The 72,089-nt window shown below is 33.1% G+C and overlaps 5 protein-coding genes and 1 long non-coding RNA gene across 15 annotated transcripts; 3 read left to right on the top strand and 3 right to left on the bottom strand.

The window, feature by feature from the left end:
• Positions 1 to 2,751: 2,751 nt before the first annotated feature.
• LOC108326915 (2-Cys peroxiredoxin BAS1, chloroplastic) lies at positions 2,752 to 5,647 on the bottom strand. The gene is made up of 7 exons (XM_017560523.2): positions 5,380 to 5,647; positions 4,727 to 4,801; positions 4,572 to 4,653; positions 4,415 to 4,494; positions 3,587 to 3,712; positions 3,264 to 3,377; positions 2,752 to 3,124 (listed from the first exon to the last, which is right to left on the bottom strand). The coding sequence occupies exons 1-7, from the start codon at positions 5,569 to 5,571 to the stop codon at positions 3,008 to 3,010; spliced, it is 786 nt and encodes a 261-aa protein (XP_017416012.1). The 5' UTR covers positions 5,572 to 5,647; the 3' UTR covers positions 2,752 to 3,007.
• Positions 5,648 to 23,850: 18,203 nt separating this feature from the next.
• On the bottom strand, positions 23,851 to 26,118 carry LOC128195631 (uncharacterized). 2 transcript variants are annotated; one of them, XR_008247342.1, is made up of 5 exons: positions 25,561 to 26,118; positions 25,169 to 25,467; positions 24,846 to 25,060; positions 24,193 to 24,451; positions 23,851 to 24,095 (listed from the first exon to the last, which is right to left on the bottom strand). It is a non-coding gene; the product is annotated as an uncharacterized LOC128195631 (long non-coding RNA). The 2 variants fall into 2 exon arrangements; XR_008247341.1 differs by having other exon boundaries at positions 24,218 to 24,451; positions 25,561 to 26,115.
• Positions 26,119 to 43,656: 17,538 nt separating this feature from the next.
• LOC108327993 (uncharacterized) lies at positions 43,657 to 44,530 on the top strand. Its single transcript, XM_017561758.2, has one exon. It carries the CDS (start codon positions 43,831 to 43,833, stop codon positions 44,293 to 44,295), a length of 465 nt encoding a protein of 154 aa, XP_017417247.1. The 5' UTR covers positions 43,657 to 43,830; the 3' UTR covers positions 44,296 to 44,530.
• A 7-nt stretch (positions 44,531 to 44,537) lies between these two features.
• On the bottom strand, positions 44,538 to 47,090 carry LOC108327992 (putative HVA22-like protein g). 2 transcript variants are annotated; one of them, XM_017561756.2, is made up of 7 exons: positions 46,847 to 47,089; positions 46,638 to 46,701; positions 46,459 to 46,557; positions 45,901 to 45,957; positions 45,713 to 45,776; positions 45,151 to 45,366; positions 44,538 to 44,776 (listed from the first exon to the last, which is right to left on the bottom strand). In XM_017561756.2, the coding sequence occupies exons 2-7, from the start codon at positions 46,667 to 46,669 to the stop codon at positions 44,660 to 44,662; spliced, it is 585 nt and encodes a 194-aa protein (XP_017417245.1). In that variant the 5' UTR covers positions 46,670 to 46,701; positions 46,847 to 47,089; the 3' UTR covers positions 44,538 to 44,659. The 2 variants fall into 2 exon arrangements, with proteins under 2 accessions (XP_017417245.1, XP_017417246.1); XM_017561757.2 differs by lacking the exon at positions 45,901 to 45,957 and having other exon boundaries at positions 46,847 to 47,090.
• A 4,809-nt stretch (positions 47,091 to 51,899) lies between these two features.
• LOC108327031 (uncharacterized) lies at positions 51,900 to 57,296 on the top strand. Of its 7 annotated transcripts, none has more exons than XR_008247106.1 (14): positions 51,900 to 52,033; positions 52,327 to 52,434; positions 52,511 to 52,584; positions 52,673 to 52,744; positions 52,838 to 52,869; positions 52,943 to 52,993; positions 53,585 to 53,635; positions 54,324 to 54,383; positions 54,492 to 54,574; positions 54,910 to 55,057; positions 55,276 to 55,326; positions 55,410 to 55,544; positions 55,638 to 55,742; positions 57,016 to 57,041. XR_008247106.1 is itself a non-coding variant. In XM_052873340.1 (14 exons), coding segments are annotated over exons 2-14 (984 nt in total). In that variant the 5' UTR covers positions 51,921 to 52,033; positions 52,115 to 52,171; the 3' UTR covers positions 57,163 to 57,296. The 7 variants fall into 7 exon arrangements, 5 of the variants coding, with proteins under 5 accessions (XP_017416184.1, XP_052729298.1, XP_017416185.1 ...); XM_052873340.1 differs by lacking the exon at positions 55,410 to 55,544 and adding an exon at positions 52,115 to 52,173 and having other exon boundaries at positions 51,921 to 52,033; positions 57,016 to 57,296; XR_008247107.1 differs by lacking the exon at positions 57,016 to 57,041 and having other exon boundaries at positions 55,645 to 55,742.
• Positions 57,297 to 60,131: 2,835 nt separating this feature from the next.
• On the top strand, positions 60,132 to 63,477 carry LOC108328376 (transcription repressor OFP6). 2 transcript variants are annotated; one of them, XM_052873982.1, is made up of 3 exons: positions 60,132 to 61,038; positions 61,872 to 61,915; positions 62,346 to 63,477. In XM_052873982.1, exon 1 carries the CDS (start codon positions 60,305 to 60,307, stop codon positions 60,869 to 60,871), a length of 567 nt encoding a protein of 188 aa, XP_052729942.1. In that variant the 5' UTR covers positions 60,132 to 60,304; the 3' UTR covers positions 60,872 to 61,038; positions 61,872 to 61,915; positions 62,346 to 63,477. The 2 variants fall into 2 exon arrangements, with proteins under 2 accessions (XP_052729942.1, XP_052729943.1); XM_052873983.1 differs by lacking the exons at positions 61,872 to 61,915; positions 62,346 to 63,477 and adding an exon at positions 61,155 to 61,795.
• The last annotated feature ends 8,612 nt before the right edge of the window (positions 63,478 to 72,089 follow it).

Below are 72,089 nucleotides of genomic sequence, written 5' to 3'. Positions count from 1 at the left end.
TCTTCATTAAAATTAGTATTTACAAGTTTAATAAATAACCGATTAATTAGAATAATAGATCATATTATGCGATACAAAAAAATATACTTTACGTAATTAATTGTATTGGTTGAGATTAATTTACAAGTTTAATAAATAACCGATTAATTAGAATAATAGATCATATTACCCGATATAAAAAATATACTTTAAGTAATTAATTGTTAATAATTAATTATATTGGTTGAAATTAATTTACATAAAGAACATATGTCAATAAGATTGGCGTATCATTTCGTATTATATATATTTTAATATTTTGTTCTGAACCATCAAAATTATCTATATTCGGTTTAAAATTAACTACGTAAAGCCTAAAATACATTATAAATAGAAGTCATACCATTTCTCATTTTTTTAAACATAAATCATTCATTTGTATATAAATTAACAGTATGAATATCCTTTTAGTGAAAATTATAGAAAAAGAAGAAACTTATCTTACTTTAATTTTCATTTAAACGAAAATCATAGTAAAAGGGAAAACTTATCTCATTCACATTTGTACTCAAGTAAAAATATCACAAAACTTAAATCCACAACTACAAAATTATCTAAAATGCAACAAAATTCAGCTTATGAGTATTAATCAATTCAACATAAATTGTTTTTGCATGTGATATCATTTCCAACTCAAATTCTAAACTAAACTCACATATTAATTCGTTCATAATTTTCCTAACTTATCAAATCCATCAATTTATATTCCAATATCAACACGAAACTAATAATTGAATCTCACAAATCTAATTTCATAATTTATTACATCAAGTCTATTACCAATGTATATATATCTTCACTTCACATACCAAAACATTCAATTTAATAATATAATATTATGGTATTTTTAACTTTCACATATGTATATCATTAACCAAACCATTTATTTATATACATCAATCAAACATATAAAAGTTACAAATTTCCCTCTATATCCACTATCAATACCCACTGAATTCTTCTATTTTCGACTTATACCAACAAGTAAAAACCATTTTTATTAAAACAAATATATTAACTCTCTTTACTTCTTTTCAAAAAGTTTCATATTCTAAGTTAAGAAGGTCTTAACTTATTTTAAGAATACTTATAAACTACCAAATATTAATATAATCAATTCAAATTTCGCTTACAATAACTTTGTGTCATGTACACGATATAAGAAAACTTAGACACAAGAGAGAAAACATATACTTACTTAAAGTAGAATCTAATTAAATTTTATTATTGTTGGGATTTTCGAGGAAGGATAATGGAGAAATTCGGCAGAGATCAATAAGTTTATATGAGAACTTTTTTTAAAAAAATTAAACAATAAATTTATGAATAATTTTATTTATATATTAGTTATCTTATTTATTTTATCGAATGTAAGACTATTAAATTTTTTTTCTTAAGTGTGAATTTCTTTATATCGGAATACCTCTTTATCAAATCATAGTATCTCAACGGTGTTCATTCCTTTGCACCATTATGTGATACATTTTTTTCAAATAGGAGATTGATGATTCTTTGCTTACTCTTTACTATACTCGTTTGAGTCATTACGAGACGAACCAAATTCTGACACCACTGTTAAGATTTTTGAAAAAAAAATACCGAGAAAGTTCGACACCAATGAATGGTAAACAAGTATATATAAGAGATTAAATCATTACTTTCGACCCAAAATATAAAGGTATTTAGGTTATGAATTATTTTAGTTATATACAATCATCTTCCTCGCTTTTACAAGACAACTTCCAAGTCATTAAAATATAAATAATAAAGTCAAGAAATCTTTAAAATGGAACTAGAGAAAATCTAAAAAAAATAAAATATTAATGAGATAATAAAATTTATAAAATGTGATTTTAAACTCTTAAAATACTAATTTATATATTAAACTTACTTTAACTTTTATTCTTTTTAAAATATTTTTACTGAATTTGAAAACGTTGTTTTCAGTCACCATTTAAGCTTTGACGCATTTTATTTATAAATAACGACCACCTAATATCAACCAGAAGAATCTTTTTCTTTGTTGTGATTTTAATTTTGAGATATATGTCATTTTGTTCTCTATTAGTAATAATACTTCTTTTTAGTTTTAAAAAAATGGTGTATAAAATGTACAATATATTATTAAATTATCTTAATAAAACATATTTTTCGTATTTGAAATATTCAGTACATAAAACTTACCTTATGTGTGAAAAATAAATAAAATATAATGCGCGCGGCTAAACATTTTTTTACAAAAGTAAATAGGAAGTTTGGACTAATGTCCTATCACAATTTCAAAAGCAAGTCATTACAGATAGAAAAAAAAATATACAAGTATTAAAATATAAGGAAGAAAGGTGTTAAGGTTAAATGGCCAGTAAAACAAAAATATAATGATACAACCAACTCAAAATTGGTAAATTTCAAAATAAAATAATTATTAAAAGAAGTATATCATACTGTTGTTGAGTAATTGAATTTCAATATGCTTTTGTCTCCAACCCTTCTTATTCTGATATTATTAGAATAACAACATTTATTATAGAGCATATATAATTGTAATGCGAAATATGATAACTAACATATTATTACAACTATATAAAATATAAGTAAGAAGTGTTCCACTTAAAAGAAAATTATGATACAGTGATCTTTAGAAATTGATTTCAAAACCATAATAAACTTCACCATTCGAAGGGAATACTCATGCCAAATAAAGCCAACCCATTGAATGGAAGACTCATACTTTTGAACGGGGAAATCCCATAATAAAGACTACAAAATCAAGACACTTTTTGCTCCATACATCATAAACCGACGTAATGGTCAAAATTGATACATAATAAAATCATTGAATTGTATGCCTTTATATAATCATGAAACAGACCCTGTCCATCAAAACTTTATAAACTTGCGTTGCATAATACAGATTACCATTGATTGATAAAGATGAGCAATTGATAGCCTTAAACTGTCATCCTCCCTAAATAGCAGAGAAGTACTCTTTGCTAAGTTTAGGGTCTGGTTTCATGGACTTCTCACCAGGCTTCCACCCAGCTGGGCAAACTTCATCTGGGTTCTCCTGCACATACTGCAAGGCCTGCAAGACCAATGCAAATAAATGGATGCAAAGACTTTATATAAATGACAGATGTGTGGAAGAAACAAATAAAAAGTTGGAGATACACTAAAAAATTGTCAATCCTGGTCTTGTCCTGATTAGTCGTGTAAATAATTACCTGGAGTGTTCTCTTTGTCTCATCAACACTTCTACCAATGGCCAGGTTGTTAATGGTAGAATGCTGGATAACCCCTTCCTTGTCAATAATGAACAATCCTCTCAATGCAATCCCCTAAATCATTGGAAAAAATTAGAATTGTTGTGAAAAGTGCTAAAAAGGTTTAATGAAAAAAGCAATAGTTTCACGGCCAACATTTCAACACTTTACACAAAAAACTAAAGGTATTTACCTAAACAGCATCCTACAATTCTTTCCAGGGAATTTGAAACTAGAGCACACAATACATTCGGGTAAGGTGAATATCCATCATTTAAAAATACCTGATCGGGAATGAGAACACCATAAGATTTCGAGATAGATTTGGTGACATCAGAAATCAAAGGATACTTCAGGTCGCCAAGACCACCCGACTTTCTATCAGTTTGAACCCATGCAAGGTGTGAAAACTACAATGATAACAACAGCACCACTAATCAAGAAGAAGCAAACTTAAGAAGTGCCTATTGATAAGGCTACAAAAAGATAATTGTGCATTTAGAAAAGGAATAGTAATAGATCACAGCATATAAAGCTGTCTGTTTTCTTGGGCATGCTTCATGAACAAGTGGGAATATTGCGTCCCACTCCACAATGTCACACATCCTTCACAAATATTGAGAATAACATTACATCTGTAGGTCAAGAAAAAGACATTTTAATTATCAAGGTTCGAATGATTCATTGTCCAAGATTTGACTTTTCATTATCTATGAAGTAATTTCCTCCTACAGTTCTCTCCTATACGTCCTAATTCTTTGCACTAAGTTTCGTAGAAAATAAAAATGCAGAATTCATACAGTTTTGCCAACTATGCTAACAACTCAGTCATATAATAGCTTCTTCCTGACAGATAAATCATTACAACCTTAAACTATGTGGCAAGTGGGCCAAGTCATCGCACACCTTTCATTTCCTCAAAAGCTTGTATAGAGCCAAGAAGCAAGTCATTTCAAGAATTGAGAAAAGTATAACAACAAACAAAGTCTTTTTCCCCAGTTGGTACCGTCAGTTACATGGATCAAACAATGCCTCGGAAAAAGTACGGGAGAAAATTATACAAGAGCTAGAATCTGACGAAAGAGCTAAAAAAGGGGCCAAAACAAACTCACCACACTGTCAACTGAAACACCCAAAATCTCTGTGTTTAGTTCCTCAAACTCTGCATGCCGGTCACTGAAGGCGGTGATTTCTGTACACAAGTAATATTACAGTTAAAACAGAAGAAAACACAGGATCCACATCAACCTCAATCGGAAGTCTACTAACCTGTCGGGCAAACGAATGTGAAATCCAATGGGTAGAAAAAGAGGATAACATATTTTTTCCCAATATATTCAGATAGTTTGACCTGACAAGACAGTGTTTTATTCAACATAATTTGTAATCACAAAATTTACCAATCAGCATTGTATCATAAATACCTTGATGAACTCCTGATCAAAAACAGCCTCTGCTTCAAAATCCGGTGCTGTGTTCCCAACTAACGGAAGTTCACTCTTTCAAAATAAGCAAACAGAAAAGGATAAATAAATTGCTCCAAAGGCCAGGCCAGAGAAATATTACACACTAAAAAACTGAGTTTTCAGCTTCATCAAGGAAGTTACAGCTGTCATGGTTTGCAGAAAAAGATTCTCCCACACACGAACAGAAATTCCAATACAAAACTCACAACCTTGAAGGAGGAAGAGTGTAGAATTACCATATTATTCTAAAACATTGTTCGACTATTTACAAATTACAATGAATTTGTGTACACTGGACTACATGTAACATATCTATGAACTAATATGCTCAGAAATGCAGAAGCAGAAACATAACCTTCACAATCACCGACTACACAGTTCAGTCACAAAGGTGTATAAATTCGCAGGTGAGCGAAACGAGCTAGGACCCCAAACTAGAGAGTTGGACATGAAAAATGCCAACAAGAAAAATGCACAAAAATAAATGGCAACATGAAAACAAGCATGTAACAGTAAAATCAACAGAAAGATAAAAAAATGGGGAAATTATTGCAGCGAAATGTAAGAATTTGTGGGGGGAAGTAGAGTAAGTGGAAGGCGAAAAGAAGTACCGAAGCCCTGGCAACGAGGGGTTTGAGAGCGGGAGATGAAGGATTAAGAGAAGTGCGTAAAGGTTTGAAAATGGAATTGGAGGAATTGGGGAAGGAGAGGGAAGAAAAGGAAGAAGAAGAAGGGAATTTGGGAGAGAAGAGAATGTTAGGGTTTGAGGAGATGAGAGAAGCAGAAGGTGCGGAGGAAGCCATGGGAGAGTGAGGCAGAGAAGGTAAGATAGAAAAGAATGGACGACGGAGAAAGCAGTATCTATCCAATTATGACTTACCAAATCAGATTCATTTTATATGCTACTCCCACCTACCCGCTGCCCATCATATTTTTACTGCCTTCAAATTTTCCTTCAATTTAATTAAAAAGTCTTCGTCTCTTATTTCTGGGTTATAAGGGTAAGACTATATTCTTACTCGGGTTTATATTTATTTAAATATTTAAAAATAAACAAATATAAAGGAAATATGATGATATGAAAAGCTTAATATAAACGAATATATGTTTTCTTTCTCCAATATCAAATAATAATGAAGAGATTATAATTATATGCTATATGAACAACTTAATTTATTTGAACATTAATTGCTATATGAAGTGTGTATGTCAATAAATTTAAGAAAATTACTTTTGGGCCCAAACTCGTATTCATGACAAATTTTTTTAATAGTGTTCGTTTTATGTCTATAATTGTTTTGCATAGTGTAATTGATGTGTCAAAACTTGACAAAAAATAGAGTTTATGATAAAAAAAATTGTAATTTAATTAAGTTACTTGTTGTCTTTCTTAAAAATGCTAATATGGAATTTTTCTTTTCATTAGAGGTTTGAGACAAATTTATGCTCTTTTAAATTAGTCAATAAAGTATATTTTTAAAACTTAATAATATATGTAAGATCCGGATAAAATAAAATAAAAATTTATTTTCTAATATTAAATAATTATTTTGGGTGTGTCATCGGGGTTGGAAGTGTTAAGAAGAGAAATAAGAAATTATCTAATATTATTTTTATTATTTAAATTTCGAAACTGATTATAGTAGAATTTAAATTTAATTCTTTATGTTATTATTCCATCAAAACTGATTTGGTGTAGTGGAAGTATGATGTTTCCGTGGCCTGTGATCAAACCTTACTCACACTCTATAGTTTCCTTTTACTTATTTCCTTCTCTCAAATGCTTTTCATTTTTTTATGTATTAATTATATGTTTAAGAGAGAGAAATCACATGTTGATAATATTGGTACACCTTTTATAACCATTTGGTTGGGTTGCATGACCCGCTTTTGTAGTTATCCTTCCCTCTATATATCTCTCCCTTTTTCTGTACTCAGTGAATCAATCAATCAATAATATTTTCTTTTTCTCTGGCTTATCTTGTCTCTCTCTTCTCCTCCTTTAAACCTTCTTCTCTCTACCGTGCTGTGAATCTATGATGGTATCAGAAGTTATTTCTGCTGCTCTCTGATTTCTCTGTTTTCTACCATCTTGTTCTTGTTTCTTTCCTCTCCTTGAATGGCTACCCCTGAAGCCAATACCCTAACCCACGATTCTACACATTCATATCTTTATCTTCACCCCAATGAAAACCCCGCCATATCCCTTGTCTCACCCGTACTCAACAATACAAACTATCATTCATGGAACAGATCCTTCGTTACGGCTCTTTCTGCCAAGAACAAGGTGGAATTCGTTCTTGGATCCGCGCCTCAACCTGCACAAACTGATGCTACGTTTCAAGCTTGGTTCCGCTGCAATAGTATGGTGGTTTCTTGGCTGTTACACTCGGTATCTCCCTCCATCCGTGAGAGCATCATTTGGATGGACAATGCTATCGACATATGGAACGACCTGAAGATCCGTTTTGCCCAAGGTGACCTTGCAAGGATCTCCACATTACAAATGGAAGCCACCACCTTGTCCCAAGGCGAATTTTCTGTCACTGAATTCTTTACCAAACTCAGAATCATTTGGGATGAACTTGATAGTTTTCGCCCAGATCCTGTCTGTATATGCAAATCCAAATGTTCTTGCACTGTTTCTTCGATTCTTTCTCAACGGAAACACGAAGATCGTGCAATGCAACTTCTCCGAGGTTTGAATTCTCAGTATACCAATATACAATCTCATATTCTTCTTCTTGACCCTCTTCCTCCAATTTCGAAAATTTTTTCTCTTGTTATCCAACAAGAACGTCATATCATGACTGATCATGTTACTGCTAGTATGAAAACTATTTCCTCTTCTAATTTTCCCTGTCAACCGAACGGTTCTACCACTATTACTTGCACCTACTGCAATCGGATTGGTCATCAAGAAAACACCTGCTTTAAAAAACATGGTTTTCCAAACCAAGATCACCGGAATGCAAAAACCACCAACAACAACAATCGAAAGATCTACACGTACTGTCGTAAAACTGGCCATACCATAGATGTGTGTTTCAAGAAACATGGATATCCTCCTGGCCATAGGTTTTCCGATAACAAACTCGGCCATATTCATAATGTTTCAACCGCCCGTGATGCCATTCAACCGAACGGATTGGATCCTGATCATTCTTCTACCGAGACCATTCAAATCACACCTCAACAATATCAAATTCTTGCCGACCTGTTCAACAAATCTGAATCTAATGCTCCCAATGTTCACATTAATCAAGTAGGGACACTCTCCACCAACACCTCTCTAGGTAATATTGTTTCTGCTCTTCACGTTCATTCGGATAATACATGGCTCCTTGATTCGGGTGCCACCGATCATGTTTGCATCTCTTTAAAAATTTTCTCTTTTTATCAAAAGATTACCCCTATTTCGATAACATTACCAAATGGAAAAATTCTCCAAGCTCATTACAAGGGCACTGTTCAGTTTCACTCTAAATTCCATCTTTCTAATGTACTATATATTCCTGACTTCTCATTCAATCTTATATCTGTCTCACAGCTTATTGCTAACACTAATTGTACACTAATTTTCTCTCCTTCTGGCTGCATCATGCAGGACACCCAAAGTCAAGAGAAGATTGGTTTGATTAGACATCACAATGGATTATATCTCTTTGACTCATCTGTTTGTAAAAATGATACTAGTTGTAGTCCTTTAATATGCTCTATTCAGACTCCAAATCTGTGGCATGCTCGTTTTGGACATCTTTCAAATGATAGGTTACATCTCTTGCAAAATAAACATTCTTACATAACAAATGACACTCAAATTCCTTGTGATGCGTGCCATCGTGCTAAACAAAAGAAACTTCCCTATACTGCTAGTACATCTCATTCATCATGTTCTTTTCATCTTCTGCATATTGACATATGGGGCCCCAGCACTGCTTCTATGAATGGTTTTAAATATCTGTTGACCATTGTTGATGATTTTTCGCGTTACACTTGGATTATACCTATGCTAGATAAATCTTCTGTTAAAAACCATATTCTTACTTTTCTCTGCAATATAGAAACTCAGTTTAATAAAAAGGTTAAAATAATACGAACTGACAATGGTGTTGAGTTCAATATGCATGATTTTTTCTCAAATAAGGGCATTAATCACCAAACCACTTGTGTTGAAACACCTGAACAAAATGGTGTGGTCGAACGCAAACACCAACACATCTTAAATATCACACGTGCCCTCCTTTTTCATTCACATTTACCAACTATTTTCTGGTGTTATGCAGCTCAACATGCTGTTTTTTTGATCAATCAGATGCCCACACCTATTCTACAAAATGATACGCCACATGATCGTCTTCATGGGTCTTCTTGTGACCTATCCATGTTGCGTGTTTTTGGTTGTCTCTGCTATGCCAACACTATTACTGCTCACAGAAAGAAATTTGATGATCGTGCTGTCCCTGGAATTTTCTTAGGTTTTAAACGACACACAAAAGGTTATCTTTTCCTAAATCTCAAAAATCATAAGGTTGAAGTTTCCCGTAATGTTGTTTTCCATGAAAATGTTTTTCCATATCACAATATTCAAAAACCCGAGAACTCTTTATCCCTTCCTCTGCCAACTAACTACACCCATAATTATGATCATCTCCTACCGTACGGCCCCACCACTAATGATATACCGCTCGGCTCTTCTACTGCTGATAGACCGCCCGGTAATTTGATTACTGACTTGTCGACCGGTTCTCACAACACACCTACAGATATCACTCAGCTTGATAATAATTGTAATGATACCTCTCAAAGTGTAAGGCGTTCTTCTAGACCCCGAACGACTCCGGCTTACTTAAAAGATTATAAAACTAATAGCATTGTCCGCTACCCCATCAAGAATTATCTTTGCTACAATCGTCTTTCAAATCATTACAAGCATACAATTTTGTCTATAACTTCTAATACTGAACCAAACTCTTATTCTGTTGCTTCTAAAAATCCCGAATGGGTTACTGCCATGTGTGTTGAACTTGATGCCCTACAGGCTAACAATACTTGGGTCCTAACCACTTTACCCCCTAATAAAACTGCTATTGGTTGTCGTTGGGTTTACAAAATTAAATACAATTCTGATGGCTCGGTCGATCGTTATAAAGCACGTCTGGTTGCCAAAGGATACAACCAAATAGAAGGGTTGGATTACTTAGAAACTTTTGCTCCTGTCGCCAAGCTCACTACCGTCCGGCTCCTTCTTGCCATAGCTGCCACAAAGAATTGGTCACTCAAACAGTTGGATGTTAACAACGCTTTCCTCCATGGTGATCTTCATGAAGATGTCTATATGAAAGTTCCTCCTGGTCTTACCACTTCCACACCGAATCAAGTTTGCAAACTGCAGAGATCTTTATATGGTCTTAAACAAGTTGGCCGACAATGGTATGCTAAGTTACATACTTTCTTATTGTCCCATAATTATAACTGTTCAACATCTGACAATTCTCTTTTCTTGCAACATGATGGACAATACATTACGGCAATTCTCATTTATGTTGATGACATACTCATAACCGGCAACAATGATGGAGAAATCCAACGCATCACCAATCTTCTTCATTCAACTTTTCGCATAAAGAATCTTGGTGATCTAACTTACTTCCTCGGCCTTGAAGTCGCCCGCAACTCCAAAGGCATCCACCTTAGCCAACGAAAGTATGTCCTCGATCTTCTTGCTGAAACTGGCATGCTTGACAGCTCTCCTGTTCCTACTCCCATGGTTCACAAACATTCTGCCACTAATATCGATTCGTCTTTGAATGGTGATGCTGCTGCCTCTTATCGTCGTCTTATTGGGAAACTAATCTACCTTACCACCACCCGTCCGGACATTACCTTTGCCGTCAATCACCTCAGTCAATTTATGTCTGCCCCTACTGATAGTGGCATATTTTACTATGAATTCAGTATTGAATTAGAGAAAATATCAACTCTTTCTCATCCTTTTTACCTTGTAAATCCTAGTTTTCATTTAGTTTAAGAAGTGGTTTCATCTTAAGCTTTAATTGGATAAATTGATCATTAACCCCTTTATTTATACAAGTTAATTAGTTGGAAGAAGTCTCTGCATCAAATGAAGAGTGCTGGAACCAGAGAAAACAAGAAAACAGCAAAAACAGCAAAAATATGAAGAACCAGAATCTGGAAAAAGTTAGCTGGAGCGCCCTTTTTCCATGGGCGCTGGAGCGGGCTCTGCACCAGGACTGGATCTAGCTGGAGCGCCCCCTACAAAAGGGCGCTGGAGCGCCCTTTTTCCTGTTTTCGCGCGCTGGAGCGCGGTCTCAAGCGCGCCTGCTGCTGATTTGGCAGATTGGGTTTATTTAACCCCAAATTAGAAGGGCTTTGATATCTTTGGCATCCCAGACACAAATTCTCTCAATTGGAGCGTCCAGAGGCGAGCTAGGAGCTGTGGGAACAGCCCTTCTTCATCCTTGGGTCCTCCTCCTTCTTCCATTTCCACCATTGTTGTAAGCTCAAGCTCTCCATTCATGGAGAGCTAGTTTCATTCTTGTTGGGGATTGATGTAACCACGGATCTCTTATGTAATTACAGTTGTTTTGAATGATTATATGCCTCTTTCATTGATTGTTAGTGTTTAATTCCTCTACTTAAAGCTTGTATGAGTAATTCAACCATATCATGATTTTAGGGTTTGCTTGATATTGGGAAATATTGGGTGAATCTAGAACTGGATTAAACACCTAAAGGAAATTGTATCTAGGGATAGAACTAGGACCTTTGGTTGTCTTGAATCTCAATTCTTAAAGCGGATGAACTTGTTAGGTTTTCCAAGGGATTGGAGTTTAAGAAGTAAGTCTAGGCTCTCTCTACCAAGGGATTGGGTTTGAGTAAATTAGAAGATTGACATTGGCTAATTAATGAAGAGGAAGTGATTTTCTATACATAAGAGTGAAGTAGGTGAAATCATCCCCCAACAATATCATTCCATAGCATTTCTAATCTTTGCATTCCTAAGTGTTTGCGTTATCAAAGATCACTTTTACAATTTATGTTTTATCTTTAATTCAATTGCATGAAAACCACAAAAACATGGAATCATTCTTTTGTCTAAATTAGTTAGATATTATACGATTGTCTAGGACACGAGTCTCTTGGGAAACGATATCCGGTCTTACCGGTTTTATTACTTGAACGATTTGGTACACTTGCCAAAGTCTCAACAAGTTTTTGGCGCCGCTGCCGGGGACCCGTGTTAAACTAGACTTTTGTGTGATTTTTAACCGATTAAGGCTTTATCTTTGTGTATAATTTTCTTTTTTGTTGTAATTATTATCTTTATTTTTGGGCTGACTTGTGGCACGAGTTTGGTTGTTTTCTAGTGTATGCAGGGAAACATCCGTACAAGGAGGACTGTGTCATCTGAACATAATACAAAACACAACACAATAAAAATATAAAAGACAAAACATATATTACAACCACGTAATAAAACAAAAACAGTAAAAATCTAAAACAAGAACCTGGACTGAAGTGAGAACGCCGCCAAAATTTGCTGAAGGTGTCGTTGTCGCCTACAAAAATATACAAGACAAAACACACAAAACAAACATATTAACAGAACAAAAATTCACATAACAAAAATCTGAAACCAAACCTCCGACTGGTCCCCGGCAACGGCGCCAAAATTTGATACGACTGTCGCGGTCATACAAATTTGATGTGCACGAAATGAATGCAGTATATTACTAGGAAGTGACTCCTAGGTCGTCTCTCAAGGACCAATTTGTGTCGGTTCAGTCTCAGATTTTTGACACGAAGTGGGGGGGTGTTTTTGTGATTTTTGATGCGGAAAAATAAAATTAAAACTGGAATTTAAACAACACAAAATTAAAAATAACGTTTGAAATAAATTTTAACAGTGGTAAAAAAAACGAATGGTAAAAGACGGTAAAAAAGGAACAGTAAAAATGCAAAAACGGTAAAACGTAATGACAAGTAAAATAAAAGAGACGGTAAAATTAAAAGCAATTGAGAATCAATTTCATCAAGGATTCAACATTTAAATTAAAATTCAACACTTAATATAAAATGGAAATAAAATGATCAAACTGTAAAATGAACTACACGCTTAAAATTGATGAACTGTTTGAAAATAACTGGAAAAGGAAGAGGCAGAAGCCTCCTCCAAACCGTGACTTCTCCTAAACTACTCCTAATCTAACACTAAAATCTAATAATTTCTCTGCTTTGTTGCTGCCAATTTATAGCAAAACTCAGGGCCTCCCGTGACTTCTCTGTTCATAATCCTTCCCGTGAACTCCCTTCCTTGTGAGAATTGCCAAGCCATCAACTCCACTTTCCTCCTCTTCTTTACGTGAATTACCTTTTCCAGATTGACTCTTTTATTGCCCCTAGGCCATTTAACCGTGAGCTCATTGTTTGAAAGTGGCCCCTCTTTTCCATAAGAAAATAACTTGTTGATGGTGGCTGGAATAAAAAACCCGAGAGATGCCTTCAACATGGATGGGTGCTTGCATGTCATCATGCAGTGAATGAAAGCAAAGAGGTTCCTCCACTATTAACGTGAGTGCTTCCTTGCTGGACACCTTTCAGCTGCTTCCACTACTGGACGCAACTCCTCAAGGGCCGTGAGTTCCTCCAAAGCTGCTGGAATCAGCCGTGTTTCTTCTTCCTGGCGTATGGACGTGGCTGTGTTGGTCTCCAATGGATGCAAGACTTGTTGGATGCTCTCATCATCTCCGTTCTCTTTGCTGCACCAAGTTGTTGCCTTCATCACCATGCACACCAAGCTTACTGGACGTCTTCCTCTTCAGCCAGCTGTGATTCTTTACTTAGCTGGATGTGTGGCTGCCATTCTCTTCTTGCAACTTCAAGGATGCGTGGTGGTCATGTTGCTTCTGCACCGTGGGCTACTTGTTGTCCTCTTCATCCGTTTCCAACTCTGGACCAGCTGCTGCACCATTCTAGCTCTGATACTTCAACATATCAACACCTCTTCTCCGCGTCTCTCTTCCCTCTTGGTGGCTGTTCCATGCTGTTGGACCAAGCCGTAAGCTCCTCACTTCTTCACGGTGGTGGCTGGACTTGTTGCTTGTTGCTCCAGCCGTGACCATAGTTGCTCCAGCTAAGATGCTGGCCAAAGGTGTTACAGGATATGTGCAAGAGCATCCTCCTCCTCAACCGTTGCAGCTGCTGGACGCTTCTCAAGAAAACCGTGAAGGTGGCTGCTCCATTCTCTTCTTTCTTCCAAGCTAGCAGACTTGGAGATGGCTGGACTTGTGAAGCTTCTTCCAGCAAGGCCGAGACACCCTTTTCTATTCCAAAGTGCTGGATTGCAAACCAAGAGAGATCTTTCTGCTGGACTGTTTGCTTGAAGCCAAACCCGTGTGGTCGTGTAGCTTTCTTCTCATTTTAATTGAAACTTTAATGTATATCTTCATGTGTGAGCAGCGTTTGTAAAAGGAAATCAGAGAGTGGCGGCTGGTTGAAAATACCGTGTGGTGTGTGTTATTTCAAAGCTAATTGTGAAATGAGTGATGGGCATTTTTTTTCAACAAAACCGTGAGCTAGTGTTACAACACTTCATTTACCGAAAATTCAAAAGCTTTCTTTGCATGTGGGCCGTGTGTTGTCTCCTTTGTTATGTGCTTCTTTTTCAATAATATTCAAGCTTGCTACCAACATTTCAAAACCGTGAATTTGCTTCCATGTGGGTCCCCTTCTCTTTTATGTCATGTAAGCCATTTATACAAAAAGAAGATTCCTTGGTTTAGTGTGCTTGCCGTGACTTCATTTATATTTGGCCACTTCTTTCTTTGTAAATTTGTTGGATGGCAAACAACGTGGTCCCCTTCCATTTTTTATTCCAAATGCTTGCCAAATTGAAAGTCTAAAAACGTGAGCTTGGTTTCAAGGTGGCCCCCTTTTGATTCCATGAATGCTTTTCCAATTGCAAAATCATTCAAAGATGCCGCGACCCTTCTTTCATATGTGGTTTATTTCTTTAAAGAAGGATTCCAAGCTAATTGTTTTTGGAAGCCGTGTACAAGCTACTATGTTCCAAATGATGAGAAAAAACGTGAGCTGAACTTGCACCTTTCCATTGTAAAATTCACACTTCATTCTTCAACATGAAAGCTCTAAAACCGTGAGATGCATATGTGTGTTGTGTTCTTCTAAAAATTCAAAGAAAAATAATTCATCACAGATCAACACACAAATTAAATCACTACAGCATAACTTCGAGTAAATAACACAGTATGCAAATAAAATTTCTTCTAAATGTCCTAAAATATTTTCAGAGTTTTCCCTACAATTTATAATGCAAAATATTTAACTCAGATAATTCAAATTAATTAAAATAAGAATTTCTGATCGGATTAAGCTCAATTCAGTAAAATGGGAAAATACTGGACAATTATGCACAATTCCCTAATTAAATCTAGCACAATAAACTAAGTGAAGTGAGCAAAATATTGATTCATCAAAATAGACCACACTTAGTCTTTTGCACTCCTGGGCAAAATTAAAACACAAATCAGGGAATATTTCAAAGGACTTCTAGGAAGGTGACACACACTCAGCATGCAGAAAACAAAGACTCAAGAAAAATAAAAAGAATTTATAGAGTTCTCAAGAATTATGGACCGATGAAAGAAGTAAAAATTTTCCAACACAAAATCAAGAAAAGCACATACTTACAGAAATCATCCAAGCAATTCACAGTATGGAAAAATAATTAATCAGCTCAAGAGGTGATTTAAAAGTAACATAACCTCACATATGCACTAATAGTGTTTCTCTCAAGTGTTTAAGGTAAATAATTTCAACTCAATGTACTCAAGAAAACAAACACAAGTAGACTTGGCAAGCTTCTAATATCAACACTTAAAACATATGCATGTTCAGATCTAAAGGTCTTTCAGGGTTGTAATGGGGCCAAGGACAGGGGAAGATAAATATGGATAAGTAGCTATAGCTCAGAAGAAATAGAGGAGCAATGGGGAATAAGTGTAAATACAGTCAAATTACGCCCAAACCTCTAATTCAATCCTCTTCTCGACTCCATTATTCACAAAATTATATATTTTTTTTTATCATTTTTTTTTATCATTTTTTTTCTCATTATTTTTTTTTCTTCATCCTGTCTATTTTTTTTCTCTCTTTATCACACAACAGGATATAAATCATCATTTTCAAAACAACTCAAGATGAGGAACCATTAGCCAATTCATCATAATTCCCAAGGAGACCACACTCATTCACAAAACACTTTTATAGCTCCAAACTTTCCTAAGATTAAGGTAATCATTGTTTTCACTTAGGTTCAGTGTATGAGCTTCAATCACAAAGAAATGGGGTAAGTATAGGCTCAAAGGGGTTATCAAAGGATAATAACAGGGTAGGCTTATTTGGCTAAAGAGGCTCAAGAATAAAAATGCCTTTATCACGTCTGAACATGTATATCAATCAAGTATATCTAAAAGAATCAAGCCAAGGCATATGTGCAAGCATTCAAGATACATATCACACACAAGAAAGAAAATTAAGTGGCTCAAATCTCTCACACAGGGTGTTTTTGTCACGATTAAATCAACCTCTTAAACACATAATCATCTTTCCAGGCAGAGAAAAGCAAGGATTACAAACTATAAGTATTAAGTAAGTGAAGGAAAAATCTACAACTTATACATCATCCAAAAAATCAAGAGAAAAATGTAAAATTTATTGCACACAAAACTCGATAAAAATAACTTAAAATAGAAAAAATTTAACACTCAAAAACAAAAAATTTAACACACAAACAAAAAATTTAACACACAAAATACATACTAACAGAAACTAACAGAAAAATCAGAATTTCTCCCCAGTAGACCACACTTAAATCACACAATGTCCTCAGTGTGTTACAAGCATCAGATTATCAATTTCAGAGGAGTCAAATAATATAGACAAGTGCAATAAAAAGTTAGGAAAAATGGGAAGAAATTTTTCAGTAACATCCATCAGTAGATGTTATCAGGGACATCCATCAGCAGATGTCCAAAACACCTAGCACCCATCAGTAGATGCTAATAATTTTTTTTTTTATTATTATTATAATTATTTATTTTTATTTTTTTTATTTTTTTATTTTTTTATTTTTTTATTTTTTTATTTTTTTTTTTTTGAAAAAGGATACCGGTACTGTGACAACAGTCTCGGTGGCAAAGACCGGAACTGTTGCTACAGTGGCAGAATTTTGGCTATTAATAGGCCAACTTCGGCTCCCGAGCGGCATTTCTGACTGCCCTGCTCTCTCTCTCTACTTCTCACTTCTCTCTTCACTCTCCGCTCTCCTCACTCTCAACCTGAGCATCTGGAACCTCTGCGGAGCCTCTGCCCTGGTGCCATCTGAAGAGTGTGAGAACCCCGAGGAGCTTCTCTGCCAGCCTCCTACTCCAGGTAAGTCCTCTGCTCCTGGATCTGCCTTTCTTTCTTCTTTCATGTAATTTCTTTACTTTTCCTGCCGACTATTTTCCATTTCCTGCTTGCTTTACACTTTTCTTCTTTTCTGCTTTCCTCTTTCCTGCTCTCCCCTTTAAGCTTTCCGTTATTCCTTTCCTTTATGCACTTCGTTCTTCTTTTCTTTCTGCCTTTTATTTTCCATTTCCTGCTTTCCTTCTTCTCCTTTTCAATTTTTTCCTAAACAAAAAAAAACTTAAAACACAAAAAAACACAATTGTCTTAAAATTTAAGGGGTATATCGGCTGGAAACCAGACGTTAATCTCCCTTCGTTTGAAGGTATGGCAGAGACAATCGGGTAGAACAACGCCACGTACCCCACTTAAAACAAAATAAACACAGAAACATAATATACAAGAACAATATGGACAAGGACAACTGGACAAAGATCCGTTTAGGACCCTTTTGCAAGGACCGTGAAACAGATCTGAGACCAGATACTGAAACATCAAATACAGACTGGACAAAATAAATCAGAAAGTAAACAAGAAATAATAAAGAAAACACAGAACTAAGAATCTAAAATTTTTTTTTCTTCTTGTTTTTCCTTTTATTATTTTTTTTTTTGTTTTTTTTTTTTTTGTTTTTGTTCTTTTTATTTTTATATATATTTTTTATTTAGAAAATATGATGAGTGAGATGGAAATCGAGAGATACACGAGTCAGCGGTGGCGCCCAACAGATGATCAGGTCAAGATGATGACCAACATCTTTAACTATGGGGTCACTCATCCAAGCCGAGCGCAAGTCGTCGAGATCACGTCTCGACTAAGGACCTACGGAGATGCCAGCGAATACAACGTGCACTGCTGGTTCAACAACCACGGCAATCGGGTCAGGCGCTGGCAAGCGGAGATAGACCCCACTGGCACTCAGTTTTCACAACTGCCGCTGTATATGTACGGTAAGAACTCTCATCAGATCTCAATTTTATTGAATTTTTTTTTTTTTTATTATTATTAACAAGATTTTTTTTTGTTTGAAAGAATATGGCTGGGTGGTAATGAGGGCACCGAGGCTGTTGGACCTCTTCCCCATTCCTATCATAATCGATCCAGAAACAGAGATTCCTCCGCCTCCGCTCGTGACTTTTCGTACCAGAGCTCCCTCAACGGAGCTCTCCCTTAGACCACCACAACCATCTCGAGAATACTTCCATTTTTAATGCTTTATTTAATTTTTTTTTATGTTTTTATGGTCTGTAATATTAACGATCAGCATTGATCGAACCCCGAACACTTTATTATGCTTTTTATGTATTTTATTTTTATTATTATTATTTTTTTTTGTTGGACTGTAATCCTTAACGATTATTACTGATCGATCACTGCCCATGTTTTATTATGTTTTTTTTATTAATATTATAATAATTAACAAAGTAAGACAGAATGTTTTCGGTGAATTTGGTTTTCAATAAAAGTACTCAGATAGTTTCAGCTCAAATTACACCTCTCTGCCCTTACATGTTAATTATGCTCTTTGTTGATTTTTTTTTTTTTAACAAAAACTAAATAAATAAATAAAAACAGAACACATAATAACGAAACAAAAGACCTAATACAGAATTAAAATATAAAAGCGGATAAAACACATATGTCAAAAACAGCAAACAAAGAACATATTTACAAAACATACATTAACAAAATAACAAACTTGAAACAAAACACAAAAACTCTTCTTTTTTTTTTTTTAAAGATAATAATTCGTAAACTAAGAAATAAATACACATATCAGAATAAAGATTTGATACGCTTAAAACAAAATATTTTATCACAAAGTTTTTTTTTTTTTTTTTAAATTTAATTCATGCGCACAATTTAAAAAAAAATAATAATAATTTAAAATGAAATAAATGCAACCATGAAAACACACTAGAAAAGCTAAATAATATGTACATAATGAGGAGAAAGAGTGCTCCCTGGTCATGGTGGCAGTTGCCAATTCTGGGCCATCAGTGATATATCTTCCACCTCAGGATCCGGCGAAGATGTCTTCAGGAGCAGCTCGCCCAGTACTGCCCTCTTACTCAAATCAAGAGTTTTCTTGCTTCTTCTCCGAGCAAGTTGTTGTATCAATAAAATGAGGAGCCTTCTGTCCACCAGCAGTTGTTGAGTCTGAGACATCGGAGTAATACCTGTATTCTCATTTACTTTTGTAACCTGGCCATCAAACTCATAATCAATAACATCTGTTATGAATTCAGAATCTGTTTGTAACACATAATCAATTTCAATACAAATCGGGCAAGAACCAGATTCACAATCACATTCACAATTCTCAGAAAACTGAGTCAGATCGAAATTTTGTTCTAACTTTATCATGTTATGCGATTGCAAAATTCCTGTCTCAAAATCAATATTGACATATGCATTATCAACAAAATCCACATTCAGTTCAAAGCTATTATCAATGGAAATTTCATCACTGTAATCATGTTCATTCAACACAACATTTATATCAATGGTTTCAGAAACTAATACTGAATCAAAAACTTCAGAATTGTCAATCAAATCTATATCAGTTTCAGAATAAACATGTTTTTGCTCAGTAGAAATTTTCTCATGAATTTCCAATTCATCAACTGCACATTCAAGTTGAGGTACATTTACCTCCACGGTGGAAGATAAAAATGGTCTACCTGGCTCCATAGTACTGCTTATTCTTGCCTGGTCCTCAAAAACTTCAGCATTCTCCTCAGGTGCAAGAGTGACCATCTGCCTGATCTGATTACTCAGATTCTGCATGGCAGCTTGAGTTTCCTGCTGGATCTTCATGCTCTCTTGCTTGAACTTGAGATTCTGCATGGTCATCTGCTCTAATAACTCCTTCAATGTAGGTTCAGAAGTTGAAGGTTGAGGAGTTATTTGAAAGGGAGCATCATAAAATTGCATCTGCTGTTGTTGCTGTTTTTGTAGCCTGTTGTAGATGTTCGTAGAATAAGCTTGAGGCGCATCAGAGGCAACAGGGTGCTGCAAAGAAGGACATGCATCTGTATAGTGGTTATTGGAAAGACAAATAGCACATAGTCGTGCAACAGACGCAGATGGAGATGTAGATCTCCTGTTGGTAGTCAATTGTGTCACCAACTTCTCAAGAGAGTCAATCTTATCGTCCAACTTGATTTCAAAATCTGATATAGACTGGGCAACATCATCATGTACGCCCCTCACCAGAGGATGCGCAATATTGTTCTCATTACAAAAATCAGCAGAATAATTAGAGTACCATGCAGAAGGAGATTCATAATTAGAGGTATCGGCAGAATAAACATTGTTCACAAAATTAAAATAGGTAGACATCTAAAAAGAAAAATTCAAAATAAAACACAGGAAAGAAAAAAAAAATAATTAACAGATAAAATACATGACATGCATACAGAAAATAGAACATCACAACACAAAATAAAACACAACACAATTAAACATGCTTCAGACACAAACAAGACAGACACAATTAAACATGCTTCAGACACAATTTATTTTTAAATTTTTTTTTTAATTGACAAACATAATACAAAACACAACACAATAAAAATATAAAAGACAAAACATATATTACAACCACGTAATAAAACAAAAACAGTAAAAATCTAAAACAAGAACCTGGACTGAAGTGAGAACGCCGCCAAAATTTGCTGAAGGTGTCGTTGTCGCCTACAAAAATATACAAGACAAAACACACAAAACAAACATATTAACAGAACAAAAATTCACATAACAAAAATCTGAAACCAAACCTCCGACTGGTCCCCGGCAACGGCGCCAAAATTTGATACGACTGTCGCGGTCATACAAATTTGATGTGCACGAAATGAATGCAGTATATTACTAGGAAGTGACTCCTAGGTCGTCTCTCAAGGACCAATTTGTGTCGGTTCAGTCTCAGATTTTTGACACGAAGTGGGGGGGTGTTTTTGTGATTTTTGATGCGGAAAAATAAAATTAAAACTGGAATTTAAACAACACAAAATTAAAAATAACGTTTGAAATAAATTTTAACAGTGGTAAAAAAAACGAATGGTAAAAGACGGTAAAAAAGGAACAGTAAAAATGCAAAAACGGTAAAACGTAATGACAAGTAAAATAAAAGAGACGGTAAAATTAAAAGCAATTGAGAATCAATTTCATCAAGGATTCAACATTTAAATTAAAATTCAACACTTAATATAAAATGGAAATAAAATGATCAAACTGTAAAATGAACTACACGCTTAAAATTGATGAACTGTTTGAAAATAACTGGAAAAGGAAGAGGCAGAAGCCTCCTCCAAACCGTGACTTCTCCTAAACTACTCCTAATCTAACACTAAAATCTAATAATTTCTCTGCTTTGTTGCTGCCAATTTATAGCAAAACTCAGGGCCTCCCGTGACTTCTCTGTTCATAATCCTTCCCGTGAACTCCCTTCCTTGTGAGAATTGCCAAGCCATCAACTCCACTTTCCTCCTCTTCTTTACGTGAATTACCTTTTCCAGATTGACTCTTTTATTGCCCCTAGGCCATTTAACCGTGAGCTCATTGTTTGAAAGTGGCCCCTCTTTTCCATAAGAAAATAACTTGTTGATGGTGGCTGGAATAAAAAACCCGAGAGATGCCTTCAACATGGATGGGTGCTTGCATGTCATCATGCAGTGAATGAAAGCAAAGAGGTTCCTCCACTATTAACGTGAGTGCTTCCTTGCTGGACACCTTTCAGCTGCTTCCACTACTGGACGCAACTCCTCAAGGGCCGTGAGTTCCTCCAAAGCTGCTGGAATCAGCCGTGTTTCTTCTTCCTGGCGTATGGACGTGGCTGTGTTGGTCTCCAATGGATGCAAGACTTGTTGGATGCTCTCATCATCTCCGTTCTCTTTGCTGCACCAAGTTGTTGCCTTCATCACCATGCACACCAAGCTTACTGGACGTCTTCCTCTTCAGCCAGCTGTGATTCTTTACTTAGCTGGATGTGTGGCTGCCATTCTCTTCTTGCAACTTCAAGGATGCGTGGTGGTCATGTTGCTTCTGCACCGTGGGCTACTTGTTGTCCTCTTCATCCGTTTCCAACTCTGGACCAACTGCTGCACCATTCTAGCTCTGATACTTCAACATATCAACACCTCTTCTCCGCGTCTCTCTTCCCTCTTGGTGGCTGTTCCATGCTGTTGGACCAAGCCGTAAGCTCCTCACTTCTTCACGGTGGTGGCTGGACTTGTTGCTTGTTGCTCCAGCCGTGACCATAGTTGCTCCAGCTAAGATGCTGGCCAAAGGTGTTACAGGATATGTGCAAGAGCATCCTCCTCCTCAACCGTTGCAGCTGCTGGACGCTTCTCAAGAAAACCGTGAAGGTGGCTGCTCCATTCTCTTCTTTCTTCCAAGCTAGCAGACTTGGAGATGGCTGGACTTGTGAAGCTTCTTCCAGCAAGGCCGAGACACCCTTTTCTATTCCAAAGTGCTGGATTGCAAACCAAGAGAGATCTTTCTGCTGGACTGTTTGCTTGAAGCCAAACCCGTGTGGTCGTGTAGCTTTCTTCTCATTTTAATTGAAACTTTAATGTATATCTTCATGTGTGAGCAGCGTTTGTAAAAGGAAATCAGAGAGTGGCGGCTGGTTGAAAATACCGTGTGGTGTGTGTTATTTCAAAGCTAATTGTGAAATGAGTGATGGGCATTTTTTTTCAACAAAACCGTGAGCTAGTGTTACAACACTTCATTTACCGAAAATTCAAAAGCTTTCTTTGCATGTGGGCCGTGTGTTGTCTCCTTTGTTATGTGCTTCTTTTTCAATAATATTCAAGCTTGCTACCAACATTTCAAAACCGTGAATTTGCTTCCATGTGGGTCCCCTTCTCTTTTATGTCATGTAAGCCATTTATACAAAAAGAAGATTCCTTGGTTTAGTGTGCTTGCCGTGACTTCATTTATATTTGGCCACTTCTTTCTTTGTAAATTTGTTGGATGGCAAACAACGTGGTCCCCTTCCATTTTTTATTCCAAATGCTTGCCAAATTGAAAGTCTAAAAACGTGAGCTTGGTTTCAAGGTGGCCCCCTTTTGATTCCATGAATGCTTTTCCAATTGCAAAATCATTCAAAGATGCCGCGACCCTTCTTTCATATGTGGTTTATTTCTTTAAAGAAGGATTCCAAGCTAATTGTTTTTGGAAGCCGTGTACAAGCTACTATGTTCCAAATGATGAGAAAAAACGTGAGCTCACTACAAAAAAAATGTTATTTAGAGGAGGTTTTTTTTTCGATTTGCGGAGGTTTTCACCCTCCGCAAAATAAATTCCGGGAGTTTTTCAAACCGCCGCAGTTTGAGTCGCCACAAACTATCTGCGGGGGTTTTTTGCGACCCCTGGTATCGGATTCAATTTGCGGAGGTTTTTCTGCGGAGGGTAAAAACCTCCTCTATTATTAACTATTATTTTGTGAGGGTTTTTAACCTCCTTTATTTTCAACTATTTAATTACAAAAAATACCTATATTTTTTATATGCTATTCAATTCACTAGCTTGCTGAAATAATAAAAAAATCAATAAAATATATAAAATTGTAAAATACTGAAAAATAATTCAAAATTAATTTCATTGATGATTTAAAATAACATACATTCATTAATAATTACAATGTAAATACAAAAAAAATACATAATATTTAAATAAAGTTACAAGATTGACCAAAAACTCTAACATTGTCAAAAATACATAATAGACTAAATATAATTATATCCTAAAAACACATCATAAACCCCCTAGCATGAGATAATCCTCTTGTACTCAAAGAAAACTCCAACTCATTTGTATCAACAACTTCCTGAAATGATAAAAGAAAAATATTAAAATAAAATAAATCACAACAGACCCTTGGACTTTAATAGGTGAAGGAAACTATAAAGAAGAAAATGAACTACCAATATTTGAATTTCAAATGCATACTTTTTGCCCTTCAATGCCTTTCACCAGAAAAACTTGCAACGAAAACCAATGCCCCTTTCCACATCAATACTGGCAACCTGAGGAGGGCAGAAGCAACAGACATGAACAAAAGGCACTTCTTTATCACCTTGATTTATCAGCATGTGAGCTTCAAATTTACGTTCAATTAGTGATCATTTTAAACTAAAATCTGGATAGCTGCTGAGGAATGGTGGATATAACTGGACCGTATCTCTGCAAACAAATGATACACAAAATTCATAAGAAACGGAAAAAAGTTTAACATATTTTGACTGATAAGCATACCTATGTGGATAAGTTTAAAAATTAATACCATGATCAAGATAAAAATAAATAAATAAACAAGAGAATGTAAACTGGAACATGAGAGATGTTTTAACACTAACCTCTACTAAGGGATCCACTTGAGGAACCTCTATGAAAAAATAAATAATATTTCCTATGCATACCTTTTATATCTTGATGATATTTTCATTGTTTTATTTTTAACTCATTTTACAATGAATAAACACTCTTCCTTACTCATATGCCTTATTTTCCCACTCATACAACAGAAGATGCAAAAACTCAACATTGTTACAACTTTAAACATAAAAATAAATCTTACTTTTGCATTAGCCTGGACTCCAGCACTAAGTAAAGTGCACAAAAGTTCAATATAGGCAGCTAGAGTAACCTGTGAGTATTCCAAACTTTGTCTGTTTCTTAAAGTTTTCGTAGTGTACCCTCACATATGGATCACTTATGCCTTTGAGATAGACAATAACAATCCCTTCCCAGGACAAGTTCAATCCAACCATTGCTTGAGCCAAAACCCGAACCCTGTACATTGAAAATTGTTAGCATGAATATCCAAGTAGTGAAAAAAAGTTGTGAGTAAAATGACTAAATGGTTGAAAGAATCACTAATTTCAAAGTGAATAAGCACACCTTCGGTCCTTCTTGGTCATCCACTCTAATTGATATTCGAAGTCTTAATTCTCCAGAACGCACTCTTTTAAGAGGGATCCATACATCCCTTACTGACCCATCAACCACTACTTCCAAAATATGGTGTAGTATTGTTCAAAATTTGCATACAAAGCACTAATTACACTATAAAAACGCCTTTCTTATTAGAAGAACGATGGTGGGCAACAAAAATGTATTGCACTTAACCTAGGAATTTCATCAAACACATACAAGGCAGCAATAATCCCCACTCCCTGTTATGAGTTAACCAGAATATCCTGCACCATTAACAATCAGTGTGAGAGACATTTTTGAAAAGTTGAATTGGAAGTGAAATCAATATGGAAAGGCGTTGCAACACCAAACGATACCGTTGTGGCCGCGATAAGTGCAGAGGCGTTTGAGAACTGTCTCATCTTCGATTAGGGTTTTATGATTTCACGAATTTGAGGATACTAGTGAAAGGTAAAGCCTCTGAAACATGAAACCTAAACCTAAAAGAGAGGTTTGGGGAAGAGTTTTAAGATTTGAGTTTTGAATCAAAAATGGAAAACATAGAACTGAAAACCCCTTTGACTGTATATGCGTCTCCCAAGTCTACGACTCCCTCGTCTAGTCCAACGTCGACCCCGAACTCCTCACCACCTTCATGATAGGCGACATCAAGCTCCTCTACAAGATCACCTTCTCAGCACTTTACAGTGGGTCGTCATTACGCTTTTTCTGGTCGAGAATGGCTGTGACGGGAAGACGGCTCAAAGAGTGTAGATGATACATGAGAAAAAGGAAGTGTTTGATGAAGTTAAGTTTAGGTTTAGGAATTTGGAGAAAAAATAAAGTAAGATAAAATTTTGGAAGAAAAAGACTGAAAAACGAAAAAAAATAAAAAGAAAAATGTATTATAATTTGGTTAGTTATGAACCTCTTTAAAAAGAACTTAAAACCTCCGCTATCATTAGGCCTTTCACAATTCAATAGAACCAAATTAAATCATATTAATTTGCGGAGGGTTTTTATAACCTCCGCAAAATAACCTCCCTTAAATACCATTTTTTTTGTAGTGGCTGAACTTGCACCTTTCCATTGTAAAATTCACACTTCATTCTTCAACATGAAAGCTCTAAAACCGTGAGATGCATATGTGTGTTGTGTTCTTCTAAAAATTCAAAGAAAAATAATTCATCACAGATCAACACACAAATTAAATCACTACAGCATAACTTCGAGTAAATAACACAGTATGCAAATAAAATTTCTTCTAAATGTCCTAAAATATTTTCAGAGTTTTCCCTACAATTTATAATGCAAAATATTTAACTCAGATAATTCAAATTAATTAAAATAAGAATTTCTGATCGGATTAAGCTCAATTCAGTAAAATGGGAAAATACTGGACAATTATGCACAATTCCCTAATTAAATCTAGCACAATAAACTAAGTGAAGTGAGCAAAATATTGATTCATCAGGACTCAATAACCTACACAAGCCCGAGGAATTTCTCAAGCATTGTGAGGCCCACTATGAGTGACAAGCTGGCAGAAATGAAGCCTGCTCTACTCCAGCTCATCAGTTCAAACCAATTTTCTGGCCTGGACAATGAAGACCCCCATGCTCATTTGGTCACTTTCTATGAGCTATGTGGTACTATGGGTGTACAAGGGGAGGATGAAGAAGCATTGTACATGAGACTCTTCCCATTTTCTCTGAATGGCAAAGCAAAGGCTTGGCTCCAGTCACAGCCTAATCAAAGTCTTACGAGCTGGGAGGATGTGGAATACAAATTTCTAGCACGCTTCTTTCCTCCATCAAAGAGCACAGAGGTGAAGGCTGCCATTGCTACCTTCGTACAAGGAGTAGATGAACCACTTTGTGAAACCTGGGAAAGATTTAAATCCTTACTGAGAAAGTGTCCCAGCCATGGATTCAGTCTAGAAATGCAAGTGCAAACTTTTTGTAATGGTTTGCAACCTCATACTAAGATGATACTAGACGCATCTTTTGGTGGTTCAGTACTATTTAAAACTGCTGATGAAGCCATTGCGGTGATTGAAAATATGGCTTCCACTGACATGCGAAGCCAACATGGGAGAAATCCAGCACAGAGGAGAGGAGTGTATGAACTGAGTGCCCAGGATGCTTTACTTGCACAGAATAAGCTTCTGGCTCAACAAATGGAACTCTTAACTCAACATATGGCCAAACTACCTCAGCAGTTACAAGCAATGCAAGCTCAACCTCAACCATCAAGTAATGAGATGTGATTTCTGTGGAGATAACCACCCCAACGGCCATTGTCAAAGTCCTAGTACGTCCCAACCTGAAGAAGTCAATTATATGGGAAATCAAGGACGACAACACTTCTTCAACAATCATTTCCCTAATCCTTCCAATCAAGGGTGGAGACAAAATCAAGAAGCTTCTAGCAGTAAAAATCCGTATCAACCTGCACAGCATTATCAACCTCAAAATGATCGGACTTCAAAGCTAGAAGATACCTTGCAAATGTTCATACAACAGTCCATCCAAAACCAGAAAAATATTAATGCATCTATAAAGAATTTGGAAGTGCAAGTTGGTCAATTGGCTAAGCAATTAGCAAACCAACAGGGTGGACAATTTACTGCAAATACGCAAGTCAACCCCAAGGAAGAATGTAATGTAATATTCACAAGAAGTGGGAAAGAGGTTGGAAGAAAAGAAGAAGAAAAAGAAAAGCCAGAAGAAAAAGAACAAGAAAAGAATGAAGAGGAAGATCAAGAAATAATTGAAGAAGAGATTGTTGAAGGTGGAGAAGAGAATAAAAAGAAAGAAAAAGAGAAAAATCAAAAAGAGAAAGAGATTGTGAAACACCTTCCTTACCCAAAAATCTCATCTACTGAAGGGAAGGAGAAACAATTGGCTCGGTTTAAGCAAATATTTGATCAACTTGAGATTACCATGCCATTGACCGAAGCACTACAACAAATTCCCGCCTACGCAAAGTACATGAAGCAAATCCTCAACAAGAAGAATAAGTATTTAGATGAGGAAACAATTGAAGTGCAGGGAAATTGCAGTGCCATCATGCAAAAGACTCTTCCTCCAAAATTTAAAGATCCAGGGAGTTTCACCATTCCATGCACTATTGGAAACCAGGAGATAGGTAGAGCTCTCGTTGACTTGGGGGCTAGTATCAATCTGATACCTTTATCCATGCTTAAGAAGATTGGTGGTGTTGAAGTCAAGCCTACAAGAATGATGTTGCAACTGGCAGATAGATCCATCAAGTACCCATATGGTGTAGTGGAAGATGTGGTGGTCAACATAGACAAACTCCAATTCCCAGTGGACTTTGTAGTTATGGACATGGAGGAATCTGCAGATATACCACTCATCCTTGGAAGACCTTTCATGAAGACAGCCAAGGTTGTCATTCATGTGGAAGAAGGAACAGTGAAATTGAAAGACCAAGATGAGGAGGTGACTTTCAATGTCTTTGGGGTTGAGCAGCAAAATCATGAAAAAGAGACTAGTCTTGAAGCTACAGATGAACTTCTATCAATTACTAGTCTAACAGAGCAAGCTGCCAAGTTGGTAAAGAGGAGCCTTAGTTGTTTATCTCCAAGAGTAAAGGAAGAAGAAGAAGAAAAGGAAGAGGAACTAGTTCACCAAAATCCTGTGATGGCAAGCGATGAGCCCAAACCTGGCAAACCAGTGAGATTCAAGAATAGGTTATGGGTCATCAAGAACATAAAGATAAATGGAGTGCTTGAGATAGAGGCTCCATATTCTAGGAGAGTCAAGGTGGTGACTAGGAAATTGCTGAGAGGATGTTGGTGTCATGACAAGAAGAAGCATTCCAACATCAAAAATCAAACTTGAGCTTAATGGTGTCAAGCTAATGACGTTAAACAAGCGCTTACTGGGAGGCAACCCAGCTTTCTAACCCTTTCTCTTGTGTGATTTTATTGTTTGAAGTGTGTTTTGATTGTTTGATTTTATTTTAGAATGTTTTGGCTTGATTTGATTATTTTGGATCATGTTATTTTGAATTTTAGTTTATGTGTGTTTGTGGTCCACTAGTGTCAAGTTGAGTTTTATTGAGAATTGAGAGGATTGAGATATGGTCAATCTGTTTTATTGTGTTTTTAACTTTGATTGAGCTTGTGTTAAGCTTAATTGTTGAGTTTTGGTTTGTTCAAAGTGCAAAAAATTGAAATCTTGAGTTGTAAATTTGAAAAGCTTTGGAAGTGTGCACCTAATTTGGCATTCTTACCCTCAATTTCACTCCTTAGGGATTTGATCAAGTTTGTATAGTGAAATCACATTAATCTGGACTGAATTGAGTGCCAAGAAGTATCAAATTTCAAAAATCATAGGTCCAGTGGTCAAATTCTGCAGAACTGTCTGCTGATATGGCGCTCCAGCGCCCATTCCTCAGGGGCGCCCCAGCGCCGTCTGCGCTGCATTGATTTTCCTGGCCAATTGCCCATCGCGCGCTCCAGCGCCCATAGCCAAAGGGCGCTCCAGCGGCGTTTTCTGCAGAAAATGCTGCATTTAGTTTTGGGCCTGGATGCACAGTGTATGGTCCAACTCACCTTTCTTAACCCTAATAACACCTGTCTCACTTCTGCTCTCTCCCTTCCCCACTCCTTATCGTACCCAAGCCTCTTCCAACCCAATTCTAAACCCCCAATCCACTCACTCAACCTTCTCTTCCACTCAACCTCCACATTCACCCACGGTCACACCATACTTTGGCCTTCTTCCAACTCATCTTCTCCAACTCAAGTAGGGCTTTGAACTTCTCCCTTTTGATTTTGCACTTTGTTTTCTGAATTGCTCTTTGATTGTGATAATTGGTCATGTTTGAAGCTTGTTTTTCTGTTTTTCCCCAATTGGTTGAATCTCCTTGCATCTATTTTGGTTTCATCATTGCCCACATGCTTTTCACTTAGATTTTGTTGATTACACTTGTGCTTGTGATTTGCTGCTGTGATGTAGAGATAATAGGACTCATTGGGTTGTTATGAACCAAGTACATTGTTGTAATAAGCTAGAAATCATCTGACCGAGAAGTGGAATCCACAGCACCTGCAGACTCCTCTGCCGAAGCGCGCTCCAGCGCCCATTGACGAGGGGCGCTCCAGCGCGCGACGCCCCCACTGCAGCTTTGGCTGCACTCTGTAGCTGCTGTCCAATTCCAATTCAGAGTGTTCCAGCATGCTTTTTAATGTTTCTAATGTTTTGTCCATTGTGTTTTATGCCCTGGAATCCATTATTTGAGTTTTTCCCTAAATGTATTTGGTAAATGTGTGTTTTCAACATTGGTTAATCTCACTTGCAAACTTTCGCTTCAATCTTTTTATGCAGACATGGCTTCATCTTCAGGTTCAAAAAGGATCAAAACCACTGCTGCTAACACTGAAAGGGGCCAAAGGAGGAAGGAAAAGGTTTACTCGGACCTTTTTCTAACTAAAGACCATCAGAAACACTACTCCTTAGTACAGAATCGTAAATTGTTGATGGAGAGGAAGGTTGTGGTTATGCCCAATGACATACCAAGGTTCACCAATACCATAAGAAGGAGAAATTGGAGCGCCTTGACTACTTATCCAGCCCCTGCCAATGTTGAAGTGGTCAAGGAGTTCTACACTAATGCCAAGATCTTCTCCAGGAATGCTGATCCTTTTGCCAGCTATGTTCGAGGTCGGTATGTTCCCTTTAATGCAGACACAATTAATGACTTCCTCAATACGAATTGGCACGAGACAGATGAGCCAACTGATTATGAGACATTACTGAGAGAGGAAATAGACTATGAAGCCATTGAGAGGACTTTGTGCATCCCTGGGGGTACTTTTCAGAGAAACAGACAGGAACAACCCCTATACATCAGGAGGTCACTTCTTACTCCTCTCAGTAAATTCTGGATGGCACTCATGCTGGCCAACATCGCTCCTTCATCACATGTGTCCGATATCACCACAAACCGCGCCATTATACTCTATTGCATCCTCACAAGGAAGTCAATCAATTTGGGCAAACTCATTGCCAATGAAATCACTACTTGTGCCCATGCACCTCAGGCTAAAGCTCCTTTAGGCCACCCTTCATTGATCACTCACCTTTGTGAGCAGGCAGGAGTGGATATATCTACTCCACCATTTGAGATGCCTCGAAAACCCATTGACATGGCGTACTACACTCAATTCTGCCTTAATGAGGAAGATATTCCCATTCAACCACCACAATCTCCCAGGATCCATCATCGGCCACAGACTTCTACACCTTCATCCGACCCATATCAGATGACTGACATGCAGTTTGCTTTACTTGATGCAAAACTAGAGGCCGTTAACAGAATTGGGTTGGCTCAAGCAGAGATGATGAGACAACTGTATCATGCCTCTTCCACCTATAGTTTTATGACACATGAAGAATATGTTACACGAGTAGCATGGCCTGGGGACCAGTCCCAAACTACTGGGAGAGGTGGAGCTGCCACTACAGATACTGATGATGATGATGCTGATGATGAAGATGTTGATGATGATGCTGATGATGAAGACGCTGATATGAATGATTAGGCATCACAGTTTGAAGTTTTATTTTGCTTTCTTTCTTTGTGTTTTCTCTAGTTGTTTGAACTTTAGTTTAAGCTTTGGAAATGTCTTTGAATTATCGTTTTAGTTTGTTTGAAGTATGCTGAGTTATCTGGCTTGATAGACTTTTGCTGATTCATAATGCTTATGGTTTGATATGAAATGATGCTTGAGATGGGTCAATTTAGTTCAAATTGTATTGCTTCCTTCATGAAAAAGTCTGAGAATGCTGTATGCTTAACTTAGATCATTATTCATGGCAGTTGCTTGATGTTATTGTGGAACCTCGAGTTGACCTTGTGAGATGTTGTGCCTTAGAATTTTCTTATGAATGCTATCATATTTGATCACAATTGACTTTGCCTGAGTTTCTCTGATTTGAACCATTTGCTTGTTAGTTGCACATGATCAAGGCCATCTTGATCTCCTACTTCTTCCACATTTTGCCAAAAGAAACCAATTCAAAACCTTTCGACCTTGATTGATAAATGACTCTTTTTGAACCTTAAAGCCCAAATGAAATTTCCCTATTTTCCTTACCTTGAGCTAAATAGAGAAATCATATGTACTGCAGGAGAATGAATTAAGTTTGGGGGAGTTGTTATGAAAGGATGAATTGAGAAAAATTTGAAAGATACAAAAGTAACAAAAAGGAAGAAAGAAGAAGATAAAGAAAAAGAACTGAATGAAAGAAAGTTGGGATTTAAGTTCGACATTGGTGGTAATCTAAGTGAAGCAAAAGAGAACTTTTATTCATGATTGTAATTGTTTGATCTCTTAGCTCAAGGTGCTTTGTTATCCAGAAAAACCATGTTCCTTCTTAGCCCAGCCACAATACAAGCCAATGAAAGTCCTTGTGATGTTGACTTACTTGTGAATGTGTTTAATTTGGTTGAAACAAATGGCAAAGTTGATTTGTGTGACAGTTTGATAGTAGAGTGATAGACACACATCCTTATACACCAGTGCATTAGAGTGAAACACTATCTTAAGTGAGGATTGGTTCTACATAATTCAGTAAAGCATCTTGCCATGACTGTTGATCTCTTATAAACTATGGCATTTGATTGATTGATTGTGTTGTGAGCATCATAGTGGAAAACTAACATGATACACATTTCTAGTTGTTTCAAGTTAAGCAATGTATTATGAATCCAGCTGTTATCTTTGAAAAATATGTTTTGTTTGACAGTCAGATACCTTTTGCTTGAGGACAAGCAAGGTTCTAAGTTTGGGGGAGTTGATAGTGGCATATTTTACTATGAATTCAGTATTGAATTAGAGAAAATATCAACTCTTTCTCATCCTTTTTACCTTGTAAATCCTAGTTTTCATTTAGTTTAAGAAGTGGTTTCATCTTAAGCTTTAATTGGATAAATTGATCATTAACCCCTTTATTTATACAAGTTAATTAGTTGGAAGAAGTCTCTGCATCAAATGAAGAGTGCTGGAACCAGAGAAAACAAGAAAACAGCAAAAACAGCAAAAATATGAAGAACCAGAATCTGGAAAAAGTTAGCTGGAGCGCCCTTTTTCCATGGGCGCTGGAGCGGGCTCTGCACCAGGACTGGATCTAGCTGGAGCGCCCCCTACAAAAGGGCGCTGGAGCGCCCTTTTTCCTGTTTTCGCGCGCTGGAGCGCGGTCTCAAGCGCGCCTGCTGCTGATTTGGCAGATTGGGTTTATTTAACCCCAAATTAGAAGGGCTTTGATATCTTTGGCATCCCAGACACAAATTCTCTCAATTGGAGCGTCCAGAGGCGAGCTAGGAGCTGTGGGAACAGCCCTTCTTCATCCTTGGGTCCTCCTCCTTCTTCCATTTCCACCATTGTTGTAAGCTCAAGCTCTCCATTCATGGAGAGCTAGTTTCATTCTTGTTGGGGATTGATGTAACCACGGATCTCTTATGTAATTACAGTTGTTTTGAATGATTATATGCCTCTTTCATTGATTGTTAGTGTTTAATTCCTCTACTTAAAGCTTGTATGAGTAATTCAACCATATCATGATTTTAGGGTTTGCTTGATATTGGGAAATATTGGGTGAATCTAGAACTGGATTAAACACCTAAAGGAAATTGTATCTAGGGATAGAACTAGGACCTTTGGTTGTCTTGAATCTCAATTCTTAAAGCGGATGAACTTGTTAGGTTTTCCAAGGGATTGGAGTTTAAGAAGTAAGTCTAGGCTCTCTCTACCAAGGGATTGGGTTTGAGTAAATTAGAAGATTGACATTGGCTAATTAATGAAGAGGAAGTGATTTTCTATACATAAGAGTGAAGTAGGTGAAATCATCCCCCAACAATATCATTCCATAGCATTTCTAATCTTTGCATTCCTAAGTGTTTGCGTTATCAAAGATCACTTTTACAATTTATGTTTTATCTTTAATTCAATTGCATGAAAACCACAAAAACATGGAATCATTCTTTTGTCTAAATTAGTTAGATATTATACGATTGTCTAGGACACGAGTCTCTTGGGAAACGATATCCGGTCTTACCGGTTTTATTACTTGAACGATTTGGTACACTTGCCAAAGTCTCAACACCTACGACTGCCCATCAACAAGCCACTACTCGTATCCTACGATATCTCAAAGGCACCCCTGGTGCTGGTATTCATTTTCCGTGCAACTCTACTATTCAACTGAAAGCTTTTTGTGACTCTGATTGGGCCACCTGCCCTAATACTCGCCGTTCGGTCACTGGGTTCACTATCTATCTTGGAAACTCTCTCATTTCATGGCGTTCCAAGAAACAACCGACGGTCTCCCGTAGTTCTTCTGAGGCTGAATACCGTTCGCTCGCCAGCACTGTGTGTGAAATGCAGTGGCTTACATATCTGCTTCATGATCTCCACGTTACTTCCACGACTCCTGCCCTCATATACTGCGACAACCAATCTGCCATACAAATTGCTTCTAACCAAGTTTTTCATGAACGTACAAAGCACATTGACATTGACTGCCACATTGTACGTGAAAAGGTTGCAGCTGGGCTGATCAAGCTTATCCCCATCTCCACAACTATGCAAATTGCCGACATATTAACCAAACCGTTACCTCCCCCTATTTTTCAACTTCTTCGTTCCAAGCTGGGTCTCCAAAACATTTATGCCCAGCTTGAGGGGGGCTGATAATATTGGTACACCTTTTATAACCATTTGGTTGGGTTGCATGACCCGCTTTTGTAGTTATCCTTCCCTCTATATATCTCTCCCCTTTTCTGTACTCAGTGAATCAATCAATCAATAATATTTTCTTTTTCTCTGGCTTATCTTGTCTCTCTCTTCTCCTCCTTTAAACCTTCTTCTCTCTACCGTGCTGTGAATCTATGACATGTGATATTATTGTTTGGATCTTTTTATTTTTTTTAGTTGCAGGATTTATTTTCTTTAGTTGTGCAAGAGAAAAGTTAAATGTGCCTTTAAGTTTGATTTTTATTTTTATTTCTTTAACTAGTTGAAAAATTCTTTAGAGGGAGAATTTGGTTGTTGAGAACCGTGTGGGTATTAGTTTTATAGTTTTCCCTATATATATAAAACATAAACGTAATCTCGTTATATTATTGTATTTTTCACAAAACAGGGAGAGAATTCCTTAATGTAATTTTGGTACGTTTCATGCTGCAGTCAGAGCTTGGGTCTTAGGTTTTAAACAAATAAATAAAGAATAAAAGGAAAACAGAAAGTGATAGTGTATAGAGATATTTAAGTGAGTGTATGGTAAAACCTAGAAAATAAAATATCCATTAGGCCATAAGAGCAAAGAGAGAAAAACCCTAGTTATATTCGTTTCCTTGCTAAGTCGGGAGAGAGGGTACAATGACAGAAGAGATAGCCGTAAGGTTCCAAGATGAAGACATGGGTTATTGTTGCTGCCATGGGAGAGGAGAGACCTTCCAAACCTTCCTAGAAATCCATAAACCGTAGGGAATCTATGAAAGCCAAGGTAAGGGGAGCTATTCATATGGTTGCTTTATGTGACATCCAATACGTTGATCAATTTATGTAATTATTTTCTGGATATTCATGAGGTTGAGAGATACGTTTGATTGAGAGGTGTGTACAATGCCAAATTGTTTATGATCGTGGTGATGATTTAGTTCTTTTGCTTTGTCCACGATGTGCGATGGAAGCTGTAGGTTATATTTAGGTTTTATTTTATTTTATTTTATTCGGTGTAGTTTAGATATGTTGGAATGCATGTTGTTTTACAAATAAATTTGAATTAACGTTGGTGGATAAAAAGAATTATGTAATCAAGTTTTGTTGGTTTAGTGTATGACATACATAGTCTGTTTTAATGTTTAATTTTATGGAATTTTAGTTTAGAAAAACTGACGCATGGATTGTATAAGCTAGCGCATGGAATTAAAATAAATTTACATATGAAGTAGGAACATATGAAAATGGTTTAGTGTAATAATGATTTTGATTTGGATTAGGGATGATTTTATCTTTTAGGTTATTAATTGTCATTGTTGAATTCTCAGCAGTTTAGGTGTTGATTGTATAGGGTTTAATGAATAGTTTATGAAAGCTGATGCATTAAACATTAGTAATATATATTAGTAAATGCACGGTGGATATTTAAATATCCTAATAATCCATACTGCATAGTAATATAGGTTTTTTTTGGCTTGTCCAGTGCATAAATATTACGGTATGCATTGAATGTTGATTTGAAAACGTTTCTTTTTGGATAAATACCATTATTCATGTGCATTGTTTAATTGGTAAAATAAATGGTTATATTTATTAAATCTGATGCATGTTTTTGGTTCGTAAATTAACATGGAATTAAGAGTTATTATTGTTATGGAATTCACTGGACATAGGTTTAATAAGAAGATGTGAGATTTTAGTTTCATGATGAATACATATTATTTGACTAAGTTTAAGTAAGTTTAAGTCTACGGTTATTTCATTAAAAATTTAGTGTCTAGTTTTAGAATTGACTCATTGATTAGTCATGGGTTCTCTAGTTAAATACTTATATTATTTTAATTTTGGTTGACTTGTTATTATTATGTTGGTTGCTTAATTATTGTTCGAGAATGTTGGTATACGTGAATACTATTGGGTGGTTGTGTGAGTATGAAGATGTTTATTTCTTGTGAGGTTGGATTTATGTTTATGTGATGCCCAGTGAAGCTCCTGGAAGTTGTGGTGGAAGTAGCACTAGTACTTGTCCGGTGAAGCTCTCTGAGGATAGAGTGGTGGGGGTGTATACTTGTCCGGTGAAGCTCCAAGAGGGTGGTAGAAAGTGTATACTTGCCCGGTGAAACTCTGAGAGAGTGTTAGGAAGTAGCGTACTTGTTGATGAAGCTTTCCAGAGAGTGGTGGGAAATGTCGTGATGTAATGGTGTGGTAAAGTGTACCGGCCCAATGAAGCTCTTTAAAAGAGTGGTGGGAGGTGACACTCGACCTTATGTTGTATGTGAGTGACCCGGTGGTGATTCAATATATAGTGAATGATTTCAAACAAATTGGAGAATGAGTTAGTGAATGACCGAATGAGTTTGGGTGTGACTTGGTCACTTTGATGAAAATGATCGTATCGTTATATGCTGGTGATTCTCAATTCTAATAGTGCGGGTGTAAGTAATTTGATGTCATGTCATGTGAAGACGTGTGTAGGTGTATGATGACATGTACTATTCGAAAATCTTATTCTAAGTTGATGTTAATACTTATGTATGTTTATATGTCTTGTTTCTGTTAGTTCACCCTTGCGTGTTGTAGTTGTGGTTTCCATCTATGATGATCGTACTTCTACGGGAGTAGATGTTGTTACAGATGTAGCTAAGGCGAAATTGAGCGAGAACTATGGGATTTCGATTTTTATATTAATAGTTTTGTAATGAGATTATATGAACGTTTTATAGTTACATTTGATTTATGAACTTTTTCAAATTTGGTTATAATAAATAGAAGTTTTTATTTAAACTGTATTTCGAAATAGTATCAGAGTTAAATTTTTTAAAAGTTTTTGTAAACTCATGACATCCCAAAATTTGAGGTGTTACAAATATGTTGAATTTTTGTGAACACTTACAACAAGGATGCGTGAACATCTTTTAGTATCTTCACTTGATCAAATTGAAACAATTTTTGAGTATTATTTTTTTATCTTGACTGTAATTTTGAATTATACATTATGAACATTGTTATGTTTTCTCTTTTCCTATTTTTAGTAAAGAATTTTTTGAATCATATGTACATAACAATCTAAAAGATAATATAAGAAAATTATTTTATCATTTCTAGAATTGAATAAATTAATTTAATTAATTTGGAGGTCTTCATCTTCGTCATGGTATTGTTTACCATGGTTTATCCTACATATTTTAAGACTCTATAAATATTAATGGTATTTAATTTATTTATAAGAATTTTTCATTAAATCAATTTGACTAGAAAGTTCATTCTATAAGATCCGAAAAACATATAATAAGACTCTTGTATGTAAGAGACATCTCATTTTTCTTTTCAATTAGTCGTGCATGATAAAGTGACCATTTTATCTAAATATCATTTATGATTGTTAACTAAATATGTCTTCATACAAAAACCTAATTAAATAATCATTCATGTTTTATGTTGAAGTTACCTTTGGTGAAAACATTTGACAATCTTAAACCTCAAATCATGATGTGCAACTAGGAAAGACAACATCTACAATGGCGTTTGAGGTCTTATCCATCATTCTTTAACCAAGTCTTGATAATCTCATCCTCAATATTAAACCCTTCAACTCCATCAACTACATCATTATGGAGAAAAATCAAATCAATAATAATGTCCCAACTTCATAAAAAGTGCAAAGCAACAAACTACAATAACAAGAACTTGACCAAACAAAAGTGTAATGCATTACCCATGCTCATAGATATATAAATGCAAAATGATTAAACAACCAACAACTCTTTCTCAAGTATGTTTTACTAAAACATTTGTTCACGACAAAATAATCAATTATTGTACACATGGTATAAAAGGAAGAACTTCACTTCATTAGTGTAAAAAACACTTATTTATACCAATTATAATCCACCGAGTATAAAAAGTGACGCAGTGACATAACTATAAATATGATAACATTTTTAATATCGGTTGTAACTATAACAGGTATAGAAAGTGGGTGTAATGATATTATACTAATAAAGAATAAATTTTTTTATATCGATTCTGGTTATAACTAGTATAGAAAGTGGACATGGTAACATTTTGGTAATAAAAAAGAATTTTTTTTCTACTAGTTTTAATTATAATCGATATAAAAAATGGACGCGGTGACATTTTTGTAATAAATAAGAAAATTTTTATACTCATTATAATTATAATTGATATAGAAAGTGGACGCAATAACATTTTTATAATAAAGAAGAAAAATTTCTATACAAATTCTAATTAAACCGATATAGAAAGTAGTTTCTTATTTCATTTTTTTTATTTTTAAATAGAGGGTTCCTGAAAATTTCTAACCCTCATTCTCCTTTTTCCTCTCTCTTGCTCTCAGCTCCTTCTCCTTCATCATCTGACAAAAGTGTTCACCAGCACCCTAGAAGCATTATGGAACATAAAGCTTCAACCATAGTTTCTTTCTTAATGTAATCAACGTAGCCATCAAAGTAGTAGTAGAGAATGTTTAGCACTATTGTTGTTTCGATCCAAATCAATGTAGTGGAAAGATTGAAGCTTTGTGTCATGCTAGCTACTCGAGAATGAGGAAAATGTAGATTACATGTGAAAGGGTTTCTCTTGGCGGTGGTGGTAACTATGAGTTTGGACACGAATTTTGAGGTGTGGTGCTGAAACTTGAATGGATAGAAGTGGTAATCAACAACAATGTTGTTGATAGGGGTAGAAGTCATCGTCGAATCTAGACCATCACTTTGTTCTTCATTTACAATAACCAACATTTTCAAGTTCTTTATCCTATTTTGCACTAAAGAAAATTGTAAAAAGATTCTCGAAAATTCTCATTTTACTTTTTGTTGATTTGTGGGAAGTGTTACAATGGTACTTGGTGATTTATAGATGGGTAAATCCCTATAATATATGTATTTGTTATTTAAAAAATTGAAGAATAAAAAGAATGTCGGTTGAAATATTTTTTATACATTTAACCAATTTAAAAAGTAACACTTTTATACAATTATGAACTAGTATATAGAAAGTGAAAATTTTCTATACTCTTTATACCTATACTAATTTTAGAATCGATATAAGTTTTTTTAATTGGTATAAAAATTCTTTTATACATTAATGTTATGACCTATAAATTACATCAATTATTTAAGATAAGATGAAGGAACAATATTAGAAAAATATGATGCACATACATCTGGATTGGTTACACATATATCTAACACCAATATTATAATAAAATATAGAATAATTTTAAAAAGTACTTATAAAAGTAAATATAGAATAATTTTAAAAAGTACTTATAAAGTAAAATTATTTTTTTATTAGGTGTTTTATAAATAAAAAAAAGATTAAAGAGGGTTTCTCTAAAACTTTCCTATAGTAATTCAACCAATGATAAATTTACTTTCTTTGTGAAAGAGTTGGATCCACATAGAATGCAGTAGACAATACACATATACCCTCCACAACCTTCCTTGCACATCACCCTGTTTTAGCACAAGCAAGCAATCATCAAACAACTGTCAATAACTTGTATATTTTAAATTATGATTACAATGTTCGGTATTTAATACAAGAACAAACTACACTCATATCATAAATTAACATTAATTTTATTTATTAAGTCTTACAACATATGTAAATATTACATATGCTTTTTACATTTAAATATTATTTTAATAGTATCTTTTGTGTCGGTATTTACAAAGTGTGCTAAGTTATATTATAGTATATAGAAGTGGAGTATTATAGTTTAATTTAATTTAAAGGAAAAATAAATTATACTTGTTTTAAAACCTACTCTTTTTTTTTTTAATGAAACAAAAAACAATTCAAAGAGAGTAACTCTAAGGCTTTGTTTTTTTGAGTGAATTTGTAGGTAATTGAGGGTGAATTTGAAAGTAAAGTTTCTAAGAATTAGTGTAGGATTTGATTGATGTGATAAATAAAAAAATTTGTTTAATTGATAGAAATTAAAGATTACCAAAATGTCCATAATTTTTAATGTAATATAATATGATAATTGTTAATGGTATATTTAATTGTAAAAAGATTTATAAAAAGTAAAAAATTAACATTAATTTTTAAAATTAATTTTAATATTATAAAAAAAATTATTTTAATAAAATAATAATAATAATAATAATAATAATAATATATTATTATTATTGTTATTATTATTAATTCATCCCTTCTAAATATTACATTCCAACATTTTTATATAAGGGTAAAACTAACAATGAGAGTAAATCTATGCAAATCTTCGCACATGAGAGAAGATTGGAAAACTTGTTCATGGTGCAAATCAGCGGTTTCCATTGCAAATCCTTTTCAAATCCGTCTTCGTTGATCAATGGTAACATTAAAACGAACACAGATTAACTTATTTCATATTTTAAAAAATAAACGTCAAATCTAACATAATTTTTTCAAATTAAGCTAAATAATAAATTAAATTAACTAAATAGATTGATGGAAGTAGTTAGTAGTCCAACTCATGAGACTCGTTTTAAATAACAGGAATATAAAATGACACACATAACATAACCCCTGCCAAACACATTGAAAACCATAATTGAATTGTCTCTGATTTGTATTGTATTATTTCCTTGAGAAGTCACTGTTACAAAAATTGTGTGGCTTTGGCAAACATTGGACCACTCCATCTACTCAACGTCTATAAAGATCTTTATCAAATTTGTAATCTAAATATGACGACAATTTATTTTCCAACTTTTTGTGAACAATAAAAAAAGTACATATTTAATCATTAAAGTAAAACCAGTATTTTTCATATTACATGTTTGATATAGTTTTTGACACTATGATTTTTGTAAACATCTAACACTGAAGTTAGTTATATACATAGTAATAAATATTAAAAGAATTACATCAATATTATTTATAGTATTTTTTGTAAATATTACTTAAATAGGTTAGAGTTTTGGTAATCTGGTTTATTCTCTTAATTTTTGATTGACCGTACTAATCTTATTTTGGAAAACCTACATAATGTAGATGTACATTATTGTTTTAGTCGAAATGTTCATATCAAGATAATGTCATCTTGACTTATGAGATTTTGGTCTCATACAACACACTAACCTTTTAGATTCAAGATATCTAGATACGATAGTATGTAATTTTGTTAAAAAATTACTTTAATTATGTGACTGTTACAAGTATAATTAAAAAAATTAAGTAATCTTCTATTTATTTAAATAAAGTGTAATTTTTTTCTGATTTATCTTATGGTCTTCCTCTTGAAAAAAGCTATTAATATAAGGAAATAAAACTAAGTTATTTACTGATGATTTATCTTTAAGTTATTACTTTGGTATTTTTTAATTAAAAATCAGTACTATCTATATTAGTAATATTATGTGTCGTTCAAATTAATAATTTTGGCAGTATTATAAGTTAATATATAATATCACTATAATCATGTTTACACAAGAAACAAGACATTTATTAAACTTATGCCTTATATAATATTACTATAATCATGTTTACACACAAAGAAACAAGATATTTATTAAACTCATGCCTTTTTTTTTAAATAATCCATTTCTACTAAAAAAAATATTATCAATGAAAAATAATCATTACAAAACATAATTATTATATACAATATTATTTTTTTCATTTTTTAATAGAAATGTGAAATTTATTTCTAAACAGAAAACCTAAAATACAATATAATTGGATAAATAACAATATCTGATACTTTCTGAGATAATATTTTTGTTTAAATTTATGTTAAAAAAACGAGGGATACGAATTTGTTTTCACTATTGTTAATTAAATATTTTTTTTACAAAAGCACAATAATAAAATATGATATTATTAAGTATTTAATGTTTAAAATAATATATATTTTATTTTCTCTAATGTTAAATGTCAATAAATAATTATATGACTTCAAAATTAAAGTTGAGCGATCATACTCTTATACGGTGTATATTCTAATCGAATTCATGATTATAAAAATAACGCGTTTTTTTTCTCCATTTTAAGGAAAAGTAGTATATTACTACACAATACGTGCTCTTGTAAACTATAACAATTTATTACTTTTTTCTTTTTAATGTTGCTATCAATTGCTCATATCTTAAATTGAAAGGGAGAATATAGTATATGTCCAACCTTTGCTCATCTTGAAATGATAACAAAATAGTATATTGTACGTAACATAACTATGCGTTTATTAATTGGTACACTTTAAAGTTTTTATTTTTGAAAGGTACGATTTAAAGTCTGTTCATGGTTTATTTATCCCATTTGGAAAGTTTAGTAATAATAAATTTATGAGCTCAATTCATTATTTCTTTCAGTAATTATGAACTCCCAATTCATCATTTTATTTTTAGCTCATACATTATTCTTACATGATGTTTACTATTTACAAATCAGTTCTACTAAAAAAGCGCAATAAAGGGTAGGTGAGAAGAAATAAGCACGTGGAAAAAGATAATTGTATGTTCTAGTATTAAAGTAAAACTAGTAAATTAGATAAAATAAAATTAAGAAAAAAAAAAGAAAATTAGATTAAAAAGAAAGGAAGTGAGGCAAAGACAATGGATCTGAGTAAGATTCAGACACAGAAGAGTGGATTGGTCCAAGTTGTTGGAGAAGAAAAAATGATCTGAATTAGGGAAAAGATAAAGACAAACCAAAAGAAAAACATAAGCAATAATTGCAATATTGTTGGACCATTTCTAACTAATTTGTTTTATTTTAGTAGTATTTTTTGGTGCACATTGAATCGCGTGTTATTATTTTTCTCTCAGTTTCTGTTGCTCTCCTAGGCTCCCAGTTTTTCCACCGCGTGTTTCTCGCTACTAGTCCACCACAACTCAACACAAAACAAAACAACACGCTTTGCTTTACGACTGCCTCCATGCCAGACTCCACCACCACCGTCACTACCATCCACCTGCCGCCAGACTCCACAGCACTCCGCCGCCACAACTCCATCGCTGCCGCCTCACCGGTCAACAAACTCTCCCTCCCCGCCACTACGCCGTCGCGCACCACGAGCTTGGAACTTGTATCATTGAAATCCCCCTTCTCCACCTCCTACACGTCCCTCCGAGACGTGCTCCCTTCCCCCAACTTCGCCGTGAACTCTCCCACCTCTTCCGCGTACTCCAGTCAAGAGATTTCTATCCGCAATCGCCTGGTAAAACAGGCTGCTTGGGCCTACCTGCAGCCCATGTCCGCCTCCCCCGGCGGCGCCTCCACCCCCCACTTCCTCCGCCGCCTCTACGCCGCCTCCCTCGACTTCATCTTCCACCACTTGGTCCCCGCCGTTTCCCGATTTTTCCGTCGAATGTTCAACGCTATCAGGATCCACGTGTTTTGACAACCGACACACTCATATGAATGATTGATATTTAGTTCAGCTGCAAGTCCTTTGCTTTTGTGTTTGATTCAAGAATAGGATAAGGATATGCTTCTGGTATTTTTTATTTTATTTTTTTTAATTACCGTATAGGACTTCCATAGCTTTGCGTTTCCCTTTAATGGTTGTGGCCTCAAACTTATATATACGAATGAATGAATGAATGAAAGAATGAATCATCAATTGAAGTGTTTCAAAAGAGATGCGACAAAAGTAAAGCATTCTTTATATTACAAGCAGAACGAGAGTGGTTATGGGGTTGACGTAAGTATGTACAAAAAAATGTTACACAGTTCTGTATACAACTTTGCTTTATCAAAGCTTCTTAGTCTCCTTTCTTGTTTTTGCGACCTGAAGAATTGCTATAATTGTTTTCAAAGAGAGAATCTCGAATTGAAGACAATGGTGGAGCGCTTGGAGTTGGACCCATCTTTTCCTTTTTCTGCATGTAACATTTATCTTCAGTAACACAATCTATACGTAAAATCCACTTTAGTTTATTTAAAGTAAATAAAGGAAATAGATCACAAGTTCGTTTCTTCTGTGAAGACCACCCCATTCAATATCAATACATTACTATTATTTATTGCTGACATTCCAGGTTCTCTCCTCCATACCACACAATTTTTAATACTGAGGAAGTTTTCTCATAAGTATTCTAAAAACAAGTAAAATAAAATTAGTTTATATATTATTTTTTAAAATTAAATTTAGAACTCAAATAAATAATTTTAGTAAAATATGGATTCATTTATATTTTTTCTTTTCACTAGTTGCATGAAAAACATTAAGAATTTTTTGTAACAGTTAATTTACCTTAGCATAGGATTTGCTGGAAAACTTTTTAGATTGAGCAGCCAAAAAATCTAGAATCTGGAAAGTTGTCGCTTGCCCCAACTCTGTGCAGTTTTGCCAGTAAAAAATGGCCAAATCCCAGGCCCTAGCTCGCCACTCTCGGAATTTTTTCTCAATGTCATTTTCATGGCTTGACACATAAGGACGCAAAATTGCATTATAAACATATCCGGTTCCCTGCATCAAGCAATATTATTACCAACCAATTAGAAATCAACCATGTTTTTCACTTCAGAAAAAGTGTCAAACTGGATTTATAAACAAACAAAATAAAATATAAATAAGAAGATAACGACTGTTAACTGTCCAAATATTCTTCTAATTTACTCTTCCACACTGTTGAAACAAGACTCACGCAAATTCTAACAACCTTTCCACAAACTTTAAAGCAAGACTTGCACGCAAATCCTGATAACCTTCTTTAGTAAACAACACAAATTAAAAGCAACAAACAAAATACAGTGTAAAGAAAAGCAAGCTAAAAAGAGCCAAAGAGGCATCCTCCTCGCTTTTATATTCTTACCTTAGTTTTCGGATACCACAAGTAGATGAATAGTGCAAGCTTCAACTCTCCATACATGGGAAGCCTACAGAAATGTTCGGCGTTTATTAATTTTTTGCTGAACTCTAAATCAATCACACGTTTACACACCAAAACATACATAAACCAAATTCAGCATTATACAAATGTGTAAAATGTCAAACACTCACCATCCAACAACAACATCTGTAAAATTCTCCAGTACTGTGAAAAGTGCTACAATGATCCTACAAATATATAAAAATTTAGCACAAATTTTGACAAGGTATCATTCAAAAAGCTTTCTTCTCCAATTTTCCCATAAATATTACAAGCTCTGTACAAATCAACAGTAATTCTCAATTCTATTTGCAAGAAAAAGAACACTCATTAAACTTCTGATTGGATGATTACACATACCGGCACCAGTATCATATTCTTATCTATACAACTGGTTCTGGGCTTAAAATATTCCTCACGTTGATAAAGCTGCACATGGTTCTCTGTTTACTCCACCCTTCAAGGTATTGACCTCCCTTTGGATATTCCTAAAGAAGATCTCTTTCTTGACCAAAACTCAACCACTAAGTTTTTAGTTCTTAACCCTTAGTAAGATCTACGCTCATCCTTCCCCCACATCCCATATCTTGAATAATTAAAATGTAATCATATGACCCAAATTATAGCAATCAAAAGCCAAATAGGACATTTCAGAACCATATAGCCAAATGGAAGATGGATTTTAGTACCAGTATTGACACCAGAATCGAAGTTCATCGTTACCAGCCCTGCTGTTCTCCACAGTTTTGTAGCATTCAAATCCAGGATACGCGTACCCCAGAAGCAATCTGAAATTTAAGATGGTATAAGAATATCGAACAGAATATCAAACCTTCGAACATGAAAGAATCGTAAAGGCCACACTTACATAAGACACCGAGTGATGAAATCCCCCAACATTTTCGATCCTTACTCTACGACAAGCACAAACTCTGAAACCAAAGCAAACAACCCATCAAAATTATGAACCGTCAAAAAGCTTCGCTGGGGATTTGGCGCAATTGCAGTTACAGTAGCCTGACACAATGTCTATCTTTCTCCTTAAAAAAAAAACAAGAAACGTTTCCCAGCATTCACCTGTTTTACGTGAATCCAATAAACCTGCGCCTGGGTTGAGTCCCCGCGTTTGACAAGGTCAGAGAGAAACGAAGTTCAAGCTTGAGACCGGTTGGGGTACCCTTAATCGCTAAGGAAAACGAACTAGTGCAGACTTGAAACTATACAAAATTTGGAAAACGTAAGGTTTAATCCTCTGGAAGAAAGACCCTGTTTCTTTATGAAAAACTGAATTGGGGAACAAGACTTGCGAAAAAAAGAATACATATATATATATATATAGGGATGATCGCAGTCATGAGAAGGAACAATAGCAGAAATGAAAAAGATTAAAATAATCATAAGAGAGAGAAATATTAAACGTGATTTCTTGTCACATACGCAAACTCACGAGGATTCTACCAAAAGTAAAACTGATTCACCGTTTGGCAGTTAAGGCACGTAGCCATATAAGTCCCTTCACGTAATTTCGAATGCATTGTAAGATGAAATTAATTTTCATTCTAGACTTTTTAAATAAAAGTCAACATACAAAGTCATTGAAAGTATATTTGTGTACCATTTGTTTACTCGAATGATGTTAGGAAGTGACCACTACCTTGGTAGTTGATTAGGTCAATGAAGACCAAATGATTCTTTATAGTTTATGTACAAAAAATAGAGTAGATATGTAATTAATGAGAGAAGTAAAAAGAGGGAATTAGATAGATTAGTTAATCTTTAGTTCTAGAAAATGTAATGCCATGAATGATGGTTGTTGACCCAACTACATCGTATTCAAATAACAAAACTGTTCACTGGTTCTTATCTTTACATGTTTGTCATCACTCACGCCATGCAATTGGGACTCTTCCTATATGCAAATGGCAACCTATATAGATAGATTAATTTTGGCTATGAATTCGTTGAGTTATTATATTATGCATAAATAATTCATTGATACTTTTATCCTATCTGGGTCACTAATATGACGAAAATATGAGGGAATAATACGATAAATATCAGAGTTCAATGAGTGATTTGTTCAGCTGAAATAATTAATCAACTTTCTCAAATTTTCTCTTGAATATACATCACGCGCATCCATGCATGGAGTGTATATTCTTCAGCACAAGCAAGGTAAAGTCTTTTCGCCTGTGATTAATTTAATGGTGTTATTGTTTCATGGACAGGGATTTTTTTAATATTCAATGATAACTTACGTTATAATAATATTACGTTGAAAAGTTATCCATTTGACTCATTAAGTCTCAGTAACTTGTGAGCATTACCAATCATAGTATTTTTTTAATAAACTATAATTCAGATTGGGTAACTTCTATTTAGATTTTGATCATTATAAGTACGAAATAAAATACCTATGCCTTATATATGGCTCTGTTATAAAATTAATTGTATATCTTTTTATCAAAAATATATTTTAGGAAAAAAAGAAAAGTTGTTTAATAGTTTAAAAGTCTTAGGGTGTCAAAAACAAGAAATTGCCTCCGTAATTAGCTGAAATTGAAAGTTGACCAAAATATTGGTTGAACTGTGTAGTTTCCATTGAATGAAGATTTATTCTCATTGTAGACAGAAAACAGAACACAAACATCTAATTCTAGAAACCAGAAAAAGATGCCCAGGGTCTCCTTCTGCAGAATGAATGATTGGATATGACGACGAAACTCCATCTCAAAAAAATATTGAATTACACCTAATTTTAACCTCCATAGCTGCAGAGAAAAAGAAATAATATATATAGCATTGACTATTAAAATAATTCAAAAAAGTATTGATTACTTTAGTATTGTTATTTTATACTAATGTTGTAACTTGAATGTTTGGTAAAACTCTGAGATACTTTCAAATCTTATAAATTCATATATTTTTTTATGAAATATCATAAATTATGATATAATCAGTCCATTAAAATTAAAACTATAAAAGCTTTATTATTAAAGCCTTTTTTTAATGAAGATTTTATAAGTCATTATATTTTCTTTAAATATCAATGACATACTGAATAATGTTACAAGAAAACTTATCGTATTGCATTGACAGTTTTCTTCTTTAAAACTAAACTAATTTAATTTGTAAATTACTTTATGTGCAGGAAAGTGTTTGTCAAATGGGATGAAGTAATATTTGTTTTTTTTTTTAATTTTTGGTTTTAAAAATATAGCAGATTCCAAACTAAACTGAATTTATGAGTATGACCAATTCAACGAAATCCCACCCAACACTCATAATATATTACTCTCTGTATTTACGTCATTGCCTATATCATGTAATGGATAATTATAACAGTGACAAATAGACAATTTTCTGCTTTTCATTAAAACAATTCAGATTAATCAACAATTTATTGTCACAATATGTAAAATTGAGTTATGCAAAATAACATTCATGGTTGTAATTTGTATTATAGACATGCCAAGCATAGACTATGCGTTATATTCCACCAATTAAATTGCTTTTAATTTGTTGCATTTATTTCTTAAAATGTCTTAGAATACATTTTCTTGACGTAAAGGAGTTTGAAAGAAAATTATATTTATAATGGTTAATATTCTAACATATCTTTTTAAAAAGATAAATTATCTTTCTAAGAATTAGTGTTTTCTTTTCCTTTTACAAGTAAATGTCGTAGATTGTAAGTCTTGCAGGAAGCTTGCAAATAATAAATTATGGTGAGGAAAGTGAAAAAATAAAATGGATAACGTAGAAGTTGAGTTGATATTGTCTTTGGATTGCACTCGTCCTTTTGACTGGATCTTGAGTTTATGGAATGCCACCCTTACACGAAATATACCAATTAAGCAATTTTAAACGTCCAAAGCAACTCCCATGAATCAATAATATTCATTCAACATTGTTTGATGAAAAATTAAACCGTGTAGTTTAGAAACTTTATATTATTATTCCTATGAATATAGTATCACAATTAGCCATAAAAAAAATTAAGTGAAAATGATATGAACAATAAGTTTGATAATACTGTGTGCGAAAAGTATTATAAAGATATTATGACCAAAATTATATTATAACAATTTTCATTTATATGTAGTTATGATGTTGAGTATACTGTGTGAAGATGAGTTTTATAGATTTTTTCTCTTTTTCATGCATCAAATGTTCTTTCTTTCGTCTTTTTTTCAGCATTCATCTTCCATGGATGGATGTTGGTTTGTGGTCGAGTTGGAGAAGCCGACTTATGGCCAGGTTGAAAAAGACCGACTTATGGTCGGATTGGAGGAGACCGTGTACAGTACATCAATCCCATAGTCTTATGACTAGAAGATATGTGAAGAACTTCAATAAATTCAGTAAAATAGTAATAGTTGGTAGTGAGTTGACATATAAAAACATGATATCAACATTAGGTACTCAGTAGTTCTCTTGTATCATAGAGCAACTACAAAAAAAAATTATATCTTTATCAATAACCTTACAAGTATAGTAACCACCAAGCCTCGAGAAACGTAACGACACAAAAATTTAAAGTACGATCATAAACTAGATACAAAGAGGCTAACTTGTTCGCATCCGGCCACAAGTGAGATTATTCTTGCTCGACCACAAACTATAATACTCTATTGCATGTTATTTTTTAACTTAGCATGATTTGCTAAACTTGGCCCATCTTAGACTCTATAGGTAAGAGCCCACAATACTCATATGCATGGAAAAGGAAAAAAGTTTGTGGAGCATATACGTAAATACACTCTAATATTTTATTTTTTAAAATTATAAATTATATGCTTTTGTTAAGTTATAATTATAAATAAATTCAATCATATACTATATTACAAAAAAATGAAATATTATTTATTCAAATGAGTAAGTATCAAAATTCTACATAAATATCGATATTTATTCAAATACATCAAAGATGTATTGAAGTACATAAAAGTTATCGACGTTTAATCACGTGTGGAATCACCATATTGATTAATAAAAATTAAAACAACTAAATCAGAATATATCACTTAGTTGACACAATAGTCTAAATATAACAAGTATAAAATTTTAATGCATAAAAAATATCTTTCCTATTTATAACGAAATTTTCTTAATTATATTCTATTCAATAATTCGTCGACAAAAAATATATATTAAAAAATAAATATTATTTTTTTTATAATATGTATGAAATGAAAAAAGTATTTTTTTTATAATATTTAAAGTATTTTATTTAGTATTTTAATAGTAAAAAAATACTCACATAAGCTATTATCTACACTCAATTAATAATGCACTAACTACACTCTCAAAATCTCATTATTCTTACCCATTACACTAATATATAAAACTTAGCTGAGAAAACTTTTGAGAAATCAACAAAGATGATTATAACAATTTAAGTACAAAACCATTAACAACACTAAAAAAACGATTAATAATTTACAGTGTATTTTAAATGAATTACAAAAGCACATTATTTTGATACAGTGGATTTATCATACAGTGGACCAGTGGGTGGGAAAGTAAGAAAATGAGATGCACAAAGACAGAAGGAAAATATCCATTTCCTTCAACATTTTATAGTTTTTCATTTACTTTACTGAATTTTCACACTCTTGCTTGAAAATTTATGTTTGAGTTTAAATTTGTGTAAGGAATAGTTAGTTGCATTGAATTACCGAGACTAAGAATATTTTTATAATATATATTTAAAATAAAATCAATTTAAAATATATATTTAAATATAAATTAATTATATGAAATTAAGTAAAATTTAAAATTTATTTTTTAATATGATATTAAAGTTTAGTAATTTTATATTAATTAAAAATAAAATTAATTTAAAGTATATATTTAAATAGTTATATATTGAAATACATGTGTATATATATAATCATGCAAATAAAAATAATAATTAGAAAAGTTCCGTATTCATTCATTTAATGTTTATTAGCAATAATAGAGGAAGAACATCGAATATCATGCTGAGTTTTTAATTCTACTATACTGTTTAACGTGTGTTCCATTATAATTTGTCATATTTTCTTCATTTATTTATAATATTTTCACTATTTGTATTCAATTTTTGTAAGAAGAGAAAAAAAAAAGGATAAATACATAAATTTTCCAAAAAAGAAACCCCAATAGTTAACTGTGTGTGTTGTAACTACCGCGTTTCAAGCAAATGTTTCCTGGCCTCGGGGGTTGGACTGCTCGATCTTTCGCTCACTCTGTGCTGTTGCCTTCCCTCGCTTCCTCCAGGTACCTTCTCTTACTTCTTCCATTACCCTTTTTTTTTCCTTGCTTTTCAATAGTGCTTGTTTTCATTTCTTCTCTCTGCAGTTCTAAGTGCATATACAAATTTGGCACTGCATCAACTTCACAAGTGCTGTCTCTCAGATGTGCATTTCTGTTACATTTGCATTTGGGTCGCATATGAAAACTTCATTTTATCCTGAATTTTACCCAATAAGATTGCCGGCTATAACGATTCCCTAAATTAATTTAATACGTTTTTTTTATAACCAATTCATTTGTAAAATTTTGTCTTCCAGGACAAGGTTTAGAGCCAAGTGTTTGGTTAATTGCAGCATGACGGTGAACGATAACTTGCTTTCCAAACCTATAAGGCGTGCTAATTTTCGATTATGCAATGTTTCAGGGTATGTATTGGAATATCGAACCTTGAATTCACGATTTCATTTATTTATTCCATCATTAATATGTCCTTTTGTCCAGTTACATTTCTGAAGTATTGGAGATTCGGGCTGAGGCTCCTAAACTGCATGTTCTGCTTGTTCCTGGAAACCCAGGTGTGGCCTTGATTGTGTATTTGCGCTTGTGTTTCCATGTTAGGTTTGTTTGGTTGTTTGAGCCTTTTGGTGTTTTTGATTGTTGCAGGTGTTGTTTTATTCTACAAGGACTTTGTGGAATTTCTATATGAGCTGCTGGAGGGAACTGCGTCTGTGACTGGTAAGTAAAATAATGGAAGCACTTTCTTTCTAGCTACTTACATGGATATTTGGTGACCATTAGGCTCACTAGTGATGTTTCTATGTGAACTAGCAGCTATCGGCCATGTTTCTCACTCAAGAAAGGTTCATATATTTTGTTTCGATTGATTTGTTAGCGTGGCATTAGAAGGTCTCTTACACAGAGTTCTGTTTCCAGGACTTGGAACATGGACGCATGTTTTCTTTACAAGAACAAATTGATCACAAGGTAATAAGGCTTACTATTTTGATATTAGTAATCGTTGACTGTTTTTGGTTGGAGAAACTTATCAATGGTTTATTTCAATCTTAATTTATAAATTGGTTAGACTTAGTGTGCTAGCGAGAAGTGCTAACTGGCCTTGACCCTTTAATTTCTATTACAATTTTTTTTTTATTAAATTAGTGAATAAGAATACCTTTTAAGTTTTCCATTCATTTTTAGAAGTTCTATGAAATGTTATAGGTTTATCTAATCTATTGTTGAATAGTATGAAAACTGTGGTAGAATTGAGTATTTAAACTTTCATTTCAGATTGCACTGTGCTCAACTGTGGAAAAGAAATAATTGTCATCGTGGAATTGTTTCTACTATGTCATGTGCTGGCTTTTGTATTGGCATATTGAGAATTTGTCATATTTATGCCACATGCATTCATCCCTCCCTCTCCCTCTCTTTTGATCATTACAGTTTTCTGTCATTTTATAATCTTCCATGCTTTATGGATTGACATTCGTCATTCTTGATTTAAATAATTGGACTTAGCAGTGTTAATTAGTGATAGTAGTCAAAGTCTTCACTTTCCTTGTGTGTTTGTAGATTGACTTCATCATACAGGAGTTGCAAAATATTGAGATTCCTATATTACTGGTGGGTTCTTCTATATCTCATGTCCATTATTCTTTTCCAATGTCGTGTTGATTTGAAGAGTTGTAGGTGCTAAAATACCAAAATGCTGCCTAGTGTAAAAATAATCTGTATATGAAAAATGGTAGTCATGTAATAATACAAAATGAAATTTTGTTCTACTATTTTAATGATGGTGTTTTGTAATTTAAAATTTTGAGCCAATACTATGGTTATCTTGTGTTCGCCTGCCACCACACTTGTGCTGCAATGCAACAGATGTCAGAGCAAGTTAACATCTTCTTAGACACATAATTTTTGTTGACCACGACATATAAGAGGAGTGACATTAATGTGCAGCTTAAACTGGGGAAAAAGTATGTAGAGTTTTTTATGTGCGCGGAGAAATAATGTTATATTGCTCTTAAGAAAAGTCATCCATGATTTTATAGTCTAATTTATAGTGTCATATCAGAATATATTTCTCGTTGTGATATGTGACTGCCGAGTTCAAAACTTGTGGCCTGCAACACCAAACGTCCTTTTATTCACTAAAATAGAACAATTTTGGAAAACCTTCAAAGGATCACCTTGAGTCTAGTTCTTAGCTAAAGTAATTTCTAAATAATTGTTATCTGTGTTTTCAAAACACAGAAAAGTTTAAGTTCATTCTGAAATGAAAATTGGTAGCTAATTAGAATTTTCTCTCCAGGTTGGGCACTCTATTGGTTCATACATATCTATTGAAATGTTCAAGAAGTCTCCAGAGAAGGTGATAGGAACGATGCATATTTAATTAATCTTCATCCCATCATGCTGTCTGTCCATCGCTTCTGATTTTCGTAAACTGTGTATTTGCATTATCTCCTGGGCTCTGTAGGTGAAATATTGTATTGGACTTTATCCATTTTTGACGTTAAATCCGCAATCAACAAAACAGTTGTTAATTGGAAAAATTGCAAAGTAAGTCTCAACTCAACCCCCTTCCCCAATCAAACACCTTGACATTACCTTCTTTGTTAGAGATGATATGAACTTTTAGTGACATTATGAGCTTAGATATCACAAATTTTGATGTCGTACACTCTATTTCACACCTCATGGCATTCACTTTATGCATAAAAACAATTTTAATAATTTGATCTGAAAATAAACTTCAGATATAAATTAAATGGTGGTAATTATATGTTTATTATTACTAATTATTAAGCATGAAAAAATTTCTTCTACTTATTTTCTTTTGAAAATGTTAGACTAGTTTATACGAAATGACTAAATGATGTTACATGGGGTTTCAGATCCCAAGTTCTAGCTGCTGCTCTTAGTTACCTGATAGCATCATTAGGATGGCTACCTGTCCAAGCTTTAAGGTTCGTGGTCAGAAAATCCCTTGGGAAGTCATGGTCAGTCAATGCAGTTGATGCTGCTTGCTCTCACTTGTCACAGGTTAGCTTTACTGTTCAAAGAAGGCTTCAATGATTAGTCACATTAAACTTGTAATTTAGTTCATTTTGTTTTGGTCATTCTTCTTATCGATCCCTTTATTAATATTATTAGTGGCAGTGCAACATTCTACATTTAATTGACACTGAGTTGCAGCTTTTTATTGTGGAATTGGTCTGCACTTTTTCTTTTGTATTAATTCCAACCTTAATAATTCACAGTACCATACTATGCGGAATGTTCTGTATATGGCCATGACAGAATTCAGAAAGGTAGTAATGCTTCCTATCTACAAATATACCTATCAAGTTTTATAAATTATCGTAAAGCTGTTTCACTTTATTTTACTCTTTAGCAATTTTTTGATTTACATATATGGCACCGGGGACTTGTTGCATTGATGTGGAAGATGGCATGCCACTGAAAATTGCACAAGGATACAACATCTAATGATAAAAGAAGTTGAAATTGAGAATTTAAAAATGAACGGGTAAATTGACTGGAATAGAGGGCAATTTTCATCTGGGTCTCAAAAGGTAAAATATCCAAAACTGCATTTATAATCGTGTGCTTAACCTGCTAGCTTTCAGAGGCACCAGATTGGACATTTATGAAAGAAAGGAAGGCTCAATTGACGTTTTTATTTGGTATCGACGACCACTGGGGCCCACTTGATTTGCTTGAAGAGGTTTGCTTTTATTTATTTTAATCACTGTTTTTATTATCTGGAAAGCTTTTTCATCATCTGGAGGTATGAGACAAACATTTGTACCTCAAGCATCTTAAATAGATTTAGTCTCCACGGGAGAGCATGTGTAGGATGATTATATGCTTGTGATTTTATCCTAATCTACGTGATCATTCATGGTACCAAAATGGTGCAATGTAATTATTAAATAGATTTCCAAACTTTACTAACAAGTTTATTTCCCTCCTTTTATCTTAATGAAAGATCATGTATCAAAATTTGCAGCAGATTTCTCTATAAAAAAAAAGTAAAGCAAACTAGAATATTATCTTTGTTTTATTTTTATAATTTTCATTGCTGATCTTTTGTTTTTTCAGAGAAATCAAATAGCCTTTTAAATTTTCCTAGCCATTAAGCTGAAGGTTTGGATTTGTGTTTGAATCTCAACAACAAGAACTAAAATATGTGATTAACTCCTTCCTCTTTCTCTACCCCCAGTTTATGGAGTGGACCTCCTACTCTAAATACAGCAAAATATGTTCATTAAATTTTCTCGTTTTATTTTTTAGAAAAAGAAAGCAAAAGTCAATCAAATTGTGATGTCAAAAATTGCAGTACTTTGATTATAAATATGATACTTAATTTAACCTTTAGTATAATAGTAGTCATTTATTTCTCTCTGATATTAAATTTAATTCATTTTCTTGATTTGTGTTTTAGACTACAGGTATTGTGATTGACTGAGCAAAATAAATTAGATTATGGTATAACCTTTCAATAATTTGGCTCTTAGTAAGATATACAGGAAGCACGTTGTTTTTCCCTCTTTTCTCTTTGACATTACAAAGAAATGGACTATTTCTAGGAGTGAACTGGGCATCCAATGTCTACAGTATAGACCTTCCTGGGAGAAGGTTTTATACTGATGGGAAGATTGATAGATATTATTGTTTGTGATGCTATGAAGTAATTTTTGTGGTGTTAAATTCCTAATACTGGTTTTAGCACGCAGCTTATGTATGTGTGCTATCCTAAGTAGACTTGAAATACCACCAATTCTTTATATCTTCAACTTAAACACTAATTACGGGAGAATAGCGGGATGAATATTTGTATAACTCAACACATTCATCGAAATAATAGTTAGTCATGATCAAAGCATTTCTTTTTCTTTTCCATGTTTCCCAACTAATTTTTCTTTGTTCCTTTCTTCCTCATCTGTGGAATATTAAATGATTATTCTGGCTTAAGTTATGGTTTCTTCTGGTTACAGATTTCAAAGCAGGTTCCCGGTGTTGCCGTATCTATTGAACGAGAAAACCACACCCATGGTTTCTGTTGCACAGAGGCCGGCTCATTATGGGTTGCTCAGCATGTGGCAAACTGTATCAAGAAGCAGACAGCTTGTACAAACCAATGAGGTCTGACTCTCTTGCTGTTCGCTTGTGTTGTGTGAGTTTTCTATGTTAGTCTCAGAAAGGACTGAACCACAAATAAATTTGAAACGATGCTTATAGTGCATGCTATAAAAAGTGTAGTTTCTTTCATTCATCAGTGCTGATAGTGCATTCAACAGTTTTAACATCGCCAACAACTGTATTTTATGACTTAGTAGTTCCACCGTCCTCCAGTTGTACAAAGTAAACTATCGCCAACTGCATTTTGAACCCTCCCTACCCCCTCTTTTCCAAAAAATTTAGGACACGTTTCTCAAAAACCTTAGTTTTTATCGTTTATCAAATTGGTGTCAAGCATCAACTTCCAGAAATATCTGAAGCTCTAAACAAGCCATCATTACGAAACTAACACCAAATGGGGTAATTAACCTTGAAGCTCTTCCATTGGATATGTTGATGAAGGTAGTTGAACCTATTTTATATCATTTCCCAAGAATATCGTCCAACATCTACCATCCCGTTACGTCTCCCGACTGCGCTTGCCTGCTAATATTATTCACATCTGATTTGAATAAAAAGATCGATTTATACAAGTATTTCTGATATAGTTATTTATTATTATATTGAAATGATATTTTTTTAGTTATCCTTTTATTAAAGGAATTAACACAATTTTTAAGAGTAATATGAAACCTATAAAACTATAGTTCTTACTATTTGGTTTGGGCTGGCCTGACAAATAATATGACCCAATGTATCAGCAAGACAAATAAACTTAAATATATACAAAGAATAGCAGGTTGGCCCCGTCCGTTTTTGTTCTGTTGTTCAATGATGGAATGCTTCCTAACATAATATATATCTGAGATGTTTTTAAGTAGAAAAGAGAACGTAGGTCAAGAAAATGGTAAATTTTGATTTATCATGATGGAGCCAAGAATAAGAAGAGCTGAATGTGAGACTTAATTGATGTAATTTCAAATGAAAGTGTACGAAATCAATTATTTTATATTATATATACAATAAATATTTCCCAAACTATTATATATTAAAAATTGTCTATAATTTATATATAAGTAATCAGTACTAATATACGATTATTTTAACTATCTAGGATAATTAAGCGCCGATCTTAAAAATGATAAATAATTCATTTCCTCAGTTTCTTGTATCAGATTTTAACTTTAGTTTAATTTAATATTTTGTTTGTTATGTTCTATACTTAGAACTATAATGTGACGAACACTTGAACACTTTTGTTTAATTAAAGTAAGGTTAATGGATTTAGGAATGAGTGTCAATGCAAGAGTGTGTATTCTTAAACATGAATATAAACTTGGATTACGATGTTAGAAACCAATTCAATTACAATCAATATTTTGGAACCTAAGAACCAATCTTACAAAGTATGACGTAATATTATTATATAATAATGACGAAGATAATGTGGAGAAGCAGAAAGGGGAAAAAATGGGTGAAAAAGGATGACCAAAATCACGAGTGTCTATCAGAAACATTAGTCTAAACAAGCTTGTAACTGCCCCCCGTGAATACCGACGTGGGTTTTAAGATTTTTCTTAAGATAGGATTCCCTTCAGATTGTGCATGCTATGCTATTGACAACAATATTGTGACAATGTATAGTGAGTTTAGATTCAGAAGTACCTAGTATTTAATTCTTTCTCAGTTCTTCACGATAAGTGTAGTTTACGTTGCTTTCGTTCATTGATCAATAAAATTCCAAAACTTTAACCTTTCAGAAATGGTCTCTGTTTTCTATTCTCTCCAGCTACTGCGCTTTGAAACATTCATCCAATTGCAGCAAGTTGGGTTGTGTTGGTTACAAACACCATCGGCTTTTTGTTTCTACTTTTTCTACAAAAATAAGAAAGATTACCTTCGGTGATGAATTTGAATCTTTTTATATATTTTTTTCTACATTACGCGTTTACAATAATACTTTTACATTTAATAGTAGTCAATCTATCATGATAATATATTTATATATATTAAAAATGTAAATTAAAATTTCGTTTTATTATTTCACTATACACAATATTAAAATTTATACGGTATTCAATAATTAGATTGAGCTGGTCTTGTCTTGTGTATTATCATTTCCATGTTATATGTTTAGTTTGAATCCAAAGAAATAATCTTATTAAATTTTTAGGTCAATTTAAAACCAAAATAAATATGTCAGAATCCAACCTGAACTCTTCTAATCAAAGGCGTATACTATGTTATTAGTTTTTTTTTTCTTTTACCTATTTCCTTCTATTTTAACCTTTCTCTTTGTTGGAAATCCATGTCAACTGCAGTTTGGTACCCACGTAATCAATCTTCTAATAACTGTTCAAATTATTTCTTAATTTTCATAATCTCTCCAAACATGTTCAAATTCATTATTCAATAATACATGGCATTTTTACCATAACTTTGTATTAATTTATCATTTGTAGATTAAATTAATCTTCATTTAAAGATAAAAATAACATGTTTCTGCATTATGTCATAAAAAAAAAGCATATTTATGTGCATAGTAATGAAAAAGTATAAAAATGTATATTCTTGATTCCTGCCATGGGAGCTGCTACTTGTCCCTGATGATCGATATCGAATCTATTATTTAATGCATAGTTAAGTAGGGTTTTTGTCTCTTGAATTGATAGCCATCTTCATTTCAGAACTAGACAAACCAGCAACTTCATATCCAATTATCGAACCCTGAAATTGCTCTCATTCTCAATGCATGTGATCAGATGACCAATCTTCCAGATACCTCCACCACCCAAAACAAATCTGCGGCCCAGATCACATTCTACCCAAATTATCTATTTCCAATTGAAATCCTAATCACATAAATGCTTCAATATTTTCAAGAGTCACGTTGCTAATATAAAATATTTATCAATACTAAACATTTAGTAGAATCTTAATTTAAAAAATATAAAATAAAATAAAATGAATTGATGATGAGAAGTTAGAGTATATAGTGTGTATGTAGGGACCTCTTAACTCAAAGTCACATGGCAAGCAAGCCATCCTCATAAATAAAAAGCCACTATCCAAAGCCACACAAACTCAAACCTTCCTTTGACTAAGGTAACCAAGCTTCTTGTTTTGTTCACTTTCGTTTCTTTTACTCGTAGCAGACACACACCAATGTCTGCCTCCAGAAAGAAGCTTCTTCTCAACACAGTGTCCGTGAAACTTGGCTGCGGCACCTGCAGAGGGCCAAAACTCTATCGCATATTCCATCCAAAGCCTAAACCCAAGAAGCTCCCCTCTTACCAAAACCACAAAAACCACTACAACCATTTCTCTTCTTCCTCTTCTTCAGCCCAATGGGCTGACAGCACCAACACCACCCCCACCAACACCAACACCAACACCACATTCTCTCCCTACGTTGATTCCTCCCACTTTTCTGACTCCGACGTCAAGGCTGCAAGAACAATGGGGGGTTTGGGAAGAGCTGGCAAAGAAGGGGTGGCGGTGGAGAAAGACTCCGATGACCCTTATCTTGACTTCAGACATTCCATGCTGCAAATGATATTGGAGAACGAGATATACTCCAAGCAAGATCTCAGAGACCTTCTCAGTTGCTTCCTTCAGCTCAATTCACCGCACCATCATGGCGTTATAGTCAGGGCTTTCACTGAGATCTGGAATGGCGTCTTCTCTGGCAGACCCAATTCACACATCAACCGTAAGCCACGTCAGTTCTAAGCACTGCACGTCATCCTCGGTTGCTATAACGTTGACGAGTTCTATACTTTCTATGTGCTATGTTCTAGGTTCAATGTATATCTTCTCCAACTCAACCACAATCTTGGTTGAACAACTTTGCTAATTAGTTTGTACTACAACGTCTTCATCAACAATTTGTAAAGAGGGTACTGCTGCTATTTTTATCAGTGAAGAGTAGTATTATGCAGTTTAATATATAATCAGATTATATCCCAGTTCTGAGTTGGATTAATTCTTGTTGTTGATGTTGTTTGCATAGTAGAATTTGAGCACAAGACAAAGATGGATTGGACTTCTCCAGAAAGTGACTGGTCATAAGAAATAACTGTCGTGTTAATTAGCATCTGTAATGGACCATGTTGTGTTGTAGTAGAAAATAGAAATCACAATGGAGGACCTGAAATACTTGGTTGGTCCCTCCCTAGAGTTTGAGGGATTTGGTCAAATGGCTCCCGTGTTTTGAGTGGGATTATGGTGGTGAAATAAAAGAGCTATTGGGATTTGAACCGTTGTAGTAATAATTAGAGTGCTTTGAAGCAAGAGGGGCATCGAGTTAAGTACTTTTCAACGAGAAGATAATAGAAACTTTTGCTGCTAACTCCTGTGCTTTTTCCAAGGTTGCTATTAAAGTTTCTACTCTGTTTTCACCATAATTCGGATCAAATTTGCCTGTGGGCGCGATACCCGTTAGATTTTTTAAAAACAGAAGAAAAAAAAGTTACTTACTTTACTATTTTTATAAATGATTTCGTTTTTAATTGAGGCGATGCTTATCTTATTCAATGCTCTTAACTTGTCTCTTTATTGTTGCAATATTGTAATAACATGACGATGAAACATCGTTTCTCATTTATTTCTTTGACACAGGACTCAGATCTCATTAATGTAGAGCATGCATTGAGATTGGCTTTGAATTTACTTAGGCATTGATAACATGGTTGCAGGCTGTTTTAATTTGTATTTAAACCTCTCTATGCAGGTAGGCTCCTATGGGCGGTAAAAGTCAGCTTGCATTTAAACCTGGTAGAGAAAAATAATCATTTCTTCATTAATTAACAATGCCATTTCATTAACTAAAACTTTAACATAATTTCTTTCCATCCCCCACAGAATGAGGGCTTGCAGAAATTACTTATCAGGATTTATCAGAAACAATACCCCATAAAAGTTAAACTTACAAACATTAATTGTTTATAGTTAATAAAGAATGTGATTATCATAAACATACAGTTGATGATCATACATTTTTTAACGTAAAAGTTGGGTTATTGCTTTTCATTCCTTGTTCTGAGTTGTTTAAGAGGGGACATATACAGATATTTTAGAAGCACTTTTCTCAGTTCAATCCAGAAATAATAACTTTTTTCTCTTCTTTTGAAGCTTTGTCTAATTGTACCTTCTACAATTAAACCGGTGATTAACAGATATGGATTAAAAAAGTGGTGTATTTTAGGTGATGATAATCTCTTTGCCCTGATATCTTGTGGCAAATTGAAAGCAAGTAGCAGACCACACCTCACACTGTGTTAAAGGTTTGGAACTAAGTTAGCATGCTGTCCAACTCAGTCTTCAAATAATTGCTGTGAAGATAAACAACATGTTTGTTGCTTTTAAGGCAAGTGTTTCCCTCATGCTCAATCAAATTGTGCTTATCTACTACCATATACATTTTTAAAGACTTTATCTGATTTCATATTTATAAATAATATTCTGGCACACCATAGTCTCTAGGACTTAGCACATGCAGATTCATCTTGTTTTGTATTTAAATTTACATGTTCTTTATTCAATAAGAATTAATGCTGAATAACACAGTCCTAAAACTTCTAATACACTGTTATGAACTGATGGCAAAAGCTTAAAAACGACTTCATTTATCTCACATCTCATTTTTTCATTTACAGTATTTAATTATTTAACAAAATTTGCTTTCATTCCTTATATCTTTTACATAATTAAGAAAAAGAGAAAAAGAGTATCTTTTTCTTTCTTTCTTTCCTTATCAAACAACGGAAAAACCATCCTTTTTTATCTTATTTTATATTTCTAAAAACCAAACATGACAGAAGTGGATAGTGTGGAGGGAAGGAACTGCAGAATAGAAAAAAATTACCATCTTTATCCTATCAACAGTGTCATGTTTGATCATTGATAAGGTGGAGACACAGCATAATTTAGCAGACATAATCACGAAGTTAATCAGATTATCTTGTTTCTGATAATGGGGAACATCTATATCCTTTGATAGGCCAGAGTTGACATGATTTCTAACCGGAACTTCAATTTGTGTTATATCTTATCACAACAGTCAGAGTTGAAAAAAAGTTTCAAAAAGACGTTGGTCTTGTCCATACATAAAGAGCAACCATCCTGCTATGCTGAATGAGTTGGCATTTGGATTTGACAGAAAAGAAAAAGAAACTGAAAAATATTTGTTCCTCAATGTAACAGTTTGCCAAGAAAAATATCAAATGTGTAGTTCTTGTATAAGAATAGACTAATGAAGATTACTCTAATTTTTTAATTATTTTTTGTGGCTTTTACGTATTTGAATTGGTCCCAGGCTATGATAGGAGAGCAAAGATTGCTACTTAGTACTAGGCAGGTGGTATCAATGTGAAGCTATTATTACACTTCGTTTGCTGACAAAAAATTACTAACATTTACTATCAGCTATCGATAACAATGCAATACCTGGTCAACATCATCATTTAAGATGTTTTGTTTTGGTTTGTTTTTTCGAGTAAAAACTCTTCTTTCATCAAAGAAAATTTTACTTATATTCACAAAGAACAAAAAAAATAACATAAAAATAACATACACACTCTTCCTCTCTTGAAGAAAGAGAGCAAGAAAACAAAAACTATGTTGAGAGTTGAAAGTAACATAGCGGTGAGAGCAACACGAACAGTTCCATCTGCTGGTGAAACATGCGTGCTAGTAAATTTTTAGAGGGACTCATCACATAACAGCATGCTGGTGATAGTAAAATTTAGGGACAAGAAATTTCTACCAGAAAAAACATGAACAGTTATATCTCAATTACAAATTCATCATTTTATTATCTTATTTATTGTCACCAATTGTTACAACTTTAAGCCAAACTCAAGTTTACAAAAGTGATTATAAGATAAGGTTTATATTCACTTATATCTTATATCTTGTTAATTGATTTTATCTTTCATCGATATAGAACTTCCAACACACTTTTGTGCGTCGGACTAAATATTAATGTATAGTCCAATGGCTGATGAAATAATAAATCTAATAAACATCAAATTTTGTTAAGATAGGCTCCAACTCATTACTCTCATATCATGTTAAGACGTGAACTTTAAACTTAACTCAATCTGAGAAAATTGGCTTGTAAGATTATATTTGCATCCACTTATATATTATAAATTGACTTTATCTCTAATTAAAGCGAAACTTCCAACATGAATCAACTAAAATTTAACATGATTTATAAATCTCACTCTAAATATAAATAACAAGTAAAGGATAAGTTTATTAGATTTTGAATTAAAAGTGATAATTTTAAGATATTTATAAGTTTATTCACTCAAGTTGTATCTCTTCCACATACCACTAATGTAGAAAAGCCTTTCTACAGCAATTAAAAAATATTTTTATACTAATTTTCGAACCGATATAGAAGCATGGATATAAAAAGTATTGAACTTTTTATACAGATTCAAGAATCAGTATAGAAAGTCCACTTTTTATACCAATTTTGGAATCGGTATAGAGAGATAATTAAAAAATATATGTTTTATATGTATGACCCAAACTTTTTATACCGGTTCAAGAACAAATATGTATAAATAGATTTACATTTTATACCACTTGTGGCAATAAATGATATAAAAAAGTTCATATTCTATACTGGTTGGAACATTAATTGGTATAAAAACTGTCATTTTCTATATAGTTTGGAGCATTAATCGATATAAAATGTTTTATTTCTTTTAATGATAAGTTTTTATGTGCTACCTATCACATACAAACCTATAAAAATACATCAAAGAACAATCAAAACAATCCATATAACATATAATATACTTCCTAAGCTCATCATATAAATTTTTCATAAAAACTCATAAAATACTTAACATCATCTTTTATAAACAATCAAAAGAAACGAAGTTCACTACTCATGAACTTCCTTTAAGACCTCTTGATCCAATGGAAATGCAACACAAAAGATCTACATAATGAACAGTTTGAGTCAACTTATAGTGAAAAATACTTAAGATGTTAGTTATAAAGTGTTCACATTACCAAATTTCATTAGTCAACAATGTTTGGAGATATGGTTTTACACATACGCCCCATCATAGAGCAAAGCACGACAAATGTGTTGGAAATATAAGTGTGAGTCCAAGTCTCACATTGGATAAAAATAAGAAAGTAGAGCACTATATAAAGATGAAAGACCCGTTAACACATTGCCTTAAGATTTTGGGTAAAGAGTGGTGTCGATCCCTTATATAGTTGGCTCAAATGTTATTGGTGTTTGTGTAAGCCACAGGGAACCTCCTCCTCGATAAACCCAACAGTGGTATCAGAGCTCATGGTTCAAGTCTGGTGACCGGGCTCAGTCGAGTACGTCCCTCCATAATCAGGTGGCCGACAGATAGCCAGATGAGTCATGAGAGGTGGAGAGCAAGAGATGTTCAATGTTGTGACCATGGATCGTGAAAGAGAGTGTTGACCATGGTGTACTCGAGGATAAGAAAAGACTTCCGATGTAGGGGAGGTGGTGGTGGAGAACTATAGTCCTTTGTTTGAGGGGAGGATGTTGGGTACAAACAAAGTCTCACATTGCATAAAATAAGAGAAGGACATGGGTTTATATACACATAAGATACCTCCATTGGTAAGAGGTCTTTTGGAGTAATACCAAAAACAAATCTGTGAGTATCTAAATTGGTCATTAAAGTGATTAATTGTTTTTTTTCACTTGGTCATTATTAATTATTTTTTACCACTTCTTTATTATATCTCATATACTCTTCTTTAAACTAATTCAATATTTTAAATAAAGTTTAAACACAACTATGATATATATGTGGTGCAAGTCATATATAACCACTTTAATACAAATATTGACTAGTTTGTTTAAGCATAAAATAAATATTTTTGAAAAAAAAAATTAAAGGGAAAAGTTATTTAGTTAAGAAGTAGATAATATTTGTTGATCAAGAAAAAACAGTAAATTACTTATTTTTAAAATAAGTAAACAAACATGCATCTAAACAAAAATTGAAATGTGTTTATTTTATTAAAGAAATATGCTTCTAGAATAAGCATAAACAAAACGACTCATTATTTGATAAGGGAAGTGTTCACATCTTGAAGTATACAAATTGTTTTTATCTTATTTCTTTATTGCTGAAATAATGCTCAAGATAATACTTGTCTAAAATATTGGTGTATAAGACATAAGACAATAACGATAAGCAAGTGAGGAATATGACTACAAATATTTGGGACAATGGTCTTACCAGAATACTATATCATCCCTCTCTTATTGGTTAAGACTCTCATCACAATCTTTTAATCACATCTATCTCCTCACACTGTGTTGGCATAACTCAACTCAATCATGAAAATGGTTAAGACTGTTCATCTTTCTATAGTTTCATCCAAGTCCATTTGTAAGAATATCAATGAATAAAAAAGCTTAGATTTCATTAAAATAAATTAAGTCCAATCTTTTTAAGGAAAACCCCTTTCAAATTAACTATAATGTTATCATCTCTTAGCTTTATTAAGATAAATTCAAACATTAAGTTTAAGAATTTATAGTAACATGTCCATTAAAAAGTTATATTCCTAAAGAAGATATTGTGTACAAATTAAAAACAAAATCATTCGTAAGATGAAACTGCATTTTTTTTACTAGTATTTATTGGAAAAGATATTTATATATATCAAAAGGGGGAACTGAGGTTGGAACTTGACAAAGATTTATGTCCCATTGTCCAGTGTCAGACTTTAAGCGGGCCAATTTAATCTGTTTTGGGCTGTTCGTACAACCTAAAAGCCCAATAAAAGTTATAGACGAATTGAGTTCCACTATTGTTTCATGCATCTCTACAATTACTAACTATACTCCCTCCCTCAATGTTAGGAAAAGATTATTATTGATTCTGGAGTAATTTTAGACCAATCAGATAATAATACGTAAATGATGTTAAAATATTATCAAAAACATGTTAACAAAGTATCATTATTTAAGATTTAAACATCCTTCACCATTGGATTACACCACACCACCATTATCTCTGCTTCCAACATCTCGACCACCGTTATCTCTGCTTCCAACATCACCGCTGCTGCAAAGAAGAAAAACAGAGGAGAACACTCCATAGAAAAAAGAAGATAGAAAATATGGAAAAAAAGTCATTTTGACAAAAAAAAATCTGAAACATATTTCATGTGCTCTGAAAAGTTTTTCGCAAAACATATTTCATATATGAGTATTCCAAAAAATTTATTCCGAAAGACATTTTAAAATTTTCGAAAAATTCTTTTCAAAAATTCCATTTCGAAAAATTTATTTCGAAATACATGTTATGCATTTCGAAAATTTTGTTCCAAAAATCATCTCTCGTGAAATTTGAATTTACCAAAATCTTATCTTAAGAATGTTGCTAGTAAATTTGAAATTTTAATAAGTGACAGAAATAGTTAAAATATATTGACAAATATTAGTTTTATTATTTTAAAAAATAATATACTGATATCAATATATTTTAATACTCAAGAGAATAATAATAAAAAAAGCTCATAAATAATTTGAATTCGTGTTATAATAAGGTTAAGTATGATTCTGACAGTGCCTTTAAAAGCAAAAGGCACTTTATTCTGTATAGAAAATTATTGTTTAGAAAATGAGATTTTTCTTTATAAGCAATTGAGGAAGATATTTAACATCTGGTTTGGGAAGTGAGAAAGTGAGCGTCAGCATGACTTGAAAGATCACCATCGATGTTTTTTTCTTTTTCAGAATGTTTTTTTATGCATAGATCATTGTCTTTTTATTGGAAGCAGATTCTTAATAGATCTAAGAAGGGTATACTTTCTTCTTACTTTCTCCTTATCTAGGTTTTGTTTAAATTGTTGAATTGCAATGAAATTAAGTTGTACTAATGAAATTATCTTAAATTTAAAAACATTTTTTATGTAGATAAATATAATTAATGATACATGTATCTATTTTTCAAAATAATATTTTTGAAAAAAATATAATTATTGTTTTACAAAATAGCCAGCTTATAAGTTTAGGATAACGTGCTCTAAGATCATTTAAACCACGTACTAGACAATGAAAAATATATTCCAGTTCCATTTAAATAAAAAGAAATATATCTTATAACTCGTTTGCAAAAACTTTTAAATTAATTTGTCAGATTAAATATATTTGGATAAATCTAAATGCAAAATATGATCTTCATCACTTTTTGAATAAATTATTTTCAGAATATGATATTTTTTATCGTAAAAGGGTTTTAAGAATATGATAATTAACGAATTTTTCTCCTAACAATTATCCAAACAGATAGCTATTTGCTTAATTATTAAGCTGTATTATTCGAAGGTCTTCTTAAATATATATATATATATATATATATATATATATAGGGATCCATTAATTTTATATTTTAATTACTTTTTTATTTTTTAATTCTATATAGATGTATAAGTTAAAATTATACTGAACAGTTTTTTAGCTTTAATTGATTAATTAATTACTTTGATAGAATAAATTAAAATAATTCTTATTTTTATATATTAAATTAATATATTATAATTAATAATTAAATTTTAATTTATAAGGGTTAATAATTGAAATAATATAGTACATATAAAAACTAATTTTTTTAAATATTTTTTACTTTAATTTTTATTAGAAAAAAGAGTTGGCCTTTTTCTCTATGAACCTCTAAAGCAAACGACAGTTGAAAATTTTAACATGGTATGTGAATCTGTTTTGTACTAAACTAAATTAAATCATTTGAAGATATTGTACTCGATTAAATTAATTTTAGACTAAATTAGAGTGTAACTTATAATATTGAAAAATATATTTCAAAATAAAATATTCATATATATAATCATTTAAATAATTCACATAGTTCATATAATTTATATTAGTTTAATTTAATTTAATTATTCAATTTATATTTTAATTATCTTTCTTTCAAGTAAACTATAAGCAACTAAATTTAATTTTCTCAAATTATTTTTGAGTTTAAGTTTAATTTTACAATAGTGAAAACAATTCATAGATTTTGATCACCATACTTTTCATATTACATACGAAACTTTGTACATTGCCAATACAACTGAGTCGACACTATGTATGAAAATGACACAACCTAATTTTAATATTTTTTTAATCACAATTGTTCTACGGTACTATAATAATCCAAATGCGTGCAGTATATAATAACCTTATGAGGTATTATAAGCAAATTGTGTCATAGTTGTCATAGGAACAGCTTTTTTTGGGTGTGTTCCAACATCTTATAGTGATCACATTTCCGTCTTGCTTTCTTAATAAATTTGTTTCTACTGTTATATTGACTTTTTTGTAAAAAAATAAAAGAAAAAGCTATATAATCTAAATTAGAGTATAAGGAGAATGAGTATCAACTATTTTTTGTTTAATTTCTCTTTAGATAAAGGTAAAAGACATTATCACTTAAAGGTAAGAGATCTTATAAAAAAAAAATTGACTTCAAATGTGAGAGTGAATAATTCTAACTCATCATAAAATACATTAAATATTCATATTCTTTATAGTTTTATATTTGAAAGTGTTGAATGTAGGGGAAATGTTGATTTGTAATTCTAATTTAAATTTACAAAATAGTTTACGTATAAGATTTGTATATATTTATATATTATAATAAAGGTATTAATTTAGTATTTTTAAATGAATCCTTACTAATTTTAAATATTGTTTTGTCTAATGGGTCTTTAAATTTTTTATGCTATTTTTTTTCACTAATTATATGATGTTTCTTGTTTTCATATATTAATAAATGCGAGATTTTGTTAATAAAATCATATTTTGATTGATGTAAATTGACTAGTATTTTTATTGTTTCAATATTATATTTTTATTAATAAACTCTCACATTTTTAATAAATGAAGACAAACAAGAAAAATGAGGAAACAGGATCATTCCGTTGATAAAAATAAATAAACTACAAAGTTTTAATTGAAATGTATAAAAATTTTAAGTACTTAATAAACAAAAATAAATAAAAATAGAGACTTAATTAAAAATATATAGGTTTATAAAAGACTTAAAACTTAACTAATAAGTTCATTGTAAATTTGTTTTATTTATAATAATGTGATATCTCTAATATATTTCCTATGCCAACTCATGTAATATCAAATATGGGATTAAATGTTTATGGGTAGTTTAACAACTTCGTATCATATTAAAAAATAAATTTAAATATTATGTAATTTTAAAAAAAAACAACTTTTTAATATGAGATTTTCTCAATTTATATATTATAAATTTAATTTATATATTATAAATTTATTTTATCTAATGAATATTACATCTCTAATAAAATCTATAAGTAAATTTTAAACTCACATATGTTATTGGGTAATGCTGTCAAAATGGGTTATAACCCGTGAGTCAACTCGGTCCACCACAGGTTTGAGCTGAGTTGGGTTTGAAAAAAATGTAATTTTTTTATGCGGGTTAGTTTTCAACTCGACTCACTTAGAATCCAGCTCATCCGGGCTGAACCCGTGATAAGTCGGGTTAGCTCACAAACCCACCTAATTTAATTTAATTATTTATTATTTTGTGTTTCAATATTATTAGTTAGCATTTTTTTATTATATTATTAATGGGGTAAGAAAAAAAATGTTTGAAGAGAGAAAAATATTATAGATTTATTTATTCAAGATACTAATATTATAAATGGACAAGTGATACCAAAATTATCAATATTAAATACTTATTTATTCATTTTTTGTGCTTGTTTTTGGATTAGGCTTGGATTGTATGAATTTTTTTATTTTGAATTGTCTTTAGAGTTTAACATTATTTTAGAGTGAAATTTATTTAATTTTGAATTAAAAAAAACTCGTAATTAAGTGAGTTAGTGAATCAATCCGTTTAACCCACCAACCCGTGGTGGGTCGAGCCGGGTTCAAATTTTTTCAGCTTACTAATAAATGAGTCGGGTTAAGTTAGCTCACTAAATGATCAACTCGTGGTAAGACGGAGCGGGATTATCATTTTGACAGCTCTAGGTACACCAAAATAAATATACAATAACTTACCACTAAAATATAAAGAAAAAAATAGACAAAAGATAATAATATAATTTTACAAAAAATAAAGAAAGTTACCATACTCTTCTTTCTAACTGAAAGGAGAAAACAATAAAATCTTCTCTTTAGAAATAGGAAAAACAGCTTTAAAAAAATCTTAAAAGAATAAAATAACATTTCCTCTTAATTTATCTCTCAGGCACTAAAGCAAGGCGTGTTTTTAAGGAAACATTATGTTCTTTCTATAAATGAAAAGTAAACACCAAAGTAAATTTTTTTTTTATTTCTCTTCTCACATTTTTTTTCATTTGAAAATCTTTCTCGATTGCTTATACACAATTTGTCTTTCTTTTTTCTTTTAAATTATCTTCATCTTCCGTTTTCACAATAAAAAATTATTCTAATTAAACTTTTTCTTTTCTCATATTTTACCATCATGACTTTAAAATAGACATATATACTTTTTACCATGAATAGTATGTCTAATGGAACACGAAAAATAGAACGTGAAATAATGCACTAAATAAATGACTATGAAAAAGAAGTAAATCATTAGTTAACAAACTTAACTATCAAACATTTTCTAAATAAAACTTTTCTAGATATACACTTACCACTAGCACAACAAATCTAGTATCAAAAGTAATTCTTTTTTAATATGAAAGAACATATTAACTCCAATCACAAATAATACTTAATTTTTCCTACAACACTGTTACAATGACAATAAAAATATAATATAATAAGAGTCAAATACTACTGGTAAATATCAAAGTGAAATTATAAGAAAACAAATCAAATAATAAACAATAATATAATCTAACTAAAAAAATGTACAACATTTTTTCTAACTCCAACCAATGGCACTCTTTTAAA

The sequence above is a fragment of the Vigna angularis genome, chromosome 2 (genome assembly GCF_016808095.1).
Source record: "Vigna angularis cultivar LongXiaoDou No.4 chromosome 2, ASM1680809v1, whole genome shotgun sequence".
In the NCBI taxonomy this organism is placed as follows: Eukaryota; Viridiplantae; Streptophyta; class Magnoliopsida; order Fabales; family Fabaceae; genus Vigna; species Vigna angularis.
Note: the sequence above shows the minus strand (reverse complement) of the source record. Positions and strands in the feature narration are given on the sequence as shown.

Excerpts from the sequence above, each read along its gene's own strand:
- LOC108326915 (XM_017560523.2), bottom strand. The coding sequence starts at position 5,571 with ATGGCTTCCTCCGCACCTTCTGCTTCTCTCATCTCCTCAAACCCTAAC. Across the intron at positions 3,378-3,586 it reads GTGTTCTCATTCCCGATCAG|GGGATTGCATTGAGAGGATT; the intron begins GTATTTTTAAAT and ends CCAATGATTTAG. Across the intron at positions 3,125-3,263 it reads AGACAAAGAGAACACTCCAG|GCCTTGCAGTATGTGCAGGA; the intron begins GTAATTATTTAC and ends TTGGTCTTGCAG.
- LOC108327993 (XM_017561758.2), top strand. The coding sequence starts at position 43,831 with ATGCCAGACTCCACCACCACCGTCACTACCATCCACCTGCCGCCAGAC.
- LOC108327992 (XM_017561756.2), bottom strand. The coding sequence starts at position 46,669 with ATGTTGGGGGATTTCATCACTCGGTGTCTTAT. Across the intron at positions 46,558-46,637 it reads TTCATCACTCGGTGTCTTAT|ATTGCTTCTGGGGTACGCGT; the intron begins GTAAGTGTGGCC and ends CTTAAATTTCAG. Across the intron at positions 44,777-45,150 it reads CCAGCAAATCCTATGCTAAG|AAAAAGGAAAAGATGGGTCC; the intron begins GTAAATTAACTG and ends TGTTACATGCAG.
- LOC108327031 (XM_052873338.1), top strand. The coding sequence starts at position 51,957 with ATGTTTCCTGGCCTCGGGGGTTGGACTGCTCGATCTTTCGCTCACTCT. Across the intron at positions 52,034-52,326 it reads CCTTCCCTCGCTTCCTCCAG|GACAAGGTTTAGAGCCAAGT; the intron begins GTACCTTCTCTT and ends TTTGTCTTCCAG. Across the intron at positions 53,636-54,323 it reads TTGAGATTCCTATATTACTG|GTTGGGCACTCTATTGGTTC; the intron begins GTGGGTTCTTCT and ends TTTTCTCTCCAG.
- LOC108328376 (XM_052873982.1), top strand. The coding sequence starts at position 60,305 with ATGTCTGCCTCCAGAAAGAAGCTTCTTCTCAACACAGTGTCCGTGAAA.